Here is a 72,089-nt window from a genome sequence, read left to right as displayed (position 1 = left end):
CACCCTTTTCTTAGAAACCAAGGCCACCATTCACCCAGTCTCCCAGCCCGAGGAAAGTCCTTAACTCCTTCCACTCAATCACTCTCCAAGTTCTGTTGATTGCTACTTACTGAAGCATCTGATAAACCCAAACCCCTCCTTTTCATCCTGCTACTACACTTTAAACCTGATATCCCTGCCTTTTCTAGTTTTCAATCACCTCTGACCCATTCTTTGTATCAGAATGATGATTCAAAAATGAAAATCCATTGCTGTCACTTTCCTGTCTCTTCCTAGAGCCTTCAGGATAAAGGAGAAACCCTTATCAGGAGGAAGTAAGGCTTTTGTAATCTGGTCCTTGCTCACTTCTCCCGTCTTAGCCCACACAGAGCTCTATCAGCTACTCAGTTTCTTTTTCTCTTTCTATGTCTCTACACATGAAGTTGGAAAGTTCTTCCTACTTCTTTGCTGAGTTCACTCATACTTCTTTAAGACATAGATCAGAGGTCATTTCCTCCAGATCACCCTGGCCTGAGTTGGATGTTTCTCTCCTAGCCTAGAACTGTTTGAGAAGCCACACAGGGAAGCAGGCGTGCTGCAGTCCACGGCTAAGAGTTGGACACGACTTAGTGACTGAACAACAATGCCTGCAGATGTTCTCTTTCTTTCATCCCATGCGAGGATACGTGTGGGTTCAGCTACCACCCATGCCCACCACCCTGCCAGCCCCCAGCTGGTGCTCTGCCTAGAGACCTGCTCCAGTACTGAAGCCAGGCTAAATCTGATTCTTAGACTCAAGATCTTCCCAAAACCACACTCAGGAATGTGCCTCATTCTGACTGTCCCAGGCCCAGGAAGACTAGAACTTAGTGTTTATCATGGACATTTGTTTTGTCACAGCACAACTTAGCACTGAAGGCAAAGCTTTACAGGGTTTTGATAAACAGCTGCCTTCATGACCTCCTGGTTGAAAGGCACAGTGGCACCTTCCCCAGCAGGGTTGCTTTCAATCCGTGATTCACCCAGGTATTGCTTTATTGGCATTCTTTCCCTGCCACTTACAAATAAGCAGCTTTTCCAAAAATAGGTAAATAAATACAAAGTTGAAAAGAGCAATCATTTCTATTAATCTCTAGCAAAGGGCAGGAACAGGAAATAGGAAAGATCTTCATGTTTGCTCTATCTGCCTTGGGATTTGGTTTCCTAAAATTAAGGCCAAAACAAAGTTTGCAGTCTCCTCTGACAATATGTGTGGATATTCAGGTAAGGTCATTCGCCTGCCAGACAGCATTTGGTGTTATCAAGACAGCCACTTAAAGAACCACAGTGGATTAAGGAAATCCTTCAGAAAAGAAAGGCATCTGACAGGGCAAGGACAATGAAGGAATTAACTCTGGGGAGAGTCATCTCCAGCCTGGGAAATGCAAGCCCAGGAAATAGAATCAGGAAGACGATAAGAATGAAGCAGTCCAATCTCTCCTCTTGGTTATTATTGCCTCTTCCTGAAGTACTGCCCACCCTGGCCAAATTATTACTCGTCTGAGAATAAATTTCAGTGGTTCAAACTAGTAAAATTATGAGGAATTACATTAAAAGCTGGATAAAAGCTGAATGTGGAGAAACAGAGAGTAAAACAGTGGTTACCAGGGACTGGAGAGTGGAGGAAAGGGGGGGATATTGGTCAAAGTGTACAAATAACTAGTTATGAGATTAACGAGTTCTGGAGATCTAATGTATAGCATGATGGTTACAGTGAATAATGTTGTACCATAACTTGAAAAACTGCTAAGAGAGTAAATCTTAAATGTTCTCACCACAAAAGAGAAATGGTAATAATGTGATGGGACGGAGGTGCGAGCTAACATATGGCGATAACCATGCTGCAATATATACCAAATCAACTCTCATATACCTTATATATTTTTTTAACTGGAGGATAATTGCTTTACAATGGGTGTATTAGTTTCTGCTGTACAACAACCTAAACCAGGTATAAATATATATATATTTATACCTGGTTTAGGTATATATACATACATATGTGTGTGTATATATATATATATATATGTCCCCCTGCTGTGAGAAACAACAGGAGAAGTTTCCATCGGAAGATCAGAAATCCCAACCAGGGGTAACCAATGCACTGATCAAGCTTTTCTGCAGACATTTGATGGTCTCCCATCTCCTTTCCACTGGCCAGGGCCTATGAGGGTCTAACCGGTTGTAGGTACTCAAGTAGTGACTGACTGATGCTGTTTTTACTCTGAGCAGCAATGCCTGGAGGTCTGTCAGGAATATCATGCTTACACTTGTATGTCTCTTATCCTTATGAGGTTGTAAGCATCCTAAAACCATCAACTACTTCCTTAACCTGGCAGTCCCAGAGAGACTCCTATTATAGATATTCAATAAACATTTTCTGAATGAATGAATAACTACTATGAACAAATCAGCAGACACCAAGGGAGCCTGATCCTGAGCCAACTGCTTTCTGAGAGAAATGTGCCTTACATCCTCCCCACCCAGAGCAAAATGGTTTCAGGGTGTGGGGACATCTGTCCATGTTGTCTGCCAAGAATCCACAGTGCCCTCTTCCAAGAAGAGCAAATCAATTTTCCTTGGGGGAACCACTCCACCCCATCCTCTCCTGGCCAAAGGTGGGGCTAAGTTCAGTCAGTCCTCTTTCTCTCCCTGGCATTCGAACCTTAAGCAAAAGAACCGCAAGGAAAGAACATGGTTGGAGCTGATTCATCCCAGCAGTGCCTAAAGAGTTTGTCCATTAGCTCATGCCACCTCGATGGATAACGATAGGGAGGTTTCCATCCTCCCTGAGACCCCGTCATGTAACTCTTCTTTGCATCAGTGAGCTTGCCTTTATCCTCTAACAAATTCCTTTGGTCCATAAGCATAACTAGAGTCCATTTCAATAGCTATAAACAGGATACAATGGATGTGCTATAAAATCCTTGCTCTAGACCAGTAGTTCTTAATGTTGGCTGCACATTAGAATCATTGGGGAGTTTTTAAAATCCTAGCACTCAGGCCATACCCCAAGCCAATTAAACAGGACTCTATGAGGGTACAACCAGTCCTTGTTAAAGTGCCCTGGGTGACCACTAATGTGTAGCCCAGGTTGAGAGTCACTGCTCTAGAGTTAATGGAAATATGTCCACTTTCCTATCGTCAGAAAATGAAGGAGGCTTGCAATACCCCCTGGTATTTTAAAAGTGACATGTTTTTAAAAACAGAATTTAACCCTAGAGAAAGAACTAAATTCTCACTCAGAATTCATGATTTCCCCAAGAATTAAAGAACTATCCCCAAGAATTAAAGAACTAGAAGAGTTTTCATCTTTAATTACTATTTTTACTACCAGACAAATTTAAAGAATTTCAGAACTGTAAGCACTTTCTAATTTTATTAACAACACAAGTAAAACACAGTGTCAGGAAGAAGATATCCCTGTTGGTTTGCATTTAAAATAGATCACAATAATCTATTCCAAGCTTAGAAATGTTTCTACTGAAGAAACCAAAGAACCACATTCAAAGTGGGGCTGTCTTTGGTGCCATCTATGGACTAGAAGGTGATCATAAGAAGGGAGAAAATTGATGCTTTTTCACTACCTCTCCTCCTTCTGTCGTGTGAGAGACCATTTCTTAATATTATGGGAAATGCAGTGAGGAAAACGCTAGCTAAGGAGTAAAGCAATTAAATTTCACAGAAAACAATAAACGTCTACAAGAGTGAAAGATATGTTGAAATAGTTGACGTTTAGTTTCTTAAAGAGACGACCTGCCTTTTCTTAAGAGTGGCTTCTATAGAAAGACTGACAATATGGTGACATTCCAGAAGAAACCCAGCTGTGTGCATGCCCTGGACAGGAAGTCAAATAGTCACATTAGGACCCGAAAGGTGATGCCTCTGTGGAGGCGCGTTTCTGCTGCTGATTGGCTACCACTCTCTTCTTTCTTGCCCATGACTCACTCTCAGTGCATGTAGACTTTGGGCTACTGTGAGCTTTGCCCGCCTCACAGGGTGATGCCACATGTGTAGAACCAGCTCTGCTTCCCACAGCCCTGGTGAGAGACCCAGTGTCCCTAGAAACCAATTGGGTCCATCCTCTTCTATCAGCTACACAAGAGTTGTTTGTTTGTTTGTTTTTTCTATTTTTGTTTTTAGCCCTGATGAGACTGAGTCAATTTGAGGATAGATTTATATATGGTGAAGCACTGCATAAATTAAACAATAGAGCTTGGGCACTTCACTGAAGTACTGCAGTTGGATGCAGAAAGGAACAGAATGGGGGTCCCCTCCTATGAATCACGGGAAAGGGGAGTGAGGGGAATACTTTTGCATCTGGCACACATTCAGGGTGTTCTTTAAAAAAAAAAATTCCTCCCACTTGTAAATTCAAATATTATGTGAGAATGCATTTTAAAATATTTTTAAAAGTCAAATAAATTTAAATTGGATGGTGTTCATTTGTTGTCTTTTATTTTCATTTGATCAATATATGAGGAAATAACTCCTGAGACTAGACCAATCACTAGGAAATGATTTAGGAACATGTGTTCCCACAGGTCAAATACCTTTGTTATGAACATGAAGTGAGTTCAAAAGATACTTAACTGAGACTCTAATAGCACACAATCAAAAAAAATAAAACTCACAGTTTCGTGATTATAATACAATAAGCCACCTCTGATGCTGTACTGCCAATTCATTATGTCACTATCCCGAAGTTATTCTGGAGCAACTAATTGGTGAAACTTTGAGCATGACATTATCTCTCCTAAACTGAGAGTGTGATATTAATTTTCTCTTTATCATAAAGTGCATAAGAACAGCCCACCTGGACAGTATAATGGGTTAAGAATGTGATGGAATTGTTCCTTGCATGTTACTGGTTGACAGGGAAACACAACTCATGAAAAGAGAAGAAACATGATAATGGAAAGAGAGCTGAACTTGGGACCTGAACACCCAAGTTTGAATCTTAGCCTCTCAAGAAACCACACGCTGGTCACTTCCTGTTACAGTTTCTTCCACTGTAGGATGTAGATGAAAGTAGAGCTGCCTCCCAGGCTGTGAATGAGAAACAAATCAATAACACATATCAAAACACAGTGGCCTGTGCTCCAGTTTTTGCTGAACCCCGACCTCAGTTCCATTAGCCTCAAACAATGAACACCTGAATTGGCTGCCATGCACGCCATTTTACTTTACCATGCATAAGTGAGGAATGAGTGTGAATTGCCTGTGATCTTTACTTTCTTCTTTATACTTTTCTGTATTTTCCAGTTTTCCTACAGTGATCATGTATCAAATTTATATGTTTTATGAGTAAAAAGATGTGGGTGAATTTTAGAGGTTGGAGTCAGACTGAAAGCATTTGATTCAATGAACACACATCAAAGAGCATTTTGATAATTGTTTGAACTGACCAAAAGACAGAATGACAGAGTTTCAGAACACTAAAATTACTGAGGTGAGAAGCTTGCTCCATTTTCATTATTTTCCTATGAGAAAACTTTCCTTAATGAGCTCATTGTATCCTCATATATAGCTGACCCTTGAAAACACAATTTTGAACTGCATGGATCCACTTACAAACAAATTTTTTCAATATATATGCACCAGAGTACTACATGATCCATGGTAGTTGAATCCAGGGATGCAGAACCATGGATATGCAGAGCTGACTGTAAAGTTATATACAGATTTTCAATTATGCAGGTTAGTGTCCCTAACTCCCATGTTGTTAGGGTCAACTGTAGTTTAAAATGTTCATTTATTGAGCACTTATTATTATGTGTCAGGTGTTTTGCAAAAAAGCTTATTAACACTATAAAATGTATTTTAGCCCTATTTTTTTTCTACAGGAAAATTCAAAGTAATATACCCAAAGTTGTGGCCAGTAAATGACTGTGTCTGGTACCACTATTAACCCACTTTATTCTCTTCCACTCTAATTTCCTGTACCATGCAGGCTAATGTTCAGACTCCCTTGCAGCTCTGGTCCCATATATGACCTCAGTTCAGTTGTTCAGTTGTGTCCGACTCTTTGAGACCCCATGGACTGCAACACGCCAGTCCTCCCTGTCCATCACCAACTCCTGGAGTTTACCCAGACTCATGTCCATTGAGTCAGTGATGCCATCCAACCATCTCATACTCTGTCATCCCCTTCTTCTCCTGCATTCAATCTTTCCCAGCATCAGGTTCCTTTCAAATGAGTCAGCTCTTCGCATCAGGTGGCCAAAGTATTGGAGTTTCAGCTTCAACATCAGTCCTTCCAATGAACACTCAGGACTTATTTCCTTTAGGATGGACTGGTTGGATCTCCTTGCAATCCAAGGGACTCTCAAGAGTCTTCTCCAACACCACAGTTCAAAAGCATCAATTCTTTGGTCTTCAGCTTTCTTTATAGTCCAACTCTCACATCCATACATGACCACTGGAAAAACCATAGCCTTGACTAGACGGACCTTTGTTGGCAAAGTAATGTCTCTGCTTTTTAATATGCTGTCTAGGCTGGTCATAACTTTCCTTCCAAGGAGTAAGCATCTTTTAATTTCATGGCTGCAGTCACTATCTGCAGTGATTTTGGAGCCCCCCAAAATAAAGTCTGCCACTGTTTCCATTGTTTTCTCATCTATATGTGACCTGGGTTTAGCCAAACAGATACACCTATGCAAGATGAGGAAGGCAGTGGTGAGCATCCAATGAAGAGATTGAATTCTCTGCCAAGCACAGGGTAACCTTTGGTTCTTTGAGTGCAGTGGTCAAGGAAATTATGTGTTCAACTGCATAGGAGTGAGGAGTTCAATGCATCAGATAGAGTTTGTAGAGAGATCTTACATAAAGAAATCCCTTGCAATTCTGAAGTGTTTCTGCTGGCTGCATTATTTCTGCTTGCACAGCATACAAACTTCTTTGCCAGGCCTGATAAGTCTACAAATTACCCAATGTGCTCAGTCACTCAGTCGTCTCCAACTGTTTGTGACCACATGGACTGCACCCCACCAGGCTCCTCTGTCCATGTGATTGTCCAGGCAAGGGTACTGGAGTAGGTTGCCATTTCCTCCTCCAGGGGATCTTGCTGACCCAAGGATCAAACTTGTGTCTCCTGTGTTTCCTGCACTGGCAGGCAGACTCTTTACCACTGTGCCACCTGGGAAGCCAAATTATGCAATACTCTGTAATAAAGTCATTTCTGTTTAAACTGCCTAGAGCGAATTCTAATGTTTGCAACTAAGGAACTGAAGATAACCAGCAGATCTTTTAGACTCCATGCTTTTCCCAACTCTCTGTTTTCCCCAACTATCTTTTTTATAATGGCAAAAAAGAAAAAGCAAAGAAACCTGGATCCAGGATTCCTAAGACCAAAGAGATGACTTGAAGGTAACATAGCTATGACTGAAAAGAGTAAAGAACCAAAGAAATTAAGTAAAAGGACTTGCTTAAGGCAGGGACTCTGGGAAAGACTAAATCAACAGAAGTCTGAAAGGGGAATGCAGAAGTGTCAGTGAGGGAGAGAGAGAAATTCAAAAGTATCTGGGCACACATTCCAGAAGAGTTCAGGGGTAACACTCCTGTGGACAAACACAGCAGTTTGACCCGGGTCTGATCACAAAAATTGCACTGGGAAGCCCATTAACTCTTTCAAAGATTGCAGGCTAAAAAACACACAGCATAGGTCAGGGTTAATAAACTCCAGTCCACAAGCAAAATCCTGCCTGCTGGCTTTTTGTAAATAAAGTTTTACTGAAATAAAGATACACTTATTCATTTACACATTGCCTATGGCTGCCTTCACATAATAGGGTTGAGCAGTTGCCACAGAGGCCACAAAACTCACAAAGCATAAAATATTTACCTGGCTCTTTACGGAAAATATTTGCTGACTCTTGGCCTAGGAGGTTGGGAGGGCAGTCATTTGAAATTGATCAGTCACTTTTCTTTATCTGTCAACAGAAGAGAGGCCTATGTGGACAGACACAGGGACCCAGATTGCTGCCTGAAAAGAAGACATCTAACTCCTTTGGTGGAAGCAGTCCCCATGACAATTAGTCTACAGGTGTCCTTGTATGCATGTGGGTTGGGAGTGAAGAATATCAGAGGTGCTGGAAGTAGGAATTAAGTAGATTCAAAGAAACAAAACTGTACCTAGAGGATGTAAATGATAAACACAGAGGTAGAAAGTTTAGAAAGCCAGGCTACAGCTCCAGAGGTATTTACGTGAGGAAGAGGATGTACAGAAGGGTTGTCAGAGAAACAGTGGGCAGCCCACTTGAGACCATTCCTCAGAGGCCAAGACATTGTGGGTGATTCTTCTATGTGTTCCTTGTATGTACTAGACACTGAGTGTGATCCACAGGGAGTTTGCAGACTAGCAAAGGGTAAAGGTGTTGTTCTTAGCACCAAAGTGGTGGAGTGACTAAGAAGCAGCCTTTGAATCCCACAGTCAAGGGAACCTTCAGCAATCTTAGTAAAAAGAGGTGGACTCTGTATAATTTGGAGGAATAAGAGCTGTTCTAAAATGGGTGTCTGGGAATTTCAAATTGTGAGATGGAATAATGCTCCAGAAGTGATTAAGATGAAAGGAATGAGATGAAACGGTAGCTGCAGGGCGTAAATGGGTCTCACCTTGCTTTCTGAAAGATGGGCGCTGTAGCCGAAAACCCTTTTCATCACACGGCAGTGGCAGCTGTGGCAGCATTCTTTGTAACAGGATACGACCTGTGGGTGAGCAGCTTCCATTCTCTCCCACAACCAAAAGATTTTTCTTAGCTGTGTTTTGGCAAAACAGAAAAGAACGCCAATTCCACTGCAAACCACTATAAATGCCACCTACACTGTGCCTGTGGCTACTTTATCCAAGGGTAATGAGAGGATGACCAAAATAAAAATACGCTGTGGCCTTTCTCAGCAGTGTACTTGAGTAAGCACAGAGGGAAAAAAGAGCCCTTCCTGCATGGAGAGAGCAACAAAAGGCAGTTACTCAACGAATCAACCCACTTGGGCCCCTGCAAGAACTCGCTGCTGCACTGCCTCATTCTCCCAGGGGCGGGGGATCAGGTCAGTCCCTGGGAGTGCTGACAGGTACACTGAAGAAGCAAAGAGAATCCTATACACCCCAAACTTATGAGACTTTTAGAGAAAGGAGAGATTTATCTTCCTGCCACCATTTTTGTTACCTCTGAAGACTTGCAATTCAAAACCTGAAGAAGCCACTTAACTATTTTGCGGTCCATTTTTCATCTATAGTAATGAAGATGATAAAACTGTGTCTTCTTCTTCAAGGAGTTTGAGCTACTGCTATCAAAATGTCTTACGAAGAGAAAGTTACCGCTGGAAACTCAGCACTTACATGCTGAAGTTTGGCAATTTTCTCTTAAGAGAGCTTTTGGAATCCCTGAGAAGTGAGGCTTAGAAGCTTGTCATGCCTAACAGGAAAGGCAAAGCTAGTCTTGTTTCTGCAAGATCCTGCCAAGTGACACCTCAACAGACTTTCCTACCTCATGGGGCATTTCCTAAAAGCGAGGTGCCTGTGAGAAAGGCTGGTGGCTGCAGGGGAAGTGATCCTTACAGGATATTGGTTAAGAGACTGGATTCTAGAGCTAGATCACCCAGCTCCATCTCCTTCTATTGTGTGACTTGTTACAGATTCACCATCCTCTCCAACTTTCCATTCCTTCCCCTGTAAAGTGTGGATAATAACTGCACAAACTTCAGTAGGTTCTATTAAAGAATAAAAGAAATAGTGAATGTATTCAGCATATTCAGCATGCAAAATGTTACCCATTAATATAATTATATTTTGATATTAATGATGCTGCCATGAGAAGGAGTTATAGAGTGATTGATCTCACTTGAAATTAAGTCTGAAGGGGGAATTCCCTGCTGTCCAATGGTTAGGGCTCTGCACTCTTACTGTCAAGGGTCCAGATTCAATCTTTGGTCGGGGAACTAAATCTTAGAGGTGGGGTATTAGATGGAAAGATCTTCCATCCATGGGAACACTTAGGTTTGAATCACCTAAGATACTGTAGGAAATCTGAGGCCCTCAAAAGGAGCTGTGAGGGTAGAGGTTCCAGAAGAAACACTCCAAGGACATCTTGAGGTGCCTGTGCAGTAGGAACCAGCCTTGGATTGAGCAGCAAAGCTCATTAGCCATCAGAGGCTCACAGATGACACGAGGTCATATACTGTAACATCATCCTCAGACTCACTGAGTATAAAATATGGGAAGAAAGGCAACATACCTCAACCCAGAAATGAACTCTGGGGACTCTTTCCAATCATGGCGTCCAACACCCTTTTGGCTCCAAAATGCTACCAAGAGGTAAACTGGTAAAGAAACAGAAGTCCACACCTCCCAAGTTCTATTCAAAAGAGCCTTTGTTTTCTGTTGCAGTTATCTGACAAAGTTAAATAGCATTTTCAAGACAATGAAAAAATAAAAACAATATTAGAAACCTTCCAAAAACAAAATTATATGGCCTGCTCCTAGATTTAGCAAACATCTTTCTTCCTGCAGTGTTGTCCTTTATTAAAATCTAATACTAATGTGGGGTTAATGTGACAGCCCCGAGAACACAGATGAAGTTATAAAGGAAATAAGCTTTTATTACTTTTCCAAAGACAAAGCAATAACTTAGAATAACAGAATGATGTTAAACTCTCTACCACTTTCCACCCTCACATTTTCCCTCTTTCTTTCTCTATATATAATAGGGAAATTTCTCTATATATAATAGGGAAATTTTCTTTAAAAAAATTAAGACTCCATTTACAAGTTTATGATAAAGCAGTAAGTAAGAATAATAGCATATTCTTTGTGACAACATCTTCTAGAAGCAGGGAAGACTGTCTTTGGAATTAGCCCCCAAATTTAACCCTATGTTCTTACTTTTAAGTGCACTAGGTTAACTAATATATTGTTACATAGTACTTCTCCCTTTTGCTCATTCCCCACAGTTCTTTTTTTAAACCTTCTAAATGTCTCTCAAATCTGTTGTCTCCTTTCAGGCCTTCTCATACTTCAGATGCTGTCAATCTTCTCAAATACATCCTCCCAGTCATCAGATTGGGACCTGTGTGAACTGAATATCTAATTTCATCCCTTCCCTGCTTAAAAAAAATCAACTTCCTGTCACTTACAGAATCGTGTCACCAGTCATGGGGATGGTCCACTGATATGTTCATCTACTTTGTCCTTAATCCTCCCTGCCCCTCCCTGTTCTGTATCCCCATGTCCCTAGCATGGCCACCGCCCACCACCACCATTTCAACCCCTACGGTTCTAAAAAGTCTGGTTCTCTAACACATCATGCTTCTGTAATGCATGTTCTGCACTACCATATGCTGCATCTCAATTACCTTCCCTTCTTGTTTATTAACAGTTGCAGAGCTCTTACCATGGGCCACATCTTATTCAATGAGCCTTATGAGTATTAACTCAGTTAATCATTACATCCCTGTGAGAAAGATACTATTATTGTCCTCATTTTAGAGAGGAGGACACTTCAGCACAGATCAGTTAGGAAACTTGTCCAAAGTCACACATTAAGTAAACTGCTGGGAGAAGCAAGGAAGCAGGATTCAAACTCAGATGTTCCCGCTCCTTATCCACACACCGCACTGCCTCTGCTTCTTCAATCCTCGTTCTGTATCATCTCTTCTGCAAAATTTTCTCTGAGAACCCCAACTGCTCATCAACCCCTCTTATACGCCTCATGAAGAGACTTATTATATGATAACTATCACAACTCTTCTTCTCATTTTAGACCATAAGTTACTGGAAGGCAGACACCATAATTCATCATGGTATCCTAGCACAGGTGCTCAATACCTGCTTGACAAATGAGCCAATAAGGATGACAGATAGCCTTATTATATGTTCCACAGTTGGTATAAGGAGAAATTCAAAGAAAATGAAACCTGAGGATTACTTGGTTCTTCTAGCATTTAATGTGTCCAAGGAACATTATATCTAAGCCATAAATTGCAGAGAAAATTTGCATGCATGCCCCTGCCCCATTCTCAGGAGCTCTGTTAGATAGATCAGCACTATCCAATAGAACATCTGAGAGCCTAGAAATGTTCTATACTGCACTGTCCAGAGGGTGGCCACCTGCCTTTCGGGCACTTGGCTAGAGACTGAGGAGCTGAATTTTTCATTTTACTTTAATAATTTTAAATTTAAATAATCACAGGGAGCTAGTGGCTGACATATTATACTGCACTTGTACGGACCATTGACAAGTAATAAAGTGGTTGCACACAGAGCAGTGATAGGAAACAGGACGTGGAAAGCAGGAAAGAATATGCAAAGAACACTCAGTGCTGGGGTGACCACCTGCCCAGTTTGACTGGGACTGTGGAGCATCGTGGGAATTTCAATGCTCCAAATGTGATGGTCCCATCAAACTGGAACCACTGGTCAACCTACTCAATGCCTAGGAGGAGCTACGAGAAAATTCTGCACAAGATCTAAAGAAGCTGAAGCAGGAGATGGAGCAGGAACGGTTGGGACAAGGCTTCTCAGGTGGTGCCAGTGATAACCTGCCTGCCAATGCAGGAGACATAAGAGCTGCAGGAAGATCCCCCGGAGTAGGAAATGGCAACCCACTCCAGTATCCTTGCCTGGAGAATCCATGGACAGAGGATCCTGGCAGGCTACAGTCCATAGAGTCGCAGAGAGTCGGACACGACTGAATCGACTTAGCACGGGACAGAGTGAAGATAAAAACACATGATAGATGGGAAGGAAGTCTTCGTCTTAGCAACCCTATGCTCCTCAAATTTCCATGCATCTACAGATTCCAACACCCAAGTTCTAATGTAGAGATTTCAAATAAATGTGTATAACTTGCTTTTATACCTGCTTTTTTCCCCAATATGCATACTTTTATTTTACTCGTAGGTCTCTTAGTTGGGGAAATCAAGACCACAGCCTACTCAACTCTCTTTGATCTATCATTTAAATTTCCATTCTCATCGTATAATCTGTTAATCTTTCCAGTATCTCAGGGCAAGGCTGAATTAAATTCCCATATTGAATCCCAACATGAAAGGCATTTCTTTGTGAGCAGCTCAATATAATGTTCTTCTAAATGACATTTAAAAGGTTCAGCTCAATAATGGAATGATAAAGAAGGGCACCCAGTGGTAGTACACATCAGTAAAAAGAACATTTTTTTTATTAGTCAGAAGCCAAAAAGATAGAACAAGATAATTAAAAAAAGAAAAAGTTTATTCCTGCTAGACTGCCACAGGAGTATTATGACTCAAAATGTAATAGTCACTGAATTCCTGCAGGAATCTAACTTCTTAAAAAGATATCAGACATCAAAGTCTGAGTCATGCCACATTAACCACCAATGGCCAGAAAAGTTTGAATGCCACTGGAAAAGTTAAATATTAGACTTTCCCTGAAACATCTAAACTCAGAGAAGTAGGTATTGCAGTTGTCATACCGACTTGTGTGCATTCTCTACAGGCTTCCAAATCCATCTTTGCACCCTCCCCTTTCTGTTGCTATGGTAACCCAAATAAATACTCTCCTGAGATTCATTTCTCTCAGATGCCAGTGCATCAGGTCAAACAGGCAGGCAAATAACGCACTGGCCCTAAACATTCTCACTGTCCAGGCAGCCACAAAGAGCTAGTTCTCTACATAGTCCATCATATTTTAACATTTTCAAAGCCACAATTCCATTAGATTGGGAAAAAAATATATTCTACGCTTTGATACTTCTCTTATTTGTTGAACCAACAAGAGGAATCCTTGAAAAAGGTGAAAAACAAGGAGCTAAAAGTAAGAAATTCTCCTAACATCCACGTCATCACTCTTATGTCCACCAATAAGACCTGAATGAAAGTTCTCAGTAGAATAAAGATAAATTCAAGAACTCTTGCTGTCTTACCTGCATACAGTACTGGTAGATGTGCTATTTAGTACTTAGAATTAGGGATTGGGGAGATGGCTGTAAGGGAGACAGGTATTACAAAACATTTTTTTGAAGGAAAGCACCTGATTCATAGAAAATTGCAGGCATAATTCAAGAGGGAAAGCCTTAAGACTTTTTGTCACTGAAGATACTATAGTTTAAAGCCTCTGGTTTGGTCACCCTCCTCTCCATATATGTTAAATACACATTGCATATGGTGCAAATAATTGTCAAGATAGAGCAGCCAGACAAGCAGCATTTCATAGTGACACTGTATATGCAGTAGGAAACAAAGACATACTACCTGTGTTCCCTAAAAACCTGTCTATTAATTTTACCCAAAGATGAACAATATTTTGACCTCAAAACTACAAGGCACCTATTAAGAAAGGGTGGGTTCGACATTCTACCCTGGGACTTCTAGTAATAACAGCCCACATTGTGAATACCTATACTCTCTGCCCCTTAATTATGCCTCACCATAACCCTTTAAAGGTCGTTACCCCCACTTTCCAGATGATGAAACTGGGAGAATTGGTACGGGGGTTTAAATCTCAGCTCGAATGTCTGGACTTGCCATGTCTCTGATCTACTGTCCTTGAGGGTCCCCAACACACTTGGACAAATCAAACATTGACTTGAGATTTTCTGCCTTCAAATGCCTCTGTATCACTATCTATCTTCTACTTCTCAGTGCACACGCCCCCTCTCTTCCTCTCTCTCTCCCTCCTTCTCCTAGTATTCCTGGACAGCAGCGTCAGTGGTCAGATGTTCTCTGGAGAGTTACTGCTGCCAAGAGAAGACATGACTCCTCTACCTACCCTGTAGTCCAGGGCAGAGCCAAAACTCTCAGGAGCCAGAGACCATGGGCCAGAGAAAGTTTTCACTGAGCCCAGAAGAACAGTCTGAGGCTATGATCATCCTGGAGGGATGACTCTGAGAAGGTGAGACCAGGAAGATGCCAAGCAGCACATCTACACTTTCTATTTCAGTGTCATGCTTTCCCCAGAATTAGAAAAAGAGTGGACTGGCCACTCCCGTATATGTAGTCGGGGCTTCCCAGGCAGCACTAGTGGTAAAGAACACACCTGCCAATGCAGGAGAGATAAGAAATGAGGTTTTGACCGCTGGGTTGGAAAGATCCCCTGGAGGAGGGCATGGCAATCCACTCCAGTATCCTTGCCTGGAGAATCCCTTGGACACAGAAGCCTAGCAGGCTGTAGTCCATAGAGTCGCAAAGAGTCAGACAGAACTGAAGCAACTTAGTAAGCATGCACACATGTAGTCAGGGACTCCAGTCAGATGCAAGGAGAGGGTGATTCCACCCCAGGGTTGGATAAACCAGAAAGGAAAGCTTTGAGCAGACAAATAACAAGTGCAATGAGATTAGAGGAATTCAAAAGAGGATGAATGAGAGCAAAGGAGAGTGAGCAAGCAAGTCAGTCCACATCTTGGCCCCTCTGTGCCTGCCCCTCCCAGGCTCTGGGTCCTCACCATGAAGCCTCAGTGAGAGCTTGGCCGTCCTCCCTGCTCACCAGTTCCTGAGCACTCGCTCCCCACTTTCTCTCCACAACAGGTATTTTTGAGGGTCAGCATGGGTATTTTTCAGGGATTTTTGAATACTATTAACCTTTTCTTAGAAACCACTGTCTTTTTTCTTACTAGGAACTACCTATGCTGGAGAGACTTTAGTTTTGAGATGCCAGTTGGAGTTCTTAACGACCATTGGTGCAAATGGGACTTAAACGTGAAGAAATTTGCCTTAAAGGCAGCTAATTTTCGGAGGGGAAGACATCTGTTCTATATACCAAGGAATATCTGTTTTCAGCATCAAAGGATTTACACACATGCCTATTCCTCCTGAAAGGACAGCCCAGAATCTTAGAAGCAGAGTCCTGGCCTGACTTACTCATGAGTGTTCCTCGCCTGTAGTACAAGATGTCTTGCCACCAGGACTCTGGGTTTCGGGTAACTGCCTCATAAGTGGATTCGGCTCTTAATCTAGATTTCACATTTTCCTCCTTCATTACAAATGATTTAATTTCTCAAGAATTAAATTATTTTCTAGAGTTCTTCTAAATTAAATGAAGAGTAAATAAAAAGGCCTTAGACAAAAACTGAGTAATTTTATTAGGAATATGATAAATGTGATAGGTTGCAGTAGCCTGAAAATCCCATTATATGCAATTAAGGAGCTACATTAATATAATTGTAGAGTTCCAAGCATTTCAGCTGAGCACATAGAGTATTTACAGATAATTGCATAGTAAGGGGGAAGATGCAAGCTGTGCATCTAGCACACACGTGACTCACGTTGTCAAATTAAAACCTGGTTGGGTTTCTCCTTGAGTTATTATCTCTACAAAGCTTAATTTTTTTCTTTTCAAGGTGGGAAAATGCACAGGTATGCAGACAAAATGTTTCCTATTAAGAACCATACAAAGTGCAATGAAATTACTGATGCCATTAAAGTAATAGTCATTTGGAAAATACTATTTTCAGATTTGTAACTTTGACTAGAGCTTCACTGAACAACAACAACAAAAAATCAAAGGCAAATTAATTCTGTAAAGAGTATGAAAAGAAGACCAAGTAACTTACTTTTACATTTATGAGCCCTCTGATATAAAAACTGCATAAAAATGAGGCAAAAATTACAAAAAAGTCAATGAATGGCAGGATGATATCATTTAAAAAGTACTCAACTAGGCTGAAGGAAATCTGAGTTCAGAAATCAGAATTCATACTTTCCTGTTGGAAATAAATTACATAATCTTGGGGGAAAAAATAAACTCTCTAGATCTCAATTTCCTCAATTATAAAACTCTGTGGTTGAATTAGATAACCACAAGAGACTCCCCAATCTCTAGAAATTAAGATGTTATCAAATTGCTGAAGCAGACCCTGCAGGTTGAATACTTTTCAGCTATCAGACTGAATTATTAATCTGAATTTGAAAAAATTCTATATTTTTAAGTACCTAAATTTTTCATTCATTTCAGGTTACTTACCCCCAGATATGATAGGGGAATAATATGGACCAGACACCTTCAATATATCAGGAAATGTGATAGCCACTTCCACATATACTACATATATTTGCATATGGATACGCTTTATTGGGGGACAAAATTATAAAATGGAACTTGTACAGGGCTAAATTGACATTCCTTCTCAGGTGGCACAGTGGTAAAGAATCCACCTGCCAATGCAGAGTCTAGAGTTTGATCTCTGGGTAGGAAAGTTTTCTGGAGAAGGAAATGACAACCCACTTCAGTATGCCTGCATGGAAAATCCCGTGGACAAAGGAGCCTGGTAGATTACTGTCAATGGGGTCACAAAGACTCGGACACAACTGAGCATTCAGTTCAGTTCAGTCACTCAGTCGTGTCTGACTCTGCAACCCCATGGACTACAGCACACCAGGACTCCCTGTCCATCACCAACTCCCAGAGTTTACTCAAACTCATGTCCATTGAGTTGGTGATCCCATCCAACCATCTCATCCTCTGTTGTCCCCTTCTCCTCCCGCCTGCAATCTTGCCAGCATCAGGGTCTTCTCCAATGAGTCAGTTCTTTGTATCAGGTGGCAAAAGTATTGGAGTTTCAGCTTCAGCATCAGTCCTTCCAATAAATATTCAGGACTGATTTCATTTAGGATGGACTGGTTGGATCTCCTTGCAGTCCAAGGGACTCTCAGGAGTCTTCTCCAACACCACAGTTCAAAAGCATCAATTCCTCAGTGCTCAGCTTTCTTTATAGTCCGACTCTCACATCCATACATAACTACTGGAAAAACCATAGCCTTGACTAGATGGACCTTTGTTGGCAAAGTAACAAAGGTCTCTGCTTTTCAATATGCTGTCTAGGTTGATCATAACTTTCCTTCCAAGGAGCAAGCATCTTTTAATTTCATGGCTGCAGTCACCATCTGCAGTGACTTTGGAGCCAAAAAAAATAAAGTCTGTCACTGTTTCCATTGTTTTCCCATTTGCCATGAAGTGATGGGACCAGGTAAAATAATCTTAGTTTTTTGAACGTTGAATGTTAAGCCAACAAGAAGTTGGCTTCTTCACTCTCCTCTTTCACTTTCATCAAGAGGCTCTTTAATTCCTCTTCACTTTCTGCCATAAGGGTGGTGTCATCTGCATATCTGAGGTTTATTTCTCCTGGAAATCTGGATTCAGGCTTGTGCTTCATCCAGTCCAGCATTTCTCATGATGTACTCTGCATATAAGTTACATAAGCAGGATGACAATATACAGCCTTGACATATTCCTATCCAGATTTGGAACCAGTCTGTTGTTCCATGTCCAGTTCTAACTGTTGCCTCTTGACCTGCATACAGATTTCTCAGGAGGCAGGTCAGGTGGTCTGGTATTCCCACATCTTTCAGAATTTTCCAGTTTGTTGTGATCCACACAGTCAAAGACTTTGGGATAGTCAATAAAGCAGAAATAGATGTTTTTCTGGAACTCTCTTGCTTTTTTGATGATCCAACGGATGTTGACAATTTGATCTCTGGCTCCTCTGCCTTCTCTAAATCCAGCTTGAACACCTGGAAGTTCATGGTTCACATACTGTTGAAGCCTGGCTTGGAGGATTTTGAGCATTACTTTGCTGGTGTGTAAGATGGGTGCAATTGTGCGGTAGTTTGAACATTGTTTGGCATTGTCTTTCTTTCGAATTGAAATGAAAACTGACCTTTTCCAGTCCTATGGCCACTGCTGAGTTTTCCAAATTTGTTGGCATATTGAGTATAGCACTTTCACAGCATCATCTTTTAGGATTTGAAATAGCTCAATTGGAATTCCATCACCTCCACTAGCTTTGTTCATAGTGATGCTTCCTAAGGCCCACTTGAGTTCGCATTCCAGGATGTCTGACCTTAGGTGAGTGATCACATCTTTGTGATTATCTGGGTTGTGAAGATCTTTTTTGTATAGTTCTTCTCTGTATTCTTGCTACCTCTTCTTAATAACTTCTGCTTCTGTTAGGTCCATACCATTTCTGTCCTTCATTGTGCCTACCTTTGCATGAAATTTTCCCTTGGTATCTCTAATTTTCTTGAAGAGATCTCCAGTCTTTCCCATTCTATTGTTTTCCTCTATTTCTTTGTACTGATCACTGAGGAAGGTTTTCTTATGTCTCCTTCCTATTATTTGGAACTCTGCAATCAAATGGGTATATCTTTCCTTTTCTCCTTTGCCTTTAGCTTCTCTTCTTTTCACAGCTATTTGTAAGGCCTCCCCAGATAACCATTTTGCCTTTTTGCATTTCTTTTTCTTGGGGTGATGGTCTTTATTGCTGACTCCTGTACAATGTCACAAACCTCTGTCTATAGTTCTTCAGGCACTCTGTCTATCAGATCTAATCCCTTGAATTTATTTGTCACTTCCACTGTATAATTGTAAGGGATTTTATTTAGGTCATACCTGAATGGTCTAGTGGTTTTCCCTACTGTCTTCAATAAAGGTTTGAATTTGGCAATAAGGAGTTCATGATCTGAGCCATAGTCAGCTCCTGGTCTTGTTTTTGCTGACTGTGTAGAGCTTCTCCACCTTTGGCTGCAAAGAATATAATCCATCTGATTTCAATGTTGCCCATCTGGTGATGTCCATGTGTAGAGTCTTCTCTTGTGTTGTTGGAAGAGGGTGTTTGCTATGACCAGTGTGTTCTCTTGGCAAAACTCTATTAGCCTTTGCGCTGCTTCATTCTGTACTCTAAGGCCAAATTTGCCTGTTTCTCCAGGTATTTCTTGATTTCCTACTTTTGCATTCCAGTCCCCTATAATGAAAAGGACATCTTTTTGGGGTGTTAGTTCTAGAAGGTCTTGTAGGTCTTCATAGAACCATTCAACTTCAACTTCTTCAGCTTTACTGGTCAGGGCATAGACTTGGGTTACTGTGATATTGAGTGGTTTTCCTTAGAAACAAACAGAGATCATCCTGTTGTTTTTGAGATTGCATCCAAGAACTGCATTTCAGACTCTTTTGTTGACCATGATGGCTACTCCATTTCTTCTGAGGGATTCCTGCCCGCAGTAGTAGATATAATGGTCATCTGAGTTAAATTCACCCATTCCAGCCCATTTTAGTTCACTGATTCCTAGAACGTCAACTTTCACTCTTGCCATCTCCTGTTTGACCACTTCCAATTTGCCTTGATTCATGGACCTAACATTCCAGGTTCCTATGCAAGATTGCTCTTTGCAGCATCGGACCTTGCTTCCATCACCAGTCCCATCCACAACTGGGTGTTGTTTTTGCTTTGGCTCCATCTCTTCATTCTTTCTGGAGTTATTTCACCACTGATCTCCAATAGCATATTGGGCACCTTCTGACCTGGGGAGTTCATCTTTCAGTGTCCTATCATTTTTGCCTTTTCATACTGTTCATGGGGTTCTCAAGGCAAGAATACTGAAGTGGTTTGCCATTCTCTTCTCCAGTGGACCACGTTTTGTCAGAACTCTCCACTATGACCCATCTGTCTTAGGTGGCCCTACATGGCATGGATCATAGTTTCATTGAGTTAGACAAGGCTGAGCAAATATGCACCAATTTTACACTAAAATGACTTAAAATCATCTTAAAGTCATTTAACTTATATATATACATATATGTCTAAGATCATAGTCATGATCAAGCAGGCATCATCCCAAAGCCTCTTTTTTTTTTTTTTTGTCCACATGAGGTTCGTGACATTGTACAGGAGACAGGGATCAAGACCATCCCCATGGAAAAGAAATGCAAAAAAGCAAAATGGCTGTCTGGGGAGCCCTTACAAATAGCTGTGAAAAGAAGAGAAGTGAAAAGCAAAGGATAAAAGGAAAGATATAAGCATCTGAATGCAGAGTTCCAAAGAACAGCAAGAAGACATAAAAAAGCCTTCCTCAGCGGTCAATGCAAAGAAATAGAGGAAAACAACAGAATGGGAAAGACTAGAGATCTCTTCAAGAAAATTAGAGATACCAAGGGAACATTTCATGCAAAGATGGGCACAATAAAGGACAGAAATGGTATGGGCCTAACAGAAGCAGAAGATATTAAGAAGAGGTGGCAAGAATATACAGAAGAACTGTACAAAAAAGATCTTCATGACCCAGATAATCACAAAGCTGTGATCACTCACCTAGAGCCAGACATCCTGGAATGTGAAGTCAAGTGGGCCTTAGAAAGCATCACTATGAACAAAGCTAGTGGAGGTGATGGAATTCCAGGGGAGCTATTTCAAATCCTGAAAGATGATGCTGTGAAAGTGCTGTACTCAAGATGCAAGCAAATTTGGAAAACTCAGCAGTGGCCACAGGACTGGAAAAGGTCAGTTTTCATTCCAATCCCAAAGAAAGGCAATGCCAAACAATACTCAAACTACCGCACAATTGCACTCATCTCACATGCTAGTAAAGTAATGCTCAAAATTCTCTAAGCCAGGCTTCAGCAATACATGAACTGTGAACTTCCAGTTGTTCAAGCTGGTTTTAGAAAAGGCAGAGGAACCAGAGATCAAATTGCCGACATCCTCTGGATCATCGAAAAAGCAAGAGAGTTCCAGAAAAAGATCTATTTCTGCTTTATTGACTATGCCAAAGCCTTTGACTGTGTGGATCACAATAAACTGTGGAAAATTCTGAAAGAGATGGGAATACCAGACCACCTGACTTGCCTCTTGAGAAATTTGTATGCAGGTCAGGAAGCAACAGTTAGAACTGGACATGGAACAACAGACTGGTTCCAAATAGGAAAAGGAGTATGTCAAGGCTGTATATTGTCACCCTGCTTATTTAACTTATATGCAAAGTACATCATGAGAAATGCTGGGCTGGAAGAAGCACAAGCTGGAATCAAGATTGCCGGGAGAAATATCAATAACCTCAGATATGCAGATGACACCACCCTTATGGCAGAAAGTGAAGAGGAACTAAAGAGCCTCTTGATGAAGGTGAAAGAGGAGAGTGAAAAAGTTGGCTTAAAACTCAACATTCAGAAAACTAAGATCATGGCATCTGGTCCCATCACTTCATGGGAAATAGATGGGGAAACAGTGGAAACAGTGTCAGACTTTATTTTGGGGGCTCCAAAATCACTGCAGATGGTGACTGCAGCCATGAAATTAAAAGACGCTTACTCCTTGGAAGGAAAGTTATGACCAACCTAGATAGCATATTGAAAAGCAGAGACATTACTTTGCCAACAAAGGTCCATCTAGTCAAGGCTATGGTTTTACCAGTGGTCATGTATGGATGTGAGAGTTGGACTGTGAAGAAAGCTGAGCGCTGAACAATTGATGCTTTTGAACTTTGGTGTTGGAGACGACTCTTGAGAGTCCCTTGGACTGCAAGGAGATCCAACCAGTCCATTCTAAAGGAGAGCAGCCCTGGGTGTTCTTTGGAAGCAATGATGCTAAAGCTGAAACTCCAGTACTTTGGCCACCTCATGCGAACAGTTGACTCATTTGAAAAGACTCTGCTGCTGGGAGGGATTGGGGACAGGAGGAGAAGGGGACGACAGAGGGTGAGATGGCTGGATGGCATCACTGACTCGATGGACGTGAGTCTGAGTGAACTTCGGGAGTTTGTGATGGACAGGGAGGCCTGGCGTGCTGCAATTCATGGGGTCGCAAAGAGTCAGACACGACTGAGTGACTGAACTGAACTGAACTGAACTGATATGGCATAGGTCCTGATAAGGGATCTAACTCGCACCCTTCTCATTGGAAGCTTGGCGTCTTAACCACCGGACTGCCAAGAAAGTCCCCTAAAGCCTCTTTTTGTCGACTGGATGCTGCACCGAGGACTCTGGGTCCTTAACACTCAGAAGCAGCCTACAGAGAAGGTCCTATGACTGTCTCCATTTTACAGATTCACTAAGTAGGCCACAGAGAAGCTTGGCAACTTGCCCGAGGCCACCTAACCAGCATGCACAGGAGCCAGGACTTGAACTCAGGTCAGACTCTGGATCTAAAGCAATGCACAAACTGGTTTCCACATGGACTCATAGAAGAAGTTATTCCCTTCTTCCCATTCCCCTCTAATCATTCAAGAGGTCAGAGTGAATTGGATATGTAATAAACACCCTCTACCTAACTTCCCCTGCCAAATTCACAAAAAATAACTAACCAATCCAGCCATCTTCCCCACCGCTGGCCCTGTGTAATGGAAAACAAATGTTCTTGCTAAAGGGCTTGGACAGAAGCTATCAACAGAAATGAAATCTCAAATGATAGCTGCCCAGAACCACATGGCAATACATTATCACTCATACAGTTCATGGAACATTCATTCATTTTCTTTAACATCAACTTTAACTTTGCAAGAGGAGAGTTGTGTTATAAAACTGCAAAAAAAAAAAAAAAAAAGGAATCAAAAAATCGGAAAATGTTGATATGATTGTCTATCTAGTGAAAGGGAGACGATCGGCAGTAAAATAATTGGTACATTTTCCCACTGCATTATGTTTCTCAAAACATGTTACTGTGGGAGGAGATTAGCTTCCCCTTTCTTCAGGAAGAAAATGACTTGTCTCCTATAGTGAATAGAACTGTCATTCTGAAAGCTGACAAATGCTAACAACCTTTGGAGGTGCAGTGGGCCAGCATCTAAAAAACAAATAAAATAAAATGAAGAATCCAGTAACCAAAGAAAGAAAGGTCATGAAGGGAAATAACAGGATAGGAACCCTTAAACACACATACAAAAAGTACTGGAAACTTGCTTAAATCTGCCTCATGTTAGAAATAACAGACTCATACCCTAAAACAGAAGGAAACAGAAACAAGTCATTCCACATTAAAACCACTTCAGTTAGTTTACTTCCTTATGTTAGGCTCCATAGCACCAAATCAAATATAATGGATTCTATCTTGTTTTGCTAAAAATATAGTTGCACAAGGAAGACAATTAGTAGAGCCAGCCACAGATGTTCAAAATAACCATGTCCAGAGTCAGAGATGGGCTCATTGGCTGAGGTGGCACCTGCTACATGATGTACCTGCTGTAGCCTTGGTCCCCATGATCCTGGTGGGATTAGAGTAAGATTGGTGACAGAGAAAAATGGACAGAGACCACAGGATGATACTTTGTGAGTCAGGTTCCTGAGAGGCAGTTTTGACAGAACTAACATTTTGGCAGATGGCAGCGGTCAAGAGAAACTCTAGCCAATCCTGGTCTCCCTTCTTCCTGTCAGAAGAGGCTCCCAATAATGAGCTCCCATTTTATGGCAAATAGATGGGGAAGCAGTGGAAACAGTGGCTGACTTTATTTTTGGGGGGCTCCAAAATCACTGCAGATGGTGACTGCAGCCATGAAATTAAAACATGCTTACTCCTTGGAACGAAAGATATGACCAACCTAGATAGCATATTGAAAAGTAGAGACATTACTTTGCCAACAAAAGTCTGTCTAGTCAAAGCTATGGTTTTTCCAGTAGTCATGTATGGATGTGAGAGGTGGACTATAAAGAAAGCTGAGTGCTGAAGAATTGATGCTTTTGAACTGTGGTGTTGGAGAAGACTTTTGCGAGTCCCTTGGACTGCAAGGAGATCCAACCAGTCCATCCTAAAGGAGATCAGTCCTGGGTGTTCATTGGAAGGACTGATGTTGAAGCTGAAACTCCAATATTTGGGCCACCTGATGCAAAGAGCTTACTCATTTGAAAAGACCCTGATGCTGGGAAAGATTGAGGGCAGGAGGAGAAGGGGACGACAGAGGATGAGATGGTTGGATGGCATCACCAACTCAATGGACATGAGATTGGGTAAACTCTTGGAGTTGCTGATGGACAGGGAGGCCTGGCATTCTGCAGTCCGTGCGGTCACAAAGAGTTGAACATGACTGAGTAACTGAACTGTACTGAACTGATGGCATTATTTTCTTTCTGCTATTTTATTCACCAAATAAAATCCTGCAATTGACAAAATTCATATTTTCGTCCATCAAGATAGAATATTTATATTTTTGTCATCCTATGTATATTCCCAACTAATACTTATAGTCATAAAATTGGGAGAGAGAGGTACTGCTGAAAACCAAAGTGTACCTTAGAATAAAGGTGTTTGCTTTAAACAATGACAAACACTATTCTGTACTTTATGGACATTTATATGTTATGAACAGAAGGGTCTTCAACAGGCGTCTGAAAGTCTGCATAAGAAATGGAGTTCTTCACAAGTATCCATAGCAGTATGCATGACTACTATCTGCTGGGCACTTGTTATGAACTGTACTATACTATGTATTTCACATGTGTGAAGCTATTTGCTCTTTACCATTTTTGTAGGAGAACCCAGTTCAATTCCTAGGTTGGGAAGATACCCTGGAGAAAGGATAGGCTGCCCACTCCAGTATTCTTGGGCTTCCCTGGTGGCTTAGCTGGTAAAGAATCTGCCTACAATACGCGAGACCTGCATTCAATCCCTGGGTTGGGAAGATCCCCTGGAGAAGGGAACAGCTACTCACTCCAGTATTCTGGCCTGGAGAATTCCATGGACTGTATAGTTCAGTCAGTTCAGTTTAGTCACTCAGTCATGTCCAATTCTTTGTGATCCCATGAACTGAAGCATGCCAGGCTTCCCTGTCCATCACCAATTCCCAGAGCTTGCTCAAATTCATGCCCATCGAGTAGATGATGCCATCCCACCATCTCATCCTCTGTTGTCCCCTTTTCTTCCTGCATTCAATCTTTCCCAGCATCAGGGTCTTCTCCAATGAGTCAGTTATTTGCATCCGGTGACAAAAGTATTGGAGTTTCAGCTTCAACATCAGTCCTTCCAATGAATATTTAGGACTGATTTCATTTAGGATGGACTGGATGGATCTCCTTGCAGTCCAAGGGACTCTCAAGTATCTTATCCAACACCACAGTTCAAAAGCATCAATTCCTTGGCACTCAGCTTTCCTTATAGTCCAACTCTCACATCCATACATGACTACTGGAAAAACCATAGCTTTGACTAGATGGGCCTTTGTTGGCAAAGCAATGTCTCTGCTTTTTAATATGCTGTCTAGGTTGGTCATAACTTTCCTTCCAAGGACCAAGCATCCTTTAATATCATGGCTGCAGTCACCATCTGCAGTGATTTTGGAGCCCCCAAAAAATAGTCTGTCACTGTTTCCACTGCTTCCCCATCTATTTGCCATGAAGTGATGGGACCGGATAGCATATTAGTATTTTGAATGTTGAGTTTTAAGCCAACTTCTTCACTCTCCTCTTTTACTTGCATCAAGAGGCTCTTTAGTTCCTCTTCACTTTCTGCCATAAGGGTGGTGTCATCTGCATATTTGAGGTTGTTGATATTTCTCCTGGAAATCTTGATTCTGGCTTGTGCTTCATATAGTCCAGCATTTCTCATGATGTACTCTGCATATAAGTTACATAAGCAGGACAACAATATACAGCCTTGAGGTACTCCTATTTGGATTTGGAACCAGTCTGTTGTTCCATGTCCAGTTCTAAGTGTTGCCTCTTGACCTGCATACAGATTTCTCAGGAGGCAGGTCAGGTGGTCTGGTATTCCCATCTCTTTCAGAATTTTCCACAGTTTGGGTGATCCACATAGTCAAAGGCTTTGGCATAGTCAATAAAGCAGAAGTAGATGTTTTTCTGGAACTCTCTTGCTTTTTCAATGATCCAACGGATGTTGACAATTTGATCTCTGGTTCCTCTGTCTTTTCTAAGTTCAGCTTGAACACCTGGAAGTTCATGGTTCACATACTGTTGAAGTCTGGCTTGGAGGATTTTGAGCATTACTTTGCTAGTGTGTAAGATGAGTGCAATTGTGTGGTAGTTTGAACATTCTTTGGCATTGCCTTTCTTTCAGATTGGAATGAAAACTGACCTTTTCCAATCCTATGGCCACTGCTGAGTTTTCCAAATTTGTTGGCATATTGAGTGTAGCACTTTCACAGCATCATCTTTTAGGATTTGAAATAGCTCAACTGGAATTCCATCACCTCCACTAGTTACAGTACATGGGGTCGCAAAGAGTCAGACATGACTCAGCAACTTTTACTTCACTTCACTTCACCATATTATGAAATGTACTATTGTTATCCTTATTGTGTAAATGAAGAAACCAAGGATTACAGAATCTGAATACTTACTCAAGATGGTAAGTGTTCAAGTTTAGATTATTAGGTAATTTTTTATTGAAGCTAAACACTGTGAATTTTGCAGTGTTAGATTGTGGATATTGTTTTCTAGAGCTGTGTTCTGGAATGTAGTTAAGATACTTGGGTGAAATTGTTTCAGCCTTTGCTTTTAAGCTTTGCTAGGTAAGACCAAAGTAGTGTTCAGTCAAGGGCTAAGTATTCTTCACTACTGAGACAAAATGCTACAGGATACCCTATCTGCTGCCACATGAATTATGAAGTTTTTTACTCTGACTGGTGGGAAGAGGAACTGGTCCCAGGTCTGCAAGAGCTTCTCATATTACCCTTTTAGTCATTTCAGGGGGTTCTTCCCCCACCATTGGCAATTTCCTTGCATCAGTGTGCTGATCAACCCTCAGTCAAAGACTCAAGGGGGATCCTCTGCAGATATCCAGAGCTCTCTCCGTGCCCCTTCTTCTGTAAATTCTGGATTCTCAGCTCTGTCTTCTCAACTCAGGGAGACTACCCTGTTCTAGCTGGGTCTCCCTTCCCTGCACCTTAGCTTGAAAACTCTCTCCAGGCAGTCAGTAGTAATGATTGTAGAACTCACCTCATTCGCTTCCCATGTCTCAGGGATCATTGTCCTTCATGGCATGAAGTCTTAGAAACTGTACAATGTCATTTATGTTGTCTAGTTTTCTAGTTGTTTCAGGAAGGAAGGTAAATCTAGCCCTTATCACTCCATCTAGGCCAGAGGCAAGTATTCTCAAGCTCAGATTTGAAGCTAAGCAGTCAGGTTTCAGAACCTGAGACCCTAACTGCTACCCTGATTTTTATAAAGCAATCAGTTGGGATAAAAGAGGTTAATTGGAGAACTAATGAACATACCTTAAAAAAAGAAGTCTTCTTCCTTATAATACAATTTTTCCCTAAAATACCATTATTTGTATGGTGATATTAGAAAAAGCACAGAAGAAATAGATTTAGATCCTCTGTGAGTTAAATATTTTCTGCTAGGCTCAACTATCACATTTTCTTCTGAGGTAATACACACATTTTCTGGGAACATTAGGCCTGAGAGATCATCCATAGAAGTTTCAGGAAAACTACATGAAGCACTCTTTATGTTCATGAACCTCACATCATTAGCGGCATAGAGCACTATTGAGGTGGGGTTTACTGACATCTCTCACCATCAAAGGATATTTGAGCACTGCAGACATATCTCACTTTACCCAACACATCTGTTCCTAAAGAGGTGTGCTTAAGTCATATTTCAGTCAACTGAATAGTTTTGAAATGTACCAGTGAAGTTTATCCTTTAAAATGATGATAAGTTCTTTTGGGAATTGAATCAATGCCTACTTAAATGCTAGGTAGCATCGTGGTTAAGGGTACAGGGTTAGGAGACTGGTGGACCTGAGCTTAAACCCCTGATTCCTAGCTGTGAGACCTTGGCAAATCATTTAAACTCATCAAAGTCCCAGATTTTTCTCCCATAAAATAAGGATGATGAGAATACTTACTTCTTGATATGTACAGCATTGTTAGGAGGACTTTGGTGAGCCAATCCCAGTAAAAATGCTTAGTCAAAGTCTGTTTCTTAGCACTAAATAAAAGTTAATGGGAGAATGGGTACATGTATATGTATGGCTCGGAGAAGGAAATGGCACCCCACTCCAGTACTCTTGCCTGGAAAATCCCATGGATGGAGGAGCCTGGTAGGCTATGTCCACAGGGTCGCTAGGAGTCGGACACGACTAAGCGACTTCTCTTTCACTTTTCACTTTCATGCATTGGAGAAGGAAATGACAACCCACTCCAGTGTTCTTGCCTGGAGAATCCCAAGGACGGGGGAGCCTGATGGGCTTCCGTCTATGGAGTCACACAGAGTCGGACACGACTGAAGCGACTCAGCAGCAGCAGCAGCATATGTATGGCTGATTGGCTTTGCTGTCCACCTGAAACGATTCCATTGCTAATTGGCTATATTTCAATATAAATTAAAAGGTTTTTAAAAGTTAACTATCATTAGTTCTCTAATATAGAAAAATGCAAAATTAATACAATGAGAGAAAATGAGAAATAAGTTGTCATCTCTAGTTAAAAGCCTTTTGAGGCATATGATGGGTGTTAGTCTAATTTTAAGTGTAGTGAAAGTTGGACTACCCAACAATTTCTTAGAAGAGTTTTATAATTAAAATATTTCACCCTGGTATCATTCTCTTTAAATATTGATTTACTTAATGTCATTCATCAATACTTATGTACCATGGTAACTAATCCTGCAGGGTTTATATCCTTTGGATTTTATTAATCACCTCAAGATGCCACATTCCTTTAGTTACCATTTCAGTCAAATACAAATATTTATTTTCTTTCTTTCTTTTCCCCTTTCTAACTTACATGGATCGAATACTTCAGCACTAACCACTCCTACCACTTTCCACAAGGAAAATTTTTAAATTATCAGTTTGGTCACTTAGTCGTGTCCAACTCTTTGTGACCCTATGGACTGCAGCATGCCAGGCTTCCCTGTCCATCACCAACTCCCAGAACTTGCTCAAACTCATGCCCATTGAGTTGGTGATGCCATCCAACCATCTCATCCTCTATCATCCCCTTTTCCTCTTGCCTTCAATCTTGCCCAGCATCAGGGTCTTCTCCAATGAGTCAGTTCTTCGTTTCAGGTGGCCAAAGTATTGGAGTTTCAGCTTCATCGTTAGTCTTTCCAATGAATATTCAGGACTGATTTCCTTTAGGATGGACTAGTCAGATCTCCTTGCAGTCCCAGGGATTCTCAAGAGTCTTCTCCAACACCACAGTTCAAAAGCATCAATTCTTTGGTGCTCAGCAACCCACTCCAGTACTCTTGCCTGGAAAATCCCATGGATGGAGGAGCCTGGTAGGCTGCAGTCCATGGGGTTGCGAAGAGTTGGACACGACTGAGCGACTTCATTTTCACTTTCATGCATTGGAGAAGGAAATGGCAACCCACTCCAGTGTTCTTGCCTGGAGAATCCCAGGGACAGGGAGCCTGGTGGGCTGCCGTCTATGGGGTCACACAGAGTTGGACACGACTGAAGTGACTTAGCAGCAGCAACTTTCTTTATAGTCCAACTCTCACATCCATACATGACTACGGAAAAACCACAGCTTTGACTAGACAGACCTTTGTCAGCAAAATAATTTTTCTGCTTTTTAATATGCTGTCTAATAATGCTTCCCTCTGAATCATAAGAAAAATTCCAACGTCCTTTTCAATATGCTATTTCTAATTCACATCCAAACATATCTACCTGGAAAACCATGTCAATACTTCACACTAGACACTGATATCAACCTGAAAAAGCAGGTGAGCCCTAAAAGAATTGACCCAGCATGTTTAGATGAATGAGTATAATTGTTGTTATTTTCATAACTTTTTCTTAGGATCTCCTAAAGCATCTGTGTTTTAGAACAAATTCTAATATTTCAGGTTGTCTGTATTTTAATTTGATAAATCTGGCAATGCTTAATATGTTTGAAACAGGTATATGCTTTTATATTTGCCAAGAGAATATTTAAAAGCATGAAGGTTGTCAATGGTACAAAATATGAATATTTATTATATCTGAGCACATCTTAGCATAATTTCTCTTTCCCTAGTGATTCCAACAAGTTTTAATGCAACCCAAGTATAAAATGTCACCAACTTACTTAGATAACAGCATCCAAATCAAACACTAATATGGCAATTCATTTCTGAAATATCTTGTCATCAGATGCATCGTTATTTCATATTAGCAGCCTTTTCTGGCATCCAGGAAACAACAAGAAGTTCACACCAAAGCCAATTTCAATTAATTCAGGATGGAAAATTTCATGTGACACTATCAAACACTTCACCAAAATTAAGACAGATTGCATCTACAGTTTCACATTCCTGTTATCTACTGATCTTATAGCTCTATCAAAAAAAGCAATCAAGTTTTTCTGGCATGATTTACTCTTTTCAAACTCCTATTTCATCATGTCCATTATCATTATCCTTATATGTTTCATCAATGTTTGCATATTTTCTATTAATGTTCATTCTATTCTTCCAATATAGATTTACCTTGCTTTTGCTAGATAATTACATCAGCAGTTTTCATTTTTTCAAAGCAAAACAATAATCATTATCATTAGGATAATGTTCAAGAAATTACTTCTCATATTGGGGTGATAAGAGGATTCAAATCAATTCTATAAATACTTATTGCACATTTACTAAGTGCCTATTTCTCTGCCAGACAATATAGGGAAGACAGAGGAAGGATACTTTCCTCCAGAAGCCATTGATCTCACTGAGGGGATAAGATGCAAACTAATGGGGATTCTGTATTCATTTATGTCTAGTATTTTACAAATCTGGTAGGTAAAAAAAAATCTTATTAAAATTCAAGATTCTATACCTTATTTCTAGTGTTCTGATTCAGCATTTGTGCTTTTAACAAGCACTCACCACCGCCAAGTGATTCCAATATAAGCATATCTTAAACTACACTTGAGAAAAACTGATAAGGATAATCAAAGTATCAAAGGACCAGAACAGAGTCTAGCCATTATAGATCAACAATGTACAAATGACCTGCCAGCATAATCAGAACTGTAAAGATGACAGACTAACAGAGTTCTTACAATATTACCTATATTAGCAGTGCTAGAATTGCTTTGAAATTTACTTGATTTACAAAGATAGACATTTTCATTTACCATATCTTGTACTCTCTGACCAAACCAATTAAGCAATGGAAGAAACATTATAATCACTTACCCAGGCAAAAATAAGCATGTATTCCTATCAAAATAACTAAAATAAATTTAATATTGAAAAGCATTAATCTGGGTTGCTTTCACATTGTATATCTACTGGATACAATCCAGAACTCGCGAATTCATCTATTTTTGGTGACAATCCAGAAAGCAATGCTTAAAGGATAATTTCAGCGTCACCAAGGGGATTTTTATCTCATGGGTAAGCCTTGCAATACTTCTGTGAAAGCCTGTCATGTTAACTATGATTACTCTAGATTCATGAAGTCTCTAATAAAAATTATTATTTGAACATGTATAACTGTCTTTCTCCAATATCTCAGACTGGCCTAGTATATCATTTCATTCATTTTATTATCAATGTAAAACCAACATGTCAGTCAGGGTCCAACCAAGAAAACAGCACTTAAGATAAGGGGAATTTAATACTGGAGGGATTTTGTTGACCAGGTGATGAAAGAGGTGAATAACTAAAGGGGACAGAAAGCAAATGACAGATGAGGAGTGTAGGAAGTTTCTTCCTCTAAACCCAGTGAAAGAGGTTGTGTGCGTGTGTTTCCAGAACTCAGGTGCACGGTCCCCCTACTCAATCCAGAACAATGGAGGCTTGTCTGCAATGACTACAATAAAGAAGCAGCAGCAGCCAAGGCAGAGGGACAGGGGAGGAAATGCCCTGGCTTCTCCTGTCCTCCGGTCATCTGCAGGTGCTTAACCCTGCTGAGCCAGCAAAATGCTAGCTGGCACATAACCTTTTTATTTTGCCTTTTTGTACTGTTCACAGGGTTCTCCTGGCAAGAATATTGGAGTGGGCTGCCATTTCCTCCTCCAGTGATTTTTGAATTGTGGTGCTAGAGAATTGTGACACTTTCAAGTTGTGGTGTAGGAGAAGACTTTTGAGAGTCCCTTGGACTGCAAGGAGATGAAACCAGTCAATCCTAAAGAAAATCAACCTTGAATATTCATTGGAAGGACTTATGCTCCTTGGAAGGAAAGTTATGACTAACCTAGATAGCATATTCAAAAGCAGAGACATTACTTTGCCAACAAAGGTCTGTCTAGTCAAGGCTATGGTTTTTTCCTGTGGTCATGTATGGATGTGAGATTTGGACTGTGAAGAAGGCTGAGCACCGAAGAATTGATGTTTTTGAACTGTGGTGTTGGGGAAGACTCTTGAGAGTCCCTTGGACTGCAAGGAGATCCAACCAGTCCATTCTGAAGGAGATCAGCCCTGGGATTTCTTTGGAAGGAATGATGCTAAAGCTGAAACTCCAGTACTTTGGCCACCTCATGCGAAGAGTTGACTCATTGGAAAAGACTCTGATGCTGGGAGGGATTGGGGGCAAGAGGAGAAGGGGACGACAGAGGATGAGATGGCTGGATGGCATCACTGACTCGATGGACATGAGTCTCAGTGAACTCCGGGAGTTGGTGACAGACAGGGAGGCCTGGCGTGCTGTGATTCATGGGGTCGCAAAGAGTCGGACACGACTGAGTGACTGATCTGATCTGATCTGATGCTAAGACTTAAGCTCCAACACTTTGGCCACCTGATGCAAAGAGCCAACTCACTAGAAAAGACCATGACGTTGGGCAAGATTGAAGGCCAAAGGAGAAGGTGGTGGCAAAGGATGAGATGATTAGATAGCATTACCAATTTAATGGACATGAATTTGAGCAAACTCTGGGAGATAGTAAAGGACAGAGGAGCCTGGTGTGCTGCAGTCCTTGGGGTTACAAAGAATTGGACATGACAGAGACTGAACAATAAAAACAAATGCAACCTCTAGAAACAGAGAGACCTCTGCTCCTTAGACTAGAACAGGAAAAAGACCAGAAAGGGGTCCAAAAACAAATAAGCCGAGGACTATCTAGGAAAAGTGATGATGATAGTGATGATGATTATTTTTTATAGCTTTCCTTTAAAATGGAGAAACGGAGTTTGCAAACAGAGTTTGAAATTTTTATAAATACTCAATCCAGTGCTTCACTTATTCAACAATTCATGATGCCTCTAAATATGCTACATTTTATACCCTCATTCTTTACTGCTCAAGTTTTCTATAACTTAAAATTCAATGCCTGAATAAGCTGCATAATTCTTTTTATAATATTATGAAATGCAAATCTGTTCTCCCTATTCATTTCTCTCACCTATACATCATGATATATTCTTATATCATTCCTGACATATTTTAATTGTCCAAACATCTCTACTTCATATTTTTAAATGTACATTTTTGGAGAACAATCTAGTATTTAAATCATGTAGCTATCATCATTTTGTTCTCATTTGCATGCATTAATGGAGTTTCTGTATCTGGTAGTTTCTATTTTCCATGCAGCAGGCCATGTATTAGTCCCTTTAGCCTATTTACTGAGTAAGAAGAATGTGCTTAGATCACTTTGCTATCTCTCCCCACCTGAGAAAAATCAATCATATTAAATATATATTGCATAGAGCTTGATGTTTAGCAAAGTGCTTTGCATACCGTGTGTGTGTGTGTGTGTGTGTGTGTGTGTGTGTGTGTGTCTGTGTAAACAGAATGGCTTCCAAGGATAAAAAACATACGGAATTGTAGGACTTGGTGTTTCCATCATGTATTTATGCCTAAACATATAAAAACTTTACAGTTATACAATCATGTTCTTAGAACATATAGTTCTTTGTCCAGTCAAACAGTTACCCAAAATCCACAGATTATAATTCAGTTGATCTCCACTTCTCCTTAGTAATCAATTTCTAGTCTCATCAGGTCAGTCTCTTCACTGACCACCCAACATTCCCATGTTCAACTGGGCTCAAGATTGTGCTAGTCTACTGTCCACTCTACTGCCTCTAACTTCTCCATTCCCCAGTGCTGTATCTAAGTTCTATCTCCTTCATGGAATTACCCTGATGGCCCAGCCATCAGGGCTCTCTCCCCTGTCTCCTGGACTCCTATTAGACTTATATCTATGGTTAGTTGTTTATTCATTATTTCATGTATGTGCTCTGTGTCATCAAAAGTCCTTTAAATTCTTGAGGACAGAGCCTGTAGTTTAAATCCTACAATATTGTTAAGAGCAAGCCCCCAAAATACATCCACTGAGTGCCACTGAAGTTCCATAATCAGTCCTGGAGAGGTGTTTCTGAAGTCACCAAAAGATGATGGGGCATCAACAAAGGAATGAACAAAGAAGATGTGGTCCATATATACAATGGAGTACTACTCAACCATAAAAAGGAACAAAACTAGGTCATTTGTAGAGACATGGATGGACCTAGAGACTATCATACAGAGTGAAGTAAGTCAGAAAGAGAAAAACAAATATCATATGTTAATGCATATATGTGGACCCTAGAAAAATGATATGTGCTCAGACTTTCAATCATATCCAACTGTTTGTGACCCAATAGACTGTAGCCCGCCAGGCTCCTCTGTCCATGGGATCCTCCAAGCAAGAATACTGGAGCAGGCTGACATTTCCTACTCTAGGGGATCTTTGATTTTCTTATTCACAAAGCAGAAATAGAGAAACAGACATAGAGAACATGTATGATACCAAGGGGGAAGGGGGATAGGACGACTTGGGGGATTGAGACTGACACATGTATACTACTGATACTATGTATAAAACAGATAACTAATGAGAACATACTGTATAGCACAGGGAACTCTACTTAATGCACTGCGGTGACCTAAGTGGAAAAGAAGTACAAAAGGGAGGGGATATATGCATATGTATGGCCGGTTCACTTTGCAGCACAGTCAAAACTAACACAACATTGTAAAGCAAGTGTACTCCAATAAAAGTTAGTTTAGAAAGAAATAAAAGGTGGTGGGGAAAAGGCAAAAAGGAATGATGTCATAGTGCAAAATGTAGAACAACAGATGAGAGACCAGTAACCTAGAAGGGAAATAGAAATAAGTCAATTTCCGGTATGCAGGAGTAGATCTCCTCTAAAGAAACTTCTCATACACTTTGGGGAAGTCTCCAAGACAGTTTTCTTCCCTTTGGAAAAAAAAAATAATCATATTTTTTATCTTCACTGATTAAATTTCTTTTGTTTTAGCCAGCAGTATATTTTTGCTGCCTCTCGCATCTTGAAAAATAACTCTGAGGAATTTCATCTCATAGTCACTCTTTATTATCTGTCTTCTACCCTGTCTTAATTCAGTTTCATCAGGACGATCAAATCTAAAGCCCATCTGTAGCCGTGATTAGATGTTCACTAAATGTGATTTTTAAAACTCAAGTCTCATGATATCATCATTCTTGGAGCCTCTTGAAGGTCGACAGGGATTACACCAGTGACAATTAAACAACGTGGCTTCCTCCCCCGATGCCTCCTCCCCCACCTGCCTGGACCTTATTGTTCTGACCTATCTCCTCATTTAAACCTCTCAACACCAATACGTCTTCAACTTAAGAATCAGTGTTCTCCCCTGTTCCAGTTTCTTTTTCCCAGTTGCTTCTCTTCATTTAATCTTCAGGGTCATCTCAATCCCCATAAATCTAAACATAGCAATCAAACGTCTCCTCTCTTTAAAATGTCTCACCACAGGTGGGGTGCAAATCCCCCCTCCTGATTGATTGGGCAATTTAAAAGAAAGATGGTGAAAGGCCATTTCATCGGAAACATGGGGGTGGAAGGGAAGCTTTTGCTTTTGTTATCGAAAGGATTCGTGTTTTGATCTCTGCTTTGAGAAGGCTTTTTCTTGAAAAAAATCTTGCCATTTATGAATGAGGTCTGAAAAATCAAGGTGTTGATAACACACTACGAGTGTTTTGTTTACTAAAACAAAAAGATGCTACTAAACCTGAAGTGGACTCAGTCTCTCCCCAACCCCTACAAATAGATAACTATTGTGCCACTTAACATGCCTGCGGCAGGCTTCCTGCTAGGATTCTCTGCTTCTACAATCACTAATATTTTACTGACTAGTTAGTGAGCACTTATAATCACCAAGGCATTAATCTAGGTGCTGTGATGCCAATTAGAATTAATATGACTCAGCCTCTGTTCTCAGTGACATAGATGTGATAGGTATGTATACAAATGTTGTTGTTTAGTCATATCTGACCCTTTTGCAATCCCACAGACTGTAGTCCACCAGGCTCCTTTGTCCATGGAGTCTCCCACGCAAGAATACTGGAGTGAATTGCCATTTCCTCCTCCAGAAGATCTTCTCAACCCAAGAATCAAAACTGCATCTCTTGTGTCTCCTGCATCGGCAGGCAAATTCTTTACCACTAAGCCACCAGGGAAGCTGCATGGATATTATAAGTGGGTGACCAGACATTAACAGAGTGATCAGACCCAGCTACATGTTGTTAAGGCAGCTTATAGCAAAAGGGGCTGATGCAGACTCAACAGTTGAAGATATGATTTGGGGCTGAGACTCTAGGACGGATAGGAGGTGACAAGGCTCAGAGACGAGGGAAGAATGTTCCAGATTTGGTCATATAAAGAAAAATTTCTACGGAAGCTTTGAGAAGGAGAAAACTTTTTCAGGAGTGGGAGGAGGAGGGCACATCCTGGAGTAAACAGAGCACTAGCTCTGGCTAAGGGATGGGATGGTGAGAGGAGATTCTGAGCCAGAGAATGTAAAGAGGCAGGTGGAGGTGAGCAGTGTTCAGGGAGAAAGGAACAGCATGAATCAGTTAAGTGTATGTACAGAATTCAGTGATGAGGACGAAAAAGATTCAAACATGGAGGGCCTCACTATCTGGGCTAAGAAGTCTGGGATTTTTCTAGTCAGGAAATGGAAAAATTGCTAAAGGTTCCAGACCTTCATGTGTCTGGAGTTATCGTGTAACCAGAATCGTGGTTTAAAGATATCATTTGAACTTGGGATACCAATCAGGAGCAGGAATGGAAAGGAAGACACAGAATGCAAAAGAGTTGCAGAAGTAGATCTAACAAGATGAATCTTTAAAGAAGACTTTAGATGTCCTGGAGCTGCAGAGAAATTTTTTTTTTAATTTTATTTTATTTTTAAACTTTACATAATTGTATTAGTTTTGCCAAATATCAAAATGAATCCATCACAGGTATACATGTGTTCCCCATCCTGAACCCTCCTCCCTCCTCCCTCCCCATACCATCCCTCTGGGTCGTCCCAGTGCACTAGCCCCAAGCATCCAGTATTGTGCATCGAACCTGGACTGGCATCTCGTTTCATACATGATATTTTACATGTTTCAATGCCATTCTCCCAAATCTTCCCACCCTCTCCCTCTCCCACAGAGTCCATAAGACTGTTCTATACATCAGTGTCTCTTTTGCTGTCTCATACACAGGGTTATTGTTATCATCTTTCTAAATTCCATATATATGCGTTAGTATACTGTATTGGTGTTTTTCCTTCTGGCTTACTTCACTCTTGAGAAAGAAGGAGAAAGGAACTAATATCTACTGAAAATTTTATCTGCTAGACCCTATGCTAAGAGCTCTCATGAACTGTTTTAATTTAATTCCCAGGATTCCCTGAAACCAGTATTATTACACTTTTTGTACAAACGAGAAACTGAGGCTCAGAGAAATTAAGTAACTTGTCAGTGAGCAAAATAATAAGTTATGAAGCCAAAATCTGACCTCAAGATCACTGCATTTTACTTCAAAACAAAAATATCACTCTGAGGGCTTTCTTCTCTCCTTGTTTATGATTCTTCCCTTGTTTACCATTGCTCAGACTCTACTGACATTCAAAATGGATCCTCAGTGCTCTGCAAACCTCTGATTGAATAAGGTAAACTCCCAAAGGGCCACCTAACCAATGTCATGCATATTTATCTCTGGGATAAAAGAAAGAAGATCTCCAGTAAAACAACCAGTTGGAAGAGGAGGGGAGGAATAATCCATTTCTGGGATGCCTGGTCCAGCTGTCTCTGAAATTTCAATGGACTTGGAAACCAGTTAGTGGATTCAGTATATTACCTTCCACTTTGTTGTTTTTATTTTCCCTGTAGGGATCAAAAAATGATGAACTCCTGTCAAAGCTTGTAACTCCTTAATTACTTAATTATTAACAGTGAAAAGCTGGTTTTTGAAATTGTTTAATGGTCATATAAAAAACCAGTTGAGAGGACTGTTGATACTGTGGCTCAAGTCTTTGAAGAGTTGAGTGATATTGTAGTTACTGTTATGTCCAAGATAGAAACAGAAAAGCCAGGACTACAACATTGCCTGGATTCCCAGTCACACACTGAACAGGTAATACGTCTTTTAGACTTGGATGGGTTCAAGGAGGAGACTTACATAACAAGTTTTTTCCCCCAGCCAGTCTTTGTCATAGTAGGTAAAAATAAAGTTGATTATTAGGCAGAGGGGAAAAAAATGAACCAATTATTAAGCATATTGCATCATTCTTAGAGTTGTTTTCTGACTTCTGTTACCAGCACCGGCTGTGAATTTTAGCATTAATTATCTAGAGGCATCAAAAGTGTACTGATATTATAATTTGAAACCATTATTCTAAGTATCTCCACTCCAACTCATCATGTCTGGCAACAAACAGAAAGGTGAAATGCAAAGTAGCCATAAAAAAGAAGACAGAACAAAAGAATAATAAATAGACAATTTTATATTAGTCATGGGAACAATGACACCCATGCACAAATATACTACCCTGACCACAATGCTCTGAAGGTCTGTCCACAGAGTGGTAATGTCATTCAGAAAGGGAGATGGCTCATTTCTGAATTAATACCAAAAGAAAGTATTTCAAGAGGACCTGTAAATACAGAACATTTTAGAGTAGTCCTGACTGAGGATGGGTAGCCCCTGAAAGGGGTGGTCCTAGCACAGACCTGTCTTCCTCCTTCCGAGAAAACGGAAGCCATCAGATGAGGCTCTCACAATTTTGACCGAACCCACAAGTCAGCCCTAAGTGCACTCAGTCCTTCCTCCTTCCTGGGAGAACATAGGTTGTCTCTTCCTCCAGTAGAAAGCCACTTCTAGCTGTTCTTTGGTTTCTACCTCCTCCCACATCTGGTTCTCTTAACGATTACCTCTCTCTTCTCAATGTTATCCTCTATTATCCTTTCTCTCTCTCTCTCTCTCTGTCTCCCCTCCCTCCCTGCCTTAATCACTTTCCTTTTCTCTTTTCCTAGTCAGTATTTTGCATGCTCAAGTCTCTCCTACATTAAACAAACAAACAAACAAAACCTCTCCATCCAATCTCCAGGTGACAATGTTTCCTTCTTTTTCCTTTGCTGTCCTAGATAAATTCTTCCCACCTTTCTTATCTCCCTTACTCTTCACTTCCTTAAATCTGGACTTCTACTTTGCACTCCACTGAAATGGCTTTCCAATATCACCACGGTCCCCCATGTCACTAAAACACATTTTAGTTACAATTTCCTGACCTCTCAGCATCATGTGACATGATTGGCCAGTCTCTCCTTCTTGAAATTCTCATGTTTTTGGCTTCCCTCATGGCTCAGTGGTAAAGAATCTGCCTGCCAATGCAGGAGACACAGGATCAATCCCTGATCTGGGAAGATCTCACATGCCTCAGAGCAACTAAGCCCGTGCACCACAACTATTAAGCCTGTGCTCTAGAGCTTGGAGAAGGCAATGGCAATCCACTCCAGTACTCTTGCCTGGAAAATCCCATGGACAGAGGAGCCTGGTGGGCTGCAGTCCATGGGGTCGCTAAGAGTCGGGCATGACTGAGCGACTTTACTTTCACTTTTCACTTTCATGCATTGGAGAAGGAAATGGCAACCCACTCCAGTGTTCTTGCCTGGAGAATCCCAGGGATGGAGGAGCCTAGTGGGCTGCTGTCTATGGGGTCACACAGAGTCAGACACGACTGAAGTGACTTAGTAGTAGTAGCTAGAGCTGGGAAGTCACAAATACTAAAGCCTGTGCACCCTAGAGCCTACGCTCTACAACAGACAGTTAATGAGAAGCTCTGGCACTGCAACTAGAGACTAGCCCCTGCTCACCCCAACTAGAAAAAAAGCCCACATGGCAATAAAGACCCAGCAACAACCAAAAATAAATAAATGGGAAAAAATTATCATTTTTTCTTGACAGTCCATACTCTTTTAAGTTTCTTCCTACCCCTTTGGCCATTTCTTATCTTCTACAGATTTCATAATTTTAATATTTCTCTGAGCTCATTCTTCTCACTTGAAGGGGCTTGTGAGCACGTCAAGTCACTTCAGTTGTGTCCGACTCTTTGTGACCCATCAACTGGAGCCCACCAAGCTCCTCTGTCCATGGGATTCTCCAGGTAAGAATACTAGAGTGGGTTGTCATGCACTCCTTCTGGGAATCTTCCAGAGTCACTCCCATACTTCAAGTACCACTCTTACGCTGAGGAGTTTTCAGACTGCATTTACAAATCAACTGATTTCTAAGCTTCAGTCTGACATATCCAAAGGTCAACTGGACATCTCCTTTGGGGGTCTGGCAAAAATCTCAAATGCCATATGTCTAAAAAAGAACTTAACTTCTTCCCTCCCATTATGGTAAACAGCATAACTTTTTTTAAATATAAATTTATTTATTTTAATTGGAGGCTAATTACTTTACAATATGGTATTGGTTTTGACATACATCAAGATGAATCTACCACAGGTATGCACATGTTCCCCATCCTGAACCCCCCTCCCACCTCCCTCCCCATACCATCCCTCTGGGTCATCCCAGTGCAGCAGCCCCAAGCATCCTGTATCATGCATCGAACCTGGACTGGCGATTCATTTCTTATATGATATTATACACGTTTCAATGCCATTCCCCCAAATCATCCCCCTCCCAAAGAGTCCAAAAGACTGTTCTATACATCTGTCTCTTTTGCTGTCTCGCATACAAGGTTATCGTTATGATCTTTCGAAATTCCATATATATGCGTTAGTATACTGTATTGGTGTTTTTCTTTCTGGCTTACTTCACTCTGTATAATAGGCTCCAGTCTCATCCACCTCATTAGAACTGATTCAAATGTATTCTTTTTAATGGCTGAGTAATACTCCATTGTGTATATGTACCACAGCTTTCTTATCCATTCATCTGCTGATGGACATCTAGGTTGCTTCCATGTCCTGGCTATTATAAACAGTGCTGCAATGAACGTAATAGATGGAGAAATATACCATGTTCATGGATCAGAAGAATCAATATAGTGAAAATGAGTATACTACCCAAAGTAATCTATAGATTCAATGCAATCCCTATCAAGGTACCAAGGGTGTTTTTCACAGAGATAGAACAAATAATTTCACAATTTGTATGGAAATACAAAAAACCTCAAATAGCCAAAGCAATCTTGAGAAAGAAGAATGGAAATGGAGAAATCAACCTGCCTGACTTCAGGCTCTACTACAAAGCCACAGTCATCAAGACGGTATGGTACTGGCACAAAGACAGAAATATAGATCAATGGAACAAAATAGAAAGCCCAGAGATAAATCCGTGCACCAATGGACACCTTATCTTTGACAAAGGAGGCAAGAATATACAATGGAGAAAAGACAATTTCTTTAACAAGTGGTGCTGGGAAAACTAGTCAACCACTTGTAAAAGAATGAAACAGCATAACTTAGTCAGGAAGATCCCCTGAAGAGGGAGACTACCCACTCCAGTATTCTTGGGCGCCCCCTGGTGGCTCAGATCGTAAAGAATCTGCCTTCAGTGCAGGAGACCTGGGTTCGATCCCTAGGCTGGGGAGATTCCCTGCAGAAGGGCATGGCAACCCACTCCATCATTCTTGCCTGGAGAATCCCCATGGACAGAGGTGCCTGGTGGGCTACAGTCCATGGGGTTGCAAAGAGTCAGACACAACTGAGTGACTAATCACAGCAGAGCAAGTAACCTCTTAACTGAAATCAAAAATCTGGGAATGATTTTTGGCACCTTTTTTCTCCTTTCTGTCTCTCAGCACTCACATTAAATCAACCACAAGTCCATTCATTCATTCATTCTGCAAATATTAACTGAGTCTATCATCTGTCTTAGGGGCTAAGGGGTGCAAAACAATTGTATTTCTTATCCTCATGGAACTTGCAGTTTAGTAGAGAAAACAGTAGTCAATACACAAGCAAACAAATGGGAAATCAAGAAATAGAAAAATAAGACGGGTTGAAGCGTAACTCTTTGGGCTAGAATTTGGACAACAAAGAAAGAAAGATATAGCACTGACAGGTGTTGAGAGGTGAAACTGAAAGTTTTTCTTGATTCACTGAATGTAGGCACAAAAAAAAAAAAGAGAGAGAGAGAAATGGAGGATATTTCCAGCTTTTCAACTGAGACTCTGGGTGGATGGTGCTATTGATATGAGCTGAGGTGATGGAAGGGTAAGGAATCAACCAGGAAGTTCAGATGTGTTGAACCTGCAATGTCTATTAGATGTTCACATGGCCTAGTCAACTAGTAGTTGGGGATTATGAGCCTCACACTTTGAGGAGAAGTCTAGACCTCACCACACAAACTAGTGAGTCAGCAGCATATAGATAGTTAAATCAATGAGAAAAACACCAAAGCCACTACACACTGCAGAGAGCAAGGGAAAGAAGTCCAAGAATCAACCCTGCCTAACTTCATCACAGGTGGTTAAAAGGGAGAAAAATTGTTTAAAAGAGACTGGAAGAATAGGCTGGAAAGAAGAGAAATAGGTGAACATGAACTGAGAAGGAGAAAAATAGACAACAGAAAAAAATGTGGTCCAAAAGTCAAGAGGTCAACCATCTAGAATACTGTCAAATAGAAAGGGAAGAGAGAAATACTCATAGACTCTGCCACCTTGAGTGATTGCAACTACAATAGAATTGGTCTTGGAGGAATGATGACGGCATAGACCAGAAATCCTATAGCTCCTCTTTCTAAATATTTCCCAGATAGGCCTCATTCATTGCATCCTAATTCAAGTTGAAACCACTATCCAGGCTCATGCATGTCACTCTTGCATCTCCTTCATTCTATTCCCTGTCCCATGTCTAGAATAATTTTTCCAAAGCAACAAAAACAATTTTAAGCATGTCATTCCCCTGTCCAATTTAGGATACAGACCAAATTCCTTAGGACACCTTCACCAGCCCCCAGTGTCTGGCCCCTGCCTGCTGCTTCCATCTCTTCTCATTCCACTCTCCCTTTTAAGTTCAGAGCACTGGTCACATTGAATATCTAAGATTCCAGGCACACCTCATATTAGGGCATCACAGGATCGATGGTGAGTCAGAGCAAAAGTGAAATGAGAAAAGTGCTCATCTGTAAGCTTGAGGGGAATATCCTAGTTGTGAATCAGATAAGTGTTGTACGTGCGAACTGATCTTCCCCTTTCTTGCTATTTCCTTTAACCTGGGTACTTCTCCCACTCCAGAATTAACCTTTTTTTCATACTTGAACCTTTGTTGACATCTCCCACAATCAGGGACGAACTCTGATGCTACCTGTTTTATGCCTACCTTGCAATGCGAGGCCTTTTCCAAAGTAGCTATGTTCCTTGTGTTCCTAACTCAGATTGTAAGCTGTTTAAAGTTAGGGAACATCAAGAAGCCAAGAATATGGATACCCATGTTTGAATCCTGGTTTTGGAGTCCTTGGGCCGCTTTTTAAAATGTATTTTCATTATTTAGCTGCACTGGGTTACTGTGTGCAGGCTTTCTCTAGTTGCGGCAAGCAGAGGCTGCTCTCTAGTTGTGGTGGGCAGGCTTCTCATTGTGGTGGCTTATCCTGTCACTGAACATGGGCTCTAAGGAGCGTGGGCTTCAGCAGTTGTGGCGCATGGGCTTAGTTGCCCCAAGGCATGTGGTATCTTCTCAGACCAGACATTGAACCTGTGTCCCCTGCATTGGCAGGCAGATTCTTAAACATTGGACCACCGAGAAAGTCCCTGGGCCATTTTGTTTTAAGTCTCTCAGGGATTCAGTTTCTCCTTATAGGTGCCTACTTCATGGGGTTATTTTGAGGATTCCTTGATATCACAGGTGTAAAGTGCTTACCACACTGCCTGGCACACACAGAGCACCCAACAAATTCCATTATTCATTTTGACTATCGTTATTTTCTTGATCTTAGAATGCTTTATACAGTACTGGCTCTGCCAGTACTTCACAAACACTGGTTGGCTACCTGATAAATGCTATTGCACTGACCGTTTTCCCCTAATTGTTATGGTATATTATTCAAAGACAAGAGGAGTGCACCCATCCTTAGGATTAATTCCTTCTTCCGTTTTCATGTTGAGTTATGTAAATCAAGATTGTGAATTTCACCCTTCAGACAGAAATGGAGTGGTTCTAATTTGATCTAACTTAAGATGGGAGGGGGTATACAGGAGACTGGAGAAGTTAAAACTTTCTGGTATAAATGAAGCAGCAGGCTGCCTTATGTTTTCAACATTAGCATTTAAGTTCACTGCAGCTGAACTCAATTCGTATCAGGGGAGATTTATATCAAACAGTGGGAAGGCAAGTCATATCCTACTGCTGTCTTGCAGAATTATCATCAGGAATGTAGCCAATTTTATCACAAATAAATGGTAGTTAGGGAAGTAACTTGTATGATCGAGTCCTATAATGGTCATTCTTTGATTTAGAAATATATTCTAAACCTGTCACTTTGCATGAGCTTGATTTCCAAAGAAAAGAAGAAAAAAATCACTACACTTTCTCCTGCGGGAATAGGACATATACAATAACAAAATAATGTTTAAAAAAATTCTGCTCACTATTTTATCATTTTAAGTGTATAGAAAATAACATTAAATGGTGGAGGCATGCTTACGGATTAAATTATATACAACACTGCTCACTATCATTACTGTTACACATCACTAAACCAAGACACTCCTAAAACTGTCATCTTGTTGGCAGTCAAAAGACAGCTGAAATGCTGGTTTGAATTTTATCTCTTTTATCTCCTTTATGAAGTAGAAGAAGCACTTTATGAGAGTCACATAAGAAGAGAGGGAAAAAAAAAAAACTAGTGAATGAAATGAAAGTATACTTAGACCTGGAAGGGACTTGAAAGATCATCATTTCAACTCCTTCAGTTTAAATATAAGAAAAAAAAAAGACCCCCAAAATCAAAATAGCCAGCCCAAGGACACATGTGGTTGGGGACTGCGTCTATTCCTCTTCCTGCCACTAAGTAATTTCCAAGCCTGGCCAGCAAACACAGAGCTTCCTGAACACACAGACTTGCAGAATCAGAATGTTTGGAGAATAGAATCTAAAATTCTGTAGATTTAAAAACCTCCCCAAATGATTCAAGTGTAGAACATCCAGTGACCAATATTCGTGAAGCACTAAGCTACCCTGTTCATGACCACTGGCTGGACGTTCAACCTGGGAAAGGGGGCAGATACAACCTGTTTATTTTCTGTATTTAAATAGCTAGCAATTATAAAATACCAAATTGTAAAATGTCATTTTCTACCAACCTATTTACATCTACACTAAAAGCAGTCAGGCTTACTATAGTTCTTTTCTGGTTTATAAAAGCATATGGGGGTGTGTGTACTCGGTCATGTCTGACTTTTTGCAACCTCATGGACTGTGACCTACAAGGCTCTTCTGTCCATGGGATTTCCCAGGCAAGAATACTGGAGTGGTTTGTCATTTCCTCCTCCAGGGGATCTTTCTGACCCAGGGATCGAACCCAGGTCTCCTGCATTGCAGGCGAATTCTTAACCCACTGAACCACTGGGGAAGCGTGTGTGAACATATACATACATCTATATGTTTGTTGACCTATATTTACATCTATAACAAATCTATACTGTCCTTGTATTTATATCTCTACCTATTGAGAGAATGCGAATGATAAAAAGAGACTGGACAGAACTACATACTAAAAAGTCATAATGGTAGTACTTTGATCGATGTTGACTTCTTTATATTTTTTTATATTTTCTTAGTATTCCCCTTATTTATATTCTTACCCAGTCTCTTCACTAATATGCTGTGTCTAATTTAAAATTGGGGCCCCAAGAGTAGAAACCACATCTAATCATCTGATTCTGCATCCAGCATCCCACCCCACATGGCCTCAGTGTGAAATGACCCGGTGGTTAGCATTGCCACAGCCGTGGCAGATCTATCTGGCACCCTTGAGGGGGTCTTTTTTGGAAAATAGTCAATTTTTAACAATTTAAGTGTGGATCATCTAGTCTTAAAGTATCTATATCCTTATATTCTACAACATTTCCCTCTTGCTGACCAAATTTGACAGTTTCATGGCTCCTAAATATCTCTACCATGACAGGAAGGAGCAAAAGTGAAGATACTATAATCAATCAAATTGCTTACTCTGTGGAACCATTGATCATTATGTTTACTTGGAAGATCCAACATGAGAAATTTATTTCTAAATGTAATGGGAGGAAAAAAAATTCTCCTGATTTTCTTTTTTATTGATAAAATGATGTAGCTTATGTTCCACTTTTTTGTCTCTTTCTGAAGGCTTACCATTATTTACTGCTCTGTCTTCTTCCTTTGCTAAATCTGATTTTCCTATTGATCTTATTTTTATGCCCTGTTTTGGTAGCTTGTCTCAACTTATTTTTTGAAGAAGTTGGGGTAGAAATACATTCACCAAATAAATAACAATTTTGAAAATTTGTGCTAATAATTATTAAGGCCTTATATTTTGTTTTGTTTTCTTTTTAGTACTTTCGCATTCATGATTTCACCTACTTCTCCTCCTCCCATAAACAGAGAAGCCATTATCCCCATTTTACAAATAAGAAAACTGACAGCTTCTGGAAGAATAAGATGGAAAGACTGTTTTGGGAGCTGGACTGCCTGAGCTTGAATTGTTTCTCTTCTTGTTCATCCTACAGCTTTGCCCTTGGATAAGCTGCTCACCTCTCTGTCCCTCAGTATCTTCATCTATAAAATGATAATAATAGTAGCTACCACAGAGAATTATTGTGAAGATAGGTCAAATAAATTGCATACTTAAGGAACACAGTTCAGTGAATGGTACATTTGTTATTCCTATTCAGTTGCTAAGTTGTATCTGACTCTTTGCAACCCCATGAACTGTAGCATGTCAGGCTTCACTGTCCTTCATTATCTCGTGGAGTTTGCTCAAATACATGTCCATTGAGTCAGTGACATCACCCAACCATCTCATACTCTGTCTCCCCCTTTTCCTCCTGTCCTCAATCTTTCCCAGTATCAGGGTCTTTTCCAATGAGTTGGCTCTTCACATCAGGTGGCCAAAGTATAGGAGCTCCAGCATCAGTCCCTCCAGTGAATATTCAGGATTAGTATCCTTTAGGTAATCCAGTAGTCATGTATGGATGCGAGAGTTGGACTATAAAGAAAGTTGAGCACCGAAGAAATGATGCCTTTGAACTGTGGTATTGGAGAAGACTCTTGAGAGTCCCTTGGACTGCAAGGAGATCCAACCCGTCAATCCTAAAGGAAATCAGTCCTGATTATTCATTGGAAGTCGTGTCCAACCCTTTGCAACCCCATGGACTATACAGCCCATGGGATTCTCCAGGCCAGAATACTGGAGTGGATAGCCTTTCCCTTCACCGGGAGATCTTCCCAACCCAAGGATCGAACCCAGGTCTCCTGCATTGTAGGCAGATTCTTTACCAGCTGAGCCACAAGGGAAGCCTACTATTACTAAACCCATATAAATTTCATCGTACAATGCAGTGGTTACCAGAGCTTTTAGTAGCAGACAGGCCTGGGTGTGACTCAGTCCTGCACTTTCAGCCTCAGGCAAGCCCCTAACATCCAGAGTCACATCGTCCTCTGTCATAAAGTGAAGACACCAACGGCTCTGACTTGCTATGATTTTTACGTAAAGCACACAGCACAGTGCCAGGACGGTACAGGCAGTCAATAAATATGGCAGTGATTACTGTCATGTTCTTATTATCATTATACAATAGGCCAAATGTACCAAAAGCTGTTCAATTCAATTTCTTTTATAATATTTTGCATTCAGACTTTGAGAAATTTAATTCAAAAATTTCCCCAACTTTAAATTACAGAGGATTTACTTTAGTTGAGGAAAAAATTGTGTCCTCCAAAATACAAAGCTTTGTTGAGTAATTCCCTCCATCTTGTTTCTGGCTAACTCTAAAGCTCATTATATTTTTTCTTAATATATTTAATATAAAATTAATCCCTTTTGTTATACAGGATCCCCAAATTTTACAATGAATATAGACCTTAAAAGCTTTGATTCTCACCCTGATTCTGATACATGCTGATAAAATGTAAAGCCTTAAGACTTTATAGTTGGATATGTTTGCTTTGTTTTGTGTTTGAGATTAGGGGGAGGGTTATGTGTTTGAGTTGGGAAGAATTAAGTCTAATTGTCTTCAGTAACTAAAATAAGCTTAATTAAATTTGTGCTTAAATTTATACGAAAGACTTTATTAAAAGACAGTATCTGCTGCAAGTCAGAGCTAGCAACTTAAAAAAAATTACATCAAGAACACAGATAGGCCTTCCTTTAAGAAAATCTAAAATGAAAAGCTCTGAATTCATAAAATGAAGAGAGGATCGCTATTTGCTTTTCAAGAGAGACTCTGTTACATGAAAAAGTATCTTTCTTTCAAAATCAGGCTTTATGTGGTATTTGAAACAATTCAATGGTAAGAAATTTGATTTGCACAGACCACAAATATTGAATAAAATGAAATATGCTTGTGTCTGGAGAAAACAAAAAGCATACTTTTTTCACATTAATGCCACTGTTTTTCATGTACCTTCTAGCAGATTCCTGTAGTTTAAAAATAATAATCAATTTGGATGTACTGGCCTTTACAATTTAAAATGGTCTGGTGATCGTGTGTACCTCACTGCAACTGATGTGAAAAATGCAGTGCCCTGACAGCTCGCATTAAACATCACACAGAAAAAGTATAATTAGCATTTCTGTGCTAATTAAAAGTGATGCTGGGTTAGTTCCAATATCATGCTTTTAAATGGCTGATGTCTCAAGAGAACAAAGTTGAAGAAAAAAATGCATTTCAAATGGAAAATTCCTGTGCAAACTTTCTTAAATGATTTGGATTTGTTGCTGTTGTTATTTACATCTCATTATAATGGGAGACTTTAAGATGACTTCCTTTAATCAGGCTACCATTTTCACTTTTCCCACTTTGCAAGCAGTAGGTGATTCAAGATTTTTTTTTTTTTTTTGCTTCCTTAAATCCTCTGACCGTCTGCTTTCACACAAAATTAATTAAGGATTCTCTAAATAGAGAACACACCATGAGAGAAAGAAACAATTCAAGATTTTCAGTTTTTCTTTAGAAGAGTACAAAGTACATAGTGTACTCAGCCACTTCAACTTTTCCTACAAGTGAAAATTTCAGAGACAATATCACCTCCCCAACCCAGGGTTTTTCAAATAAACAGATGACTGCCACTGATGAAATTCTTTTTTCAAACACAGTCCAATTATTTAAAATCACAAAGGTTCTACATAGTATTAAATCTGATTTTCTTTCCAGACGAAATGTTGGAGAATCACCAAGAGGTGGGGAGAGAGGGAAACTATTGTTCCACCACATTCCATTCCTGTTAACTCAACTTGATATATGCGATAAATTAAGTCTGCACCGCAGGTCAGTGAATTTCTATTAACTACTTATTATGGAAGAAAGGAAAGCAGACCAGTCAAGAACTCTTATACATCAGCTAAAGCAAGATGTCACTCTGTTTAACTTTTACAATAAGTGTTCCTCCATCTCACACATGTGAAAGAAAAAAAACAAAAAAACACCATTTGGCATTTGAGCCCTCGTTGCCAATGTGCATTAAGGCAAAGAATCAGCCCAGACTGATTACTTCTGATTTAAAAGGCTAGGGAACTCTTTAGATTTTGCTCTGACTCTGCGGATTTATAATGTCACCATTTTAAGACACGCCTCTAAGGACTGAAAATATGGACACCTTGTAACTTTGTTACAGTTGTAGTCCCAACTGTAGTCTATCTGCTTCTTTCAGGTTCAACAACTGTTGGGTGGAAATGAGGCCTCCACTCAGAGTTAGACCTCAAAGGAGATGGTTCAAGTTTTCTACATAGGAGCTAAATGAGCAAGACCATAGGAGGCCAATCTCTGAGAGGCCTAGCACAAGGACCATAGCTCCTGAAGATGTAGAAGGAGTTTGGTCCACAGAACTCAATTGGTTCTAAGTATCCTGAGCATGCCCGGGATCCTTAGACAAGACGTAGTAGATGACTGGATAAAAAGTAATTAAGCAGGTGGACCTGGTCCTCCCTGTCTCCAGACAGGAAGTCTAAGGACTCCACAGAGTCTAAGAAAAACTGGGACAAGAAACTTCTTCCTGGTGCCTCTGTGCAAGGCTGGAAACAAGCCAACTGCCTAGAACGCAGACCACACTGCCTTCTATCACTTACTTCCTGAGATGCTAGCACTTCAGAGCTCCAAAAACCAGATCTGAGCCCCAGTGAGGATGCCAAAAAATAAACTAAGTATAATAATATACAATATATATATATATATATATATATATATATGAAGTGAAGTCGCTCAGTCATGCCTGACTCTTTGCGACCCCATGGATAGTAGCCTGCACCAAGCTCCTCCATCCATGGGATTTTCAAGGCAAGAGTACTGGAGTGGGTTGCCATTTCCTTCTCCAGGGAATCTTCCCAACCCAGGGATCGAACCCAGGTCTCTCACATTGTAGACAGACGCTTTACTGTCTGAGCCACCAGGGAAGTCCTGCTGTATGTATGTGTGTGTATATATATATATATATAAATGATAATAAAGCCAGAGAGAGTAAGGTCTTTCTGAGAGTAAGGAAATTTGGACACAAAAGGAGATATGAGTGATCCATGTGCACAGAGGAAAGACCATGTGAAGGTGGCCACATACAAGCCACAGAGAAGGGTCTCAAAAGAAACAAAACCTGCACTGTGATCTGATACAGGGGTATTTAAGCCATCCTGGACCACAGAAAATGAAGGAGATCTCATTAGTTAAATCTGCTGCTGCTGCTGCTGCTAAGTCGCCTCAGTTGTGTCCGACTCTGTGCGACCCCATAGACTGCAGCCCACCAGGCTCCCCATCCCTGAGATTCTCCAGGCAAGAACACTGAAGTGGGTTGCCATTTACAAATCTAGCTTTAATATAATACTAAATTGTAATAACATAGTGGAAAAATTCACACTGATACAATGTCACTTAAAATTGGTCTGTTATCAGAGAAGAAGACTTAATGCCATGAAAATGTCTATATAAACATCTATCTATGCACCTATATAATTTTAATGCAACTTCAATTAAAGTTCTGATATTTTTAAAATTTTGACTCTAATGATTCATACATTTTATATGAAAGAATAAATCTCTAAGAACAGTTGAGAAAATGATTAAAAAGATCTTGGTTTACCAGATCAGAATGTACTATAAAGAGAATATGGTATTACCTTAGAAACAGAAAATTAAATCACTGAAACATAATAGAAAATCAAGAACCAGAGGCCAGCATATGGGGATTTAATAAATGACAAGGGTCACACATTTCCTCCCACTGGATAAAAAATGTATTACTCAATAAATTATTCTGGTTATCCACATGGAAAAAAATTGTTTGGACTAACATCTTACACTATATTCCAAAACAAATTTTATATGCATTAAAGACATAAACTGGAGAAGTATTCTTGCCTCCACTCCAGTATTCTTGCCTGGGAAATCCCATGGACAGAGGAGCCTGGCAGGCTGCAATCTGCAGTCTATGGGGTCACAAAAGAGTCAGACATGACTTAGCAACTAGACACCAACAAAAAAGATATAAACATGAAAATATTAATTGAAAATATTTTAAGAAAATCTAGGAGGTTGTATGTTTGTTGAGGGGGAAGGAGAGATCTTCTTAGTTTCAAACTTAAAACTCATATACTATAAAAGAGAAAATAGACACATTTGGTTAAGTATAAACAAGACACTTTTGATGACAAAAGTTTCCCTAAACAAATCCAATAGACAAACAAGGTATTTGGAAAAAATTCTAAAAAACAGAGGAAAAACAGGCAGTTAATATATAATATATATATATACAGGAAGCTCCTACAAATCAATGGGAATACAAACAGTTTTATTCCATATGAAAGGAACAGGAGGAGAAATCTCACAGAAGTGTTGGATATAAGTGGCAAGAAAATATTCAAAGATGTCTGATTTCACTAGCAGTGCAGGAAATGTAACTGAAAATAAATGAGATATCCTTCATGCTCATCAGATTGGCAAAGTATGAAAGATTAATAATTATTATTGCTGATGCTGAGCTTGAAAAACATGTCCATTTCACACTGCTTAAATAGGACAAAAAAATGCATGAGGGCAATAATGTGTTTAAAAGGAACTGTGAATTATAAAGCTTTTGGTAAGTAGTCTATCCACATTCATTAAAAGCACACATATGTTTGACCTCAAACTACCCCCTCTTGGGACTCTAGGCAAAGAAATAAAAGCTCAAATACAGAACATTTATTATATCACTGCTTGTAAAGGCTAACAACAACAACAAAATGGAAACAAAGTGAATGCTTTACAATCATATCCATGGTGGAATATAATACAGCCATCAAAAAGGGTGAATTACAGCTCTGCAAGTTGGGATAAAAGGGGTTTCCATAAAGTGTTTTGTGCGACAAAATCTAAATGTAGAAAAATTTTATAAAAAGCACATTATTATAAAACAATGGAGAAGGCAATGGCACCCCACTCCAGTACTCTTGCCTGGAAAATCCCATGGACGGAGGAGCCCGGTAGGCTGCAGACCATGGGGTCGCGAAGAGTAGGACACGACTGAGCGACTTCACTTTCACTTTTCCCTTTCATGCATTGGAGAAGGAAATGACAACCCACTCCAGTGTTCTTGCCTGGAGAATCCCAGGGACGGGGGAGCCTGGTGGCCCACCATCTATGGGGTCGCACAGAGTCAGACACAACTGAAGCGACTTAGCAGCAGCACAAAACAATGATAAAACCCCCTAAAATGTTAATTTATGAGTTTGTGTATATAGGTTTACATATGACCATGAAGATAAATATAGATTATATATAATATACATTTTATATATTATACAATTTAATTATATGATTATGTGTACAATTAATGAAATAGAAAGATAGATGATAGATAGGGAGACAGAGAGAAAGACATAGTAGCAATAGTAGGTGAAAGGAGAGATCAATAGACTGCACTATAATACTACATTTATGTAAAATTATATGTGTGCTATACAGTGGTAAAAGTCAATAGCTCTAAGATATTATTTTTTGCCTTTTATTACCTCTGAAGTCAAAATGTACTTTACAGTTGATGGCGTCTGGTATCTCCTAATTAATTGGTGAATTTTTTTCTTTTCTTAATTTTACATAAAACACTGCTGCCTTGAATGGATAAAATATGGCATTATTCTAATATCATATCCCTCAAAATGTGCTTTTAACACACGTTGAAAATGGTGCATTCAATTGAAGAGCAAAGCTTTAAAAATCACTTCTCTTTTTCACATTTCTTAAGTGTATTAAAAAAATGTTAAAGTGTGCAAGGGTAAAAATGAATCCCTTAGGGCAGAGTCCTCTAGTAGACAAATAATCTAACAGTGTTATACTCCTGGAAGTGGATTAAAGGAAAAGAAGTCATGTCTTGAAGTCTTCACATTAGAGGACAGTTTGAGAGTATTTCATTGTCTCTCCTGCAATTCCTAGGCAGAGAACCAGAGCAAGACAGCAAAGGATTTCTCCAGCCTCAACTACCACCTCAGACCCTCATCTCTACAATCCTCTTCCTTCGGCTCTACAGGGAATAACAGGCCAGGAAGGCAGTGTTTCTCTGATATGAAGTAACTGAATACCCAGAGGAAATTGAAATGTGGCCATAGGGAATCTATTCTACTAAAGTAGAATCTTTAGTTTGAATACTGGTGTGCCCATTTAAAATAGTAGGTCTTTCTGGGATGTTCCAAAAGACAGCATTTAGAAACATGAAATGTTACCTGCATAAATTTTCCATTTGCTTCAAAAATAGTCCCTTATTGTTAATATGTGATAGACAACATATTCATTTACAGTCTCCCAATGACTAAAACACTATCATTCTTAGAATCTGAATATTCTCTGACAATCTAAAGCTAGTTTTCATACTTTTGACTCCTAAAGTCATTTTTCCTTCTCTTTTTCAAGATCTCCTCATCTAGAAAGGAAAGTGAAGGATTTCCCTGGTGGTCCAGTGGTTAAGAATCTGCCTGTCAATGTAGGGGGCATGGCTTCGATCCCTGGTCCAGGAAGATCCCGCATGCCGCAGAGCAACTAAGTCCATGTGCCACAAGCTGAGATCAGCAACTACTGAGCCTGTGTTCTGCAGCTACTGAAGCCTGCACACCTATAGCCTGTGCTCCACAACAAGAGAACCCACTGCAATGAAAAGCCCATGCACTGCAATGAAGAGTAGCCCCTGCTCAATGCAACTGGAGAAAGCTCACATGCAGCAATGAAGACCCAGTGCAGAAAAATAAACACATAATTTTTAAAAAGAGAGAGAAAGAAAGTGGATCCATAAAAGGATAAAGGCACTTTGGCTGCAAAGGCCATTGGTTAGAAATCACGATTGAATTTTATGCCATACTTTAATGGTCTTATTACAGGTCTGGCATTGGCTGGATAGTGGAATACATAAAATAAGAATCTGACCCAACTTCAGAATTTAGATGATTTATAGTCAGGAAATAAAACACACAATAATACACAGACTCTAGTATTGCTAATCAATCTATTAGTATATTATGTATATATATTAGTATGTTATGTATAAATTTACTGTTTATTTGGATGTCCTCTGTTCCTAAAATAACACCCCTTTCCCTTCTCTCCCTGACTTCCTCCTCTACCCATGTAGTACCCAAGCTCTCCTTGGCTAACAGGGTCAGCTGTGCCTGGCACACAATGGTGTTCTGCCCCAAATTCTTTTCATCACCTTCCCATATTTTCCACAATAGAGTTATGAATATGCTATCCCAGTCCTTCTTCCCATTTGCCTATTTATAGTTCAGTTACCCTTTTTAAAGATTTATTTATGTATTCACTTCTTTATTTTTGGCTGTGCTGGGTTTTTGTCACGTACGAGAGACTTTTCTCTAGTTGCGGCAAGTAGGGGTTACTCTCTAGTTGCAGCGCGTGGGGTTCTCATTTCAGTGGCTTCTCTTCTTGGGGAGCACAGGCTCTAGGCACACAGACTCAGTAGTTGTGGCACACGGGTTTAGTTGCCTCAAGGCATGTGGGATCTTCTCAAAACCAGAGATCAAACCCATGTCTCCTGCATTGGTAGCCAGATTCATAACCATATGACCACCAGGGAAGCCCCTATAGCTCAATTACATTTATCTCAGTAACCATTTCTCACCACTACACATTATCTTTAATTCATTTCCTTGCCTACCTTCTCCTAACACTAATTTCTTCAGAAAAGATTTAAGGTTTCAAACATATTATAATAAGTGATTGAAAGAATTTTAAAAACTTCTCTGAGATAATAAATATTTAAAACTTGAAAGTTTTTAAGAGAAGAGAGAATTAGCACTTTTAAAATACTTTATTCCCCCCCAAAAAAAAATCCAAAAATAAAATACAAATGACTGAAACTGGGCTTTTCAGAAACAATTACCCACTATTTGAATAGTTTGAAGTATGTTACAAGAAGGGCTGAGGGTGTGGGGGAATCAAGTAGAAAATGAGACTATTCAGTGACAGGTAATGTGAAGTCCTCTTTAAAATGACCAAGCAAGAAAAGCTCAGGATCAGCATAAGCCACATGTCAGAAAATAATTTTAATTAAATGGCATCAATTCCAAGGAGAAAAAAAAAAAAGATGTAGAAAGCAAAGCTGAGAGTTGCATGGAGAAAGATAGTTTTCCTCTCGATTTGGAGAAGTGATGGAAGGTGAGGACCTAAGATTCACTAGGCCCAGAACCGGTATGTGTACTTGTGCAGGCTATGAATTGGACAAAGGCTCTCAATGAAGGTGTTGAGTAAGGCAGAATCCCGACGGTGTTCCCTGGTGTGTGCTTCACAAATCTGGAGAAAGGGGTAGTTTTTTCTTGTCTCAAGGGATATGTCTGTACCATGAAGCATCTTTTTCTAAATAGTGATTTTATTTTTTTAATTTATTCAAAGTGAAAGTTTTAGTCACTCAGTCGTGTCTGACTCTTTACAACCCTATGGACTGTAGCCCACCAGGCTCCTTTGTCCATGGAATTCTCCTGGCAAGAATACTGGAGTGGGTTGCCATTCCCTTCTCCAGGGTATCTTCCCGACCCAGGGACAGAACACAGGTCTCCCGCATTGCAGGCAGATTCTTTACCATCCGAGCCACCAGGGAAGCCTATTTTTATTTACCTGAGTTGAAATATAGTTTATTTACAATATTATATTGGTTTCATATATACAACATAATAATTGGTCTTTTATAGATTATACTTGATATAAGGTTATTATAAAATATTGGCTACATTAGCTTGGCTGTATAGTACATCCTTGTAACTTATCTGCCTGGTAGTAGGTACCTCTTAATTCCCCTCAGCCACTTTTCTCCTCCCCACCCACCTCCCCTCTGGTAACCACCAGTCTGTTTTCTGTATCTGTCAGTCTGTTTCTCTTTTATTTGTTCCTTTGTTTTATTTTTAGATTCCACATATACGTGAAACCATACAGCATTTGTCTTTCTCTGTTTGACTTATTTCACTAAGCCTAAGACCAACAGGTGGAGACTTTTTAAATTGCTTCCAAATTCTTTGATATTCCACCTGTCAGAAAGTGAGATCTATACTCCACTCCCTTTGAACCTAAGCTTTTTACTGTTCTATCCATAGAATATTGGAAGTGACAAAGTGGCAGCTTCCTCCTGCTGCATTTTGCAACATTCACTCCTGGAAAGTGACCACTATGCCCTGAGGATGGTCAGACAGCATGGAGTTGTCACTTGCAGGTGTTCTGCCTCACAGTCACATCTAAGGTCTTGGTCAATAGCCAGCATCAACCAGCAAACACAAATGGGAAGACACCTCCAATGGATACTGAGCTACTGCATCACCTCCACCCTTCTAGTCTCTCCACCAATGCCCTAGATACTGTGGAGTGGAGACAAGCCATCACTGCTGGGCCCTGTCTAATTCCCTGATCCACAGAGTCTGGGAGCATAATAAAATGTTGTGTTTTTTTAATGCCACTCTGCTTTGAGTGGTTGGTTCTGCAGCAATAGATAACTGGGACATCATCCACCAGGACCTATTTCTAATTCATGCAGAGGCTCTGTACAGGCTAGGAGCCACCCTGACTTAAGCTCCTTCTAAGTGCTAAGCCAGGAAACAGGTTACTGAACTGAATCCTCAGGCTCATGCTATTGTTAAATATTTCCATTTCATGAAGCCAGGTCTCTGCAGCAAAAAGCCTCAGCGTCATCTCGTTGTGTACAAGGCCCTTGGCTTATCTCTCTTGAATTATCTCTCTCCAGCTCCCAAATCCCACACTGCATTCTACCTACACTCACAGCTCCCAGAACACAGCTCTCTCTTGCCTCTGGGTCTCTGTGTAAACTGATGCCTCTCTCTGAAACATCTTTCCTACCTTCCCACCCCCTACCTCCACTGTTGTTTTCTCATGCTCTACTTTAACTTTCTAATACCAAAACTGTCAGTAATGCAAGTGGGTTCTGTATTCTTTCATCCTAAACTTACTATCACTCTGGAAACTTCTTCCATAATACATCTTGTTCAATGGCTTCCCAAGAAGCCTCCCAATGCACCTCCTCCACTAGAAATGCCCTCCAATGGTAGCAAGGCGAGAAACATGGCTGCTGGCCAGATTCCAAGAATCACCATCTTAATATCTGTCACCCTGAAGCAGGCACAGATGAAAAGCTTGGAACCTCATTCCCACAGAGAAATGATGCAAATTCAAAAAAGTCATAAAGTCAATTTTATCCCACTTACGCAAGGGCATGTATCACAAGGGCTTCAGGATGTTTAAATCTCTTACTGACTAGAACCTTAGGAGTAAGCAAAAGTGGAAAAGAGCCTAGAAATCACATTTAGGCTTCGTTGCATTTGGCCTGAGAAAAGCTGTTACGAGGTGGCGTTGAACTAGCAGTAACATGACGACTCGCAGCCTAACCTGGCTGCAGTGGGCATTTCAGATGACTAAGCTCGAAATTAAGGCTCTGGAAGTTTATAAGAACAACTTAAGAGCTGGGAATACGGAGAAACTGATTTCTTCCTGATGAATTTTTCACTCTTAGTTTGGTTTCTTCTACATGTAATCCCCACTGTGAGACAATTAAAATAAAACCAAAAGTGATTGGATATGAGAAAATGATAACTTTGATGTGGAAAAAAAAAATGTACACAGAATGAAATGAATGCTGCTCTCAAATAAAACCTTTCAGGTATTGTGAAACAAGACAGACCTAATCTCTCAAATAACAAAGATTAAGCAAAAATAATAGAATGTGAAAGTCAAAGAGACTCACCGGTATAACCGGAAAATTGATAGACACCTGGGAGTTTCCAAAATGCTTTTTAAAAACCTGAACACATTCTTTGATACAATACAAAATCTGTGGCATTCCATGGGAAAATAAATGTTTATTTCCAATCTTAGCTTTCAAATATTTAAATGAAAGCAGACAGGCTCTTTTCCCTAATACTGAAGGCACTGGCATGCTAATAAGCATTTCAATGAGAAAAAAAATACATGTATCTCTCTGAATTAAAGTGAAGTCTATCTCACTCTTCCTCGTCTACCTACCTTTTTTTTCCCTTCTGTCAGCTCTATTTTGTCTGTCTTCCCTATCTCTCCTTTTATTACTAATATAATAGTAACAACTGTCCTTCCATTTTCCGTCTCACTGTAACTCTATTTTCAATCAAATGACCTATTCATTGTGATCCTACCCTCTGGGAGTAAATCTGCTAGCCCTCAGGACAAACATGAATACATTGTGGGGTTCTCATCAGACTGGAAAGTACAAACAAGCTGAAAGATAAGACAGGAACCAGATTTCCACCATACCAAGCAGCATCTGACCGTAAATGCTGGCATGTTTCAAGAACTGGGCCCTGGACGATGACCCTAAGTAGGAAGAAAGAACGTTCACCCAGGGAATTTTGCAAGCAGAGATATAGGGGTAAGAGAAGGCATTATTTGCTAAGAAGTTCAGTCCAGTAGACTACTTTGCCTTAAATGAAGAGTTTACATAGGCAGGTGGTGAGAGAGGGTTGCAAAAGCAGAGGGGATGCAACTGTGAATGAGTAAGTGAGTGAGTGAGTGAGTGAAAGTCTCTCAGTCTTGTCTGACTCGTTTCGACCCCATGGACTATAGACTCCATGGAATTCTCCAGGCCAGAACACTGGAGTGGGTAATCTTTCCCTTCTCTAGGGGATCTTCTCAACCCAGGGATCAAACCCAAGTCTCCTGCATTGAAGATGGATTCTTTACCTGCTAAGCCACCAGGTAGGCTGCCTTGAAAGCCAGGTAAGGGATTTAGACTCCACTGCCCACCAGAGAAAGCCAATGGTGTTTTTTGGTGCGGTTTTAAAGATTTGTCTTTGAGATCCTCCCCTCCCTCTCCTTTCATTTTAGCCAACCATCATTTTTCTGTTATTTGTTACACTTACAGAATAAAATGTACTCCTTATGCTATTCTCAATTATAAAATCAGGTGAGCTAAAGGCTTCATATTACCTTTAAAAGTCATATATATTGCTGGACTTCTGTAAGTAACCAATAAATAAATGACACTCAGTTCTGGTCATTTAGATAAATAAGATTTTGAAGGTTATCTCTCAGATGAAAAGAAAAGAAAAAAAAAAACAGATGAGATAAATCCAAGTCCAGTATAAAATCCAGGAAATGTCATTTAGGATATCTGACATTTCCCATGGGCTTCCCAGGTGGTACTAGTAGTAAAGACCCATCTACCAAGGCAAGAGACTAAGAGACACAGGTTCAATCCCTGGGTTGGGAAGATCCCCTGAAGGAGGTCGTGGCAATCCACTCCAGTACTCTTGCCTGGAGAATCCCATGGACAGAGGAACCTGGTGGGCTACAGTCCACGGGGTCACAAAGAGTCAGACACGACTGAGCGACTGAATGCACACACATATAGTTGCTTTAAAATGCTATGCTTGTTTCTATAGTACAACAAAATGAATCAGCCATAGATATACATATCTCCCCTCCCTTATGGACTTCCTTCCATTCAGGTCACCACAGTACATTAAGTAGAGTTCCCTGGACTACAGAGTGTGTTCTCATTAGTCATCTATTTTATACCTGGTAGTAATAGTATACATGTGTCAGTCTTGATACCCCAGTTCCTCACACTCCCCATTTTCCCCTTGGTATCCAGATATTTGTTCTCTATGTCTGTGTCTCTATTCCTTCTTTGCAAATAAGATCATTTATATTTCTAGATTTCACATATATGTGTTAATATACAATATTTGTTTTTCTCTTTCTGATTTACTTCACTTTGTATGAAAGTCTCTAGGTCCTTCCATACCTCCAGAAATCATCCAATTTCATTCCTTTTTATGGCTGAGTAATATTCCTAGTTGACATACTTATAAAAGTCATAGAAAAATACAAAATCCACCCTGCCATCAAAATAAAAAAGAGTTAGAAACAACTATTACTAGACTCTTGAGAAGTATTTTAGTCGGCTATATGGCTCATGGATTAAAATGTTTGCTTGCCGGGCCACTGAGACACTGCGCTGAAGGGCAACCTGAGCAGCCAAGGCTGTTTATTCCCTCTCCCTGCTCTCTTCCCACCTCCTACATCTCACCAAACTCTCTCAATTTCTTCAGACTGGAAATCCTAGAAAATCCTAAGGCAAGAACTAGAGAGTAGCTGGTGCGTGCTGTCCTCTTGCTGCACATTGTGGGAAGACCTCTTCCCTCCCAAGGGTGCTTGAAACATCACATGGAAAGGTGGAACAGAAAACATCCTGGATCTTCAAGGAAGAACACACTCCTGAAAGTGCTTTACTTGAAGTAGTCAGAAAAAATTCTAAAAATTAACCTGGCAGTCAATTGTACAGTATTTGATACTGTCCAAGAGGCTGTGCCCACAAAGATATCCATAAAGAAAGCCATCAGGAAAGCAAAGATTGAGGAAAAAAAAGACAAAAGAAAGCAATAAGCTGAGTGCAAGAAAAGCTGGGTGGAACAAGAAAGACTTTCAAGAAAACTAAAACTGCCATAGCAGAATGAAAGCATACTGAAGACAGTAAAAAGTTGAATTCTCATTGTAAAAAATCAAATCAGAAATAAAGATGGGGAAAACATGAGTACTGCCCTCTTTATGAATGTCGAGTAAAAAGGCAGAACAACTAACAGCATGTGATTAGCAAGACATTGGTTGTAATAAGAGATGTAGGCAAAGGCAGGAAAGATCAGCAATGCAACTCTTGATCTGCGTGAAGAACTTGTGGACGAGTGAAGAGTTCAATCAGGCAGCAAAGAAGTTGGAAAGGACGTTAACTACAATCTTAGTAGCTGTACTATGAAACTAAAGGCATAACTTGAACCAAGGAAAGGCCACTCCTCTCCAGAGGGTTTGGACTCAAAGCCCCATCTGGTTTTAGCAATGATAGAAAAAGAAATGGCATTTCATAGTGAGTAAGCCTAAAGACACTGCCAGGGTGAAATCCTGCTCCCTCACTATGTGAGCTTGGTCAAGTTACTTTATTTCTTTTTCGCCTAAAAAATTAAATTTATAATTAAATTATAAGATGGAAATAATCATAGTTCCTTCCTCATGAGACTGCTGTGAAGCTGAAAAGAGTGATATTATGTACATCACTTCATCTGGCACGTAGCACAGTGCTCGGTGAGTTGTTGCTATGCTGCTGTTATCATTATTCAAATCAGAGGACAGATTTATATACATGGCCCTAGAGATGAAGAGAAGTACACGAAGATAACTTAAAGAAATGCAAATTCCAAACAGGCAGTCTTGGAACTAGCTGCAATACTAGGTGTAAGATACCCCCTGCTCAGATCCAAAAAAAAAAAAAGAATTGAATAATTCAAACCAGAAGGAACAAATCTCATCTAAAGGCAGTGGATCAGGAGTCCCCTGTTGTCATAACAACAGTACTACACCATCACCCTAGACCCTATGCATCCTGCTCAAAAATCTCTAGCCAAAATGCCTTCTCAGCCAGTTGATGAAACACAGCACCCAGGTCTCCCTGGCTTCAACTTGTTTAGATTGGCAACCTTGATTTATTTTCCATAATAAAATCTAGTAGGTAAGTGTCTTTTCCCTCCAGGAAGTCTGCATTAAATATAGAAATGATAACGTAAGTCAAACCTACAGAACTAATACTTTTATAGTACATGTAGGAATTGGTTTCAAATCATGGGGCAGTATTTACAAATGTAGTTTACAAAGAGGTTTAATGTTTAATAACATATGGCATATCAGTGAATATGACAGATTAGCCTCGGAATTCCAATTTAAAAGGGGTAATTGGGTAATGGATTTTAGACTTTTACCTTTAAGTGGAAAGATTTAGAGAATTTAATCAAGTTTGAAAGTATCAGAATGGCTAGGAGAACATGTGATTCATTATTTAAGGTTAATTTATTAGATTTGCTGGTGTTGTTAAGACTTGACTGGTAGGTCAGGCATTTGAAAAGCTTAAAAAAGAAAACTGAAGGTATTAAATGTATAAATGGATTTTTAAATACTTAAGAGTATTTTATTAACTAAGTTGTAAAGGGACCTGCTTGAGAGTTTAATGTGTTCAACGTAAATTGGTCAAATATTATACAAAGGCTCCCTTGAAAGCAATTGTTAAAATTTACTAGATTCATAAATCAAGTAATAAAGTGTGCAAGGTGGACTTCAAGGTTTGAGAAAACTAGATTTCTAAAAAACTGTACCTATAATCAGTGAATACTAAATTCAAATCTTGAATAACAGCAGAGCCTTTTTCTCTACACAAAAGCAGCCCTCAGACATTAAAATATCACAATTGACATGGATTTAAACTAAGAATTATAAATGTTTCTGAAAATGAAACCATATATGTGAAATAGAAGGAACAAGCAGACATGATTAGGAATTACTTTCCAAAGCTAGAAAAAAAAAATGATTTGAGTATACACGTGAAATGGGCTTATTACGTTCTAGGAAAAATTAGGAACTAATATTTTACACTTAAAAAACTGAATTACAAGGTGAAAGAAGAACAAACTCATATTAGACCCCATGTAGAAAAAAATGTAATACACAAGGGAAAAAAATCAGGCTAGCCTCAGACTTCTCCTCTTTACAATAAAGGGTACAGAAAAATAGATCAACAACTACAGGGTTTGAAGGGGAAAACTTGTTATCCAAGTACTGCCACTTCACCAGCTTCCTGTCCATGTATGAAGTAATGATAAAGACATTCTCAGATAAGTAAGAATTCTAAAAACAGGCTAGAAGACATATTTCCATGAACAAAGATGAAGTAAAATAGAAGCCTGGAAATCAGGCAGTTGTGTATAAGAGGACTATGGTGAGCATTCAGTTCAGTTCAGTCACTCAGTCATGTCCAACTCTTTGCAACCCCATGGACTGCAGCACACAAGGCTTCCCTGTCTATCACCAACTCCTGGAGTTTGCTCAAACCCATGTCCATCAAGTCAGTGATGCCATCCAACCATCTCATCCTCTGTCATCCCCTTTTCCTCCTGCCTTCAATCTTTCCCAGCATCAGGGTCTTTTCCAGTCAGTCAGTTCTTCGCATCAGGTGGCCTAAGAATTGGAGTTTCAGCTTTAGCATCAGTCCTTCCAATGAATATCCAGGGCTGATTTCCTTTAGGATGGACTGTTTGGATCTCCTTGCAGTCCAAGGGACTCGCAAAAGTCTTCTCCAAGACCACAGTTCAAAAGCATCAGTTCTTCGGTGCTCAGCTTTCTTTATGGTCCAACTCTCCAATCCACACATGACTACTGGAAAAACCATAGTTTTGACTAGACAGACCTTTGTTGGCAAAGTAATATCTCTCCTTTTTAATATGCTGTCTAGGTTGGTCATAGCTTTTCTTCCAAGGATCAAGCTTCTTTTAATTTCACAACTGCAGGCACCATCTTCAATGATTTTGGAGCCCAAGAAAATAAAGTCTGTAACTGTTTCCATTGTTTCCCCATCTATTTGCCATGAAGTGATGGGACCAGATGCCATGATCTTAATTTTTTGAATGCTGAGTCTCATGTGAGCATTACATGAGTTAAAAATAAAAAGTTAAGCTTATACATCACTGTCTCTTTTGCTGTCTCGTATACAGGGTTATAGTTTTTGGACTCTGTGGGAGAGGGAGAGGGAGGGATGATTTGGGAGAATGGCATTGAAATACATATATCATATATGAAACGAGTCACCAGTCCAGGTTCGATGCATGATACTGGACGCTTGGGGCTGGTGCACTGGGATGACCCAGAGGGATGGTATGGGGAGGGAGGAGGGAGGAGGGTTCAGGATACGGAACACATGTATACCTGTGGTGGATTCATTTTGATATTTGGCAAAACCAATACAATATTGTAAAGTTTAAAAATAAAATAAAATTTAAAAAAAATAAAAATAAAAAGTTAAGCTTAAATAATTGCATTTTTTTTCAGGCCAAATGGCGTGGAAACGCCATCAGTGTTCATGGGCCCCCACAGACATCGTGCTTCCTTAGACACCAGAGCACACGGGTGTTCTTGAGAGGCACAGATTAGGGACAGGAGAGGCACTGTGCAGGGAGCCATGCTCTCTGATATCTCCACCCACACACTCTGGCCAACCTCCAGAATATCTTCCCTTGGGGTGACTTAACTTGAGTTCTTCACATGTCTTTCTCTAGGAATCCAGTCCATTCCACAGCCTGACTCCATTGACGGGCCTCCTTCTTACTTTCCTCCCAGAAGCAAGCCAAGGACATAATTGTTGTTGTCCTTCTTGACACCAAGAGAGGCTGGTCTTTTCAGAGCCCACAAAGAACCTCAATGGATATCCCCTTTCTGCAAACCAGTCACACATTTTCCCCATCTTTTGAGTTAGAGTTTCAAAACTGAGTTTTTCTGTTTTGTGTGAAATACATCATTCACATGCATATCTGCTCATATCTAAATAATCAAAAGTAATTTTTTTTGTTGTTAATAGCTTCTCTGGGATATAGAACAGCCAAAACCCATTAAAAATAATCAAGAACATTTTTATTCATCAATTTAACAAATATTATTTTTGACTTACAAGATGGACATTACAAGAGCTACTAAAATGAGTAAAACTTTGGTCCCTGCTCTCAAGTACAGGAGAAAGAAGTGAACAAAAATAATTGTGGTAAAACAGTGTATGAATTAAGTATAGTAAGTGTGGTACAAATAATGAAATATGATAATTCATTAAAGGAAAAAAGAATTTCAAAAGAATAATAAAAGCATCTATTACATATAAAATAGACAACTAATAAGGATCTACTGTAGAGCACAGCAAAAACTCTATTCAATACTCTGTAATGGTCTATATAAGAAAAATAATCTAAAACAGAGTGGAGATATATATATATGTATGTATGTATGTATAACTGATTCACTCTGCTGTATACCTGGAAAGTAATACAAACTTATAAATAAACTACATACCAATAAATTTTTTTTTAAAGCATCATTTTGGGGCAACATTAAAATGGACTTTCCCTGCAGTCCAGTGGTTAAGACTTTGCCTCCCAAGGTAGGGGGTGAAGGTTCAATCCCCAGTGGAGGAGCTGCTGCTGCTGCTACTAAGTCACTTCAGTCGTGTCCGACTCTGTGTGACCCCATAGACAGCAGCCCACCAGGCTCCCCCGTCCCTGGGATTCTCCAGGCAAGAACACTGGAGCGGGCTGCCATTTCCTTCTCCAATGCATGAAAGTGAAAAGGAGCTAATATCCCACATATCTTGTGTCCATAAAACCAAGACGTAAAACAGAAGCAATACTGTAACAAATTCAATGAAGACTTTAAAAATGGTTCACATTAAAAAATTTTTAATAAATAAATACATAAAATTAGTGTAAACAGAAACATTTCAAGAGAAGGCTGTGAGGTTTTAATTTGTTGCTTTTTAAAAAAATGTAACCTAACAATTTATTCATTTTTTCTTCCCAGGTGGCTCTGCAGTAAAAAAAACTGCTGCAATTCAGGAGACCCGGGTTCGATCACTGGGTCGGGAAGATTCCCTGGAGAAAGAAAGAGCAAACCACTCCAGTATTTTTTCCTGGGAAGTCCCATGGAGGAGGAGCATGGCAGGTCACAGTCCAGGTTAGCGACTAAACAACAACAACAAACGTTTATTCACTATATTTTGTAAAACTTTAGTTATGGATTTTACTAGTTGGGACTTGCAAATCTAAGAAATCTGATTTTAACTTTTTAGTTTAGAGGAAAAAAGGAATTTATTTTTTTTAGAATAATACTGGAGATGTCTCAGGTGATCAAGAAGGGTGGAGGGCAGAGTTCTATAATAATTGGCCCAGTTTTTATTAAGTAACCAACCCTGGATCAGAGGCTGAGTACATGGACATCTTTTATAACAATGGCAGTTCCTAGAGACCCACAAGTTTGAAATAAAGGAAGTAAGAGTTTACAAAAGGAAAGAGAAAACTGTAAAGCCCTGCTTGCTCAATTGTATAAAATCTTAGTTCTTTAACACAGAAGAAAGATTTCTCTCTGAGCATTATTCAATATCACATAAATATGGCTGGGCAGCCGCCTCCTTGCTTCTATTTCAGGTATAAACATAGACTATAAAAATCAACGGAACAACATGTACCATAGGGAGAAAAAGGAACACCTCTAGGTATGGCTGCTTATCCTGAGTACAGAGAAATCTCAGGTACAAACTTCTCAGAGACCACCAAAAATAAAGGCTTTGATGTGATCTATTTTATGAGATGACATTAAAAACAAAAGATACTCACATCTCCTTGAAGTTTTCCAGTTCCATAACCAGGCTATGAAAAATGTAAGTTTCACGCAGGCCTCTTCACTACATCTGTGAACAAGTTAAAATTTTATTTAACATCCATTTCACCTGGTCAAATCTGAAGACAACCACCCTGAATCCTAGTGTTTCACCATTCCCAGACTGCGACCTCATATAACTAAGACACTCGGTAGGAAAGATTGATTAGCTCGGGGTCTTCAGAGCCCTCCCCCAACCCAGAAAACTCTATGCCTACTGATGTTCACTTTTATACAGTAAGATGGTCATTAAAGGTATACGTATTAGAGAACAGCAGGCTTTGCTCTGATGAGTGTCAGCACACAGTACAGGAACATTCATGGTCATTACTAGTACTCCCGTGAATTTTTCTGAGATAATTAAAGGGCCGGAGGCTCAGCACACAGCACCACACGCAACTCTCAGATTATTCCCTGAGCCCCTCAAGGAATGCTGCCAGATTTAGCAGATAAAAGTACAAGGCATCCGGTTCAAGCTGAATTTCGGATAAATGAGCAATTTTTTCAGTAGAATTATGCCCCATACAATAGTTGAGATTTACTTCTACTGAAAAATTAACTATTATCTGAGATTCAACTCTAGCTGGGTATCTTGTATTTTATTTGGCAATTCAATGCTCCAAGTTCCCTTTGGTAATACCTTCAGTCCTTTTCCTGAAAGGTTCGAAGAATTAAATTTCAACCAGCTTTTTGCCCAAACCCTAACACTTTTTTACTTCCTCAATTTTGTGGTCACCAAACTCTGAATTCAGAGAATACCCAAGGTATGAGAGAAAAGAGGGAAAGCAATAAATAAATAATAAATAATTTCTTTCCTCTGGTATAAGTCTACCCCCAAAATAAATCGCTTGGAGTACTAATGATTATACCTTGCTGCTGCTGCTGCTGCTGCTAAGTCGCTTCAGTCGTGTCCAACTCTGGGCGACCCCATAGATGGCAGCCCACCAGGCCCCGCCGTCCCTGGGATTCTCCAGGCAAGAACACTGGAGTGGGTTGCCATTTCCTCCTCCAATGCATGAAAGTGAAAAGTGAAAGTGATTATACCTTGGGTTAGCCCTATTTCAGACACAGTTTATAGGATGGTAGAAATCTCCCATGGAAGTGTGCTGTTGTTACCTCCTACGATACTGACAAGGCACGCTGACAATACCAGATGCATTCTTGCCGGGATGCATGAGCCCCAGTACAGAGAAATGCTACTGCCCCAGCCATTCCCTGTCCATATATCATAAGCATGTGCACATTCTTACAATGGGCCTGCCACAAAGGACGGAGGAGGCCATACATCACCTCTCAACACCTAGAATTTATATTTAAAGCTACCCTTGCAATGTCAGGTCTGGGAGGTCCTTGTATTAAACACAAATCATAAAATACTTGAAGAATGAACCCAAAAACCATAACTCTGCCTTCAACCCAATGCCTCTACTGTCACTTCTATTTGAGAATTTTTAGTAGTTATTGTTGAAGTCAGGGTATGTATAGCAAGGTAAGGGGGCTACATTTATCCAAGAAAACAATATAATTCTAGAACAGGGGGACAAAAGCTTTTCATCAAAGACCTTAGCAAATAAAGTTTAAAAACAACCCCCCAGGTCACATGCATTAAGTGGCCACAAATCTGATTGCTGGAGCAGCAACATGTGACTCTGTAGGCTGACAATGAAAAGAATGAATTAGGATTTATTCTGCTTTATGGTAGTACTTCCTGTATTTCAGGGTAATCAAACAGTTAATGAGGGAAATTCCTTCTTTATGGGAAAACTCTCCATTAGTAAATGAAGAAGCTATGATAAAACTAAGCCATCACATTTTGCAAGCTCTTCAATGAAATAATAGATCTAGACCACAGTCATCAAGGACCCAAAACTTGATAATGAGAGGACGAGGCTGCCACACCTGCCCCCACTCATCCGTCTGAGCCATCACTTCAAGGGAGACAACCAGAACTTCTAGCTTCAGGACATGAAACAACAGGAAGTACAGAATACCCACCACCCAGCAAAAAGCCTTGTCTGCAAACTGAACCTGAATCTACTTGAACCCTCAGATCATTATATCATCCTCTCTGCTTTTGTGTATGTTTGAAATTTTTCATTTAAAAACCAGGTGTTGAGGATGTTCTTGGAAACCTTTGCTTCGACCTTTGCTTCAGATCCTTCTAATATGCATTAGTTCCCTTTCCAGCCTAAATATATTCACCATCCAGAATAGCTGAGTTTTCCTTTGATGACTGAGGTCATCATTTCAGGCTTAATACAACAGACTTCAAGTACAAGTTTCCATAGTGACTGATTTAAATCATGTAAAGGAGATGGCACTTTATATTAATCCCAGAATATTTATTCATTGATCATAAATAGTTTTCAGGATCTTTTCACATACTAAGTATTGCTACCATCTATTTTCTTGATGTCTGACCTTTTTTCTCATGAAAATTTTAAAAATATTCTAAACCACAGTGAGTGGAGGTGAGAACTGCAGCTGTTAAAACATACTGGTTCATTGGAGGTTTACTTTATATAAAAAAAAACTTATGGCAAAGGATGGGGAGGCTTGGGCAAGGCAATATTCTGTAAAGGTGCTGCTACCCACTCTTCCCCTTCTGCATGCCAGACTCGACTGAAAAATACGATCAACTGTATGTAATAAAAGCTGTCTGCAAGTGAGGTTAACTGGTTAACTGGTAACTTCATGAAGATAACTAGCACATTGAGAATGACTGAACTTTGTGTACAGGCTCAGTTACTTCAGTTGTGTCTGACTCTTTGTGGCTCCATGGACTATAGCCCACCAGGCTCCTCTGTCCATGGGATTCTCCAGGTAAGAATACTGGAGTACATTGCCATTTCCTTCTCCTGAGCCAGGGACCGAACCCAGGGTTCCTACATGCAGGTAGTCTCTTGTATTGCAAGAGGATTCTTTACCAACTAAGCCACCAGGGAAGCCCTGACTGAACTTTATTCACACATAAATATAAAGGAAAGTGAGTAGGGGTCTAAAAGAAACACCTTGTAGTTCTTTTACGGAAAAAAAAAAAACTGCTGGAAACCCTTAGCCATTGAGGGGAGGGAACTGAGCCTCTGATACAATCTCAATTGTTCTTCTTCCTCCATTCTTGCCATCCTCTTCTCACTCCACAATGGAGTAACTGCATTTGTCATCAATGTCCTTTGGTTAAACTTCTCTTAATGCACTTCACAAAGTTCACTTCATGCGTCCTCACTATCAATCATTTTGCTGAGGATAATGCGATTCCTGCCAGTAGCCTCTCGAACATGCTGGCTGCTGACCTTCTGTATTAACCACTGCCATACACTGTTTGTCTCTCAGTTTATGATGTGTTGTGACTTACTGCCTGTCTACTCTCTGAGCTCTTGATGGGCTATTCTGTATTTTTTGTCTGACTGTAGCAAAGGAAACAGAACAGTTTGTTTGGTTTTATTTTTGGTTTTATATTTGTGGGAAGGGCAACTTTCTGATTGCTGAAAACTGACTTTTTTCTTCCTTAACCTATTTATGTTCCAATGCCACTGGTCTTGAATACACCCATCTCCCCTCTGGCTCCCCCTGTGGGGGACTGTATGTTTCTCATCATGCCATGCCCAGTACAGAATAGACTCCAACCCCTCTGAGGATGGCTTTGCTTTTTTTCAAATCCTACAAATTACTGAAACTTTGCTTATGGTAGAAGTAGAGATCAAGGCTCTAAGAAAAAAAAGGAAATTCTACAAAACCCAGAAGTGAGTTTAATAGGAAAGAATCCCTCTCTCTGTGATCCTTGCCCTTTTCTGATAAGAATGAAATGAAGATCTCTTGCCTCTTTCTTCCTTAAATACTCCTTTTCTCCCCCCTTCAACCCTATTTCCTAGACACAATAAAGCTTGAAGATTAAGACCACCAAGCATCTGTGGCTCAAGAGGTACAATAAGTAGAGACTCAAGTTAAAGGCTTGTGAAAAAATGCCATTGCCTAAAAAGGATATGGTAAATTCAGAGGGAAGAGATGTAAGTGCTAATGGATGCCTCCAGAGGAATGAGGGCAAAGAGCAAGAGTCCAGGAGAAAAACCCAAGACTTCACAAGAAAGTAATTATGTTGCAGATAGAATAGGACCAGAATCTATTTTTAAAAAATGAAAAATGCAAGGAACAAGAAAAATGGGTCTAAAACCAGGGACAATCAACAGCTAACTGAATGTATTGAGAGAAAAAAGGTGAGAATGGGGAGGTTGGACAAGTGAATGGAAAATCACCCAAATACGAACCTGA

This window comes from Bos grunniens, chromosome 5, assembly GCF_055505025.1.
Source record: "Bos grunniens cultivar Pamir isolate PY7600 chromosome 5, Bosgru_T2T1.0, whole genome shotgun sequence".
In the NCBI taxonomy this organism is placed as follows: domain Eukaryota; kingdom Metazoa; phylum Chordata; class Mammalia; order Artiodactyla; family Bovidae; genus Bos; species Bos grunniens.
The sequence above is the reverse complement of the archived record's forward strand: the minus strand, read 5'-3'. Positions refer to the sequence as shown.